The sequence below is a fragment of the Panicum virgatum genome, chromosome 6N (genome assembly GCF_016808335.1).
Source record: "Panicum virgatum strain AP13 chromosome 6N, P.virgatum_v5, whole genome shotgun sequence".
Lineage (NCBI taxonomy): Eukaryota > Viridiplantae > Streptophyta > Magnoliopsida > Poales > Poaceae > Panicum > Panicum virgatum.
In genome coordinates, this window is record NC_053150.1 from 11,263,933 (window position 1) to 11,335,321 (window position 71,389).

The window sequence follows — 71,389 nt, forward strand, 5'->3', positions numbered from 1 at the left end:
GCAATTCGGCAAGTTTGTCGAGGTAATTAAGAAGCTTTATGTCAACATGTTGCTTCTTGATACTATGCAGGATCCCACGTACGCCAAGTATCTCAAGGATATCATTGGCAACAAGAGGGCTTTTGCCAACCACCGAGGTTGTGCAGCTCACTGAAGAGTGTAGCATAGCTATACTCAACCCTCTCCTAGTGAAGAAGAAGGACCCAGGATGCCCAACCATCACATGTTCATTTGAAGCTCAACACTTGCACACTCTTTATGATCTGGGAGCAAGCATCAGCATCATGCCCAAGGTAGTTTATGATAAACTTAACCATCATGCGCTTACTCCTACTGCCATGTGTTTGTAGCTAGCGGACCAATCGGTTCGTTACCCCATGGGGATCGTACAGAATATTCCGGTGAAAATATAGAATTTCTTTGTCCCCGTTGATTTTGTCGTTCTAGATATGGAAGTTTACACCAAGACCCCTCTCATATTGGGAAGGCCATTCTTGAGTACAGCGAATGCAGACATTGATGTGGGGGCTGGAGAAATTCAGCTCAACATCAATGGGCAGAAGGAGAAATTCACCTTTAGACCAAAGTATGGATAATACTCACAGATCAAAACTTTCAACCGGAGGAAGTCTGAGAAAGAGCAGGAGAAGCCATATACCCCATCCATCTATACCCTCATCGAATTCGTGGAGAATCTTCAAATTCGGGAGGAGATCAAAGTGTATAACGAACAGAACACGAAGCAGAACATCCAATGTAAGAAATTTTTGAAATTTGGGAAGAAAGAGATCGAAGTAACTCTGCCTACACAGAAGGTGCGGCAGAAGAAAGTGTCGCCACCAACGTCTCCATCAGGTGACGACGACCGAACCCAAGGTATGGATAGTCTTGCTCAGGACGAAAAATCCGAGCCCTCGCCATAATGTATGTGGTATTTATCCATTCTTGCATTTGCATATAGGATAGTTTATCTTTTTGTATAGTTTTCCCTTCCACATCATGGCATGTTTAAATTCTTGCGAAATGCATTCTTTTGACTTTGCATAAAAAAAATCGGCTGACCCCAACACGTCATCAAGTGACCAAGATGGCTGACCTACTGAGCTTCATTCAAGCTTGGGGGAGGCGCCGATGTATCCAGGTAAGTCATCTGACCCATCCTTTCATCTCGTGTCCTTAAAAAAAATTAGTAAGTTTGAGTTGTTTAAAAATTAAAAAAATAATAAAAACAAAAATAAAATAAATATTTCATATGCTTTGAATAAAACTCCCAACTCATATGTGTGGAAATCTGTGTAAGCTCTTATCATGGAGATGATGAATAGTTGCTCTGCCATGCTTTGCAAATACCTCGTATACAACTTTTTACACTCCTTTAGTACTTGAAATGTTGGCTCATGGAAATATCACTGAAAATCTAGTCTATATGGGAGCATGAACTTGATTTCCATGTCTAAGTTGTTGTGAGATTTGAGATAGCCTGAATCGGAATAAAACTGCATGCTCTAGTAGGGAACCTCTCGTAATTTCTTTAAAATGAAACATGGTAAAGATTTCCCCCTTGGTTTACATATCCTACCCAGAGCCATAATGTTTTATCATATGCACCGATATAAGCTATCATGAGTTATTCTGAGCTTTGCCGATTGGTGAGTCCGTTCGGGGAAGGTACTTGTCATCTACCGATTTTTCTCCTTCGCGTACCCATTGTTTTGCTAGCCTCAAAATCCTTCGCCAGACAATCCCCCCCCCCCCCACAACAAAACCCAAAATCTCTATAGTGAGCCTATCCATCTCAAATGGTCTATCCAAGCAATGCTCAACTCCAAAACTCTATCATTATGGAGTATGGGTCATCTTCCATACCTCCACCCAAGAGAGTTGAAATAAGGAGCTTAAATAAAAAGACCAAAAATTTCCTATGTGTGAGTCCATTTCCTTCCTCTCCCCTGAACATTATACCTTCTATAAGATCGGGATTTGATCGAGTACCAACCTCTTGCGAACCACTCTTCGGCTTGGCAACACAGGTAACCAAGGTATGCCACACTCTTCCTACTCAAAACTCCACATATCAGCCTTAGAGTAGGAAGAAGATGGTCAAAATTGCCGTCCATGATGAGGATCATACACCTTGAGCGATTTGAGACCACCATTGGGGAATCATAAATCATTTTTGAAAACTTACAAAATATTCCGAGATAGGAACCTGAACAAGAAGCAAAAAATATTCCAGTGAAAGTTGTTCAGTCTCTCAACCGCCCAAGACGAGGGATGAAATGCGAATAAGCCCCATCTGCTAGAAACCAAGGTATGAGCCAACTTATTCAAAGTACAGATGGGTTAGAGTAAATCATTGTGCACAAGGTATTTGCAGGGTGTGAACATTGATGCAACTCCTGATCCACCGAGCCTCAGTTTTAGCTTTGCTCAAGGAAGAGCAAAAGTTTAAGCTTGGGAGGTGTTGACGGCCATTATTTCACATTTTGACCATCAACTTCTCAGGAATAAATTGAGTTTTGCACCATGTTCCATACATATTTTACTTATTTCTAACAAGTGCAACAAGTTTTGGATGAGTTGTGGTTGTAGGAACTAATGTACCAAAAATGAGGCAAAACTGGGAAAAACCCAGGACAACCGGCCTCACCTAGGCCGGCTGGCCTGGCACCTAAACTAAGTGTGCCACGTCTTCGATCCAGGAGTGAAGTGACATGCTCACATTACCTCTAAACCATGGGTTGCGAGTCGATTTGATCAAATGGACCGAAAGGCCTAGCACATGGATTGAAGGACCCACTTATAGCACTTACCCTGATCTTTAGGCCCGAAACCACCTCTCTGGACTTCATGCAACCCTTGATCAAGATATCGGCGGAACGGAAGGCCGAGATGTGCCAAATCCAGGCTGGCCAACCTGGGAGAGGCTGGCCGACCTACAAAATGTTAGCTTCAAACCGAAGCAACCATCGACCGCCATCTAGAGAAGATCGGGAGCATCCATGAGAAGGTCGGCGCCAAAGGCAAAAATCCCAGGCTGGCTGGCCTAGGAGAGGCTGGCCGGCCCCACTTTGCAGCGTCTCGAGCTCTACTTCGCGTGGAAGCTACGTCAACCGACCCTTTTGCTTACAAATGACGCCCCGGCCAAATACCGACCTCTAGCATGTATAAATAGGCCTCCATCCCTCACTTGTAAGACACACACCAAGGAGTTCTATTCTCTCACTTTTACTTTCTAGAGTAGGATAGGTAGTCTGGGAGTTAAAGCTCTAGATTCCCGATAACTAGTTAGAAGCAAGGTTTAGTCTAGAGAGGCTAGCTCGATAGTTTAGAAGAGTTTTAGGAGCCTTTCTCGCTCGTTGTCCTCCCAGTTGCTTACCTCTCTAAGGATTAGAGTCTCCTGCATCAGACGGTCATCGCTTGGCCATTATCTTATCTATCTTTTCAAGCTTGCCCCCACTAAGTTAGTCGGTTGATATCTCTAGTAAAGTTTGTCATTCAGTTCTTCGATATTCTTTATCCATAGTGTTTCCCTGAGGAAATTACGATACCCTAGAATACTCCAAGGCGAAGTGCTACAGCGGTGATTCTGTGCGTTTGCGGAATACATATTCTATTGAGCATAAGAAACGCCAATAGCCGCTTCTATGAATCCGTGCACACCATTATTGAACTTCATTAAACGCCGGTCAGCATTGTACATCCATTGCCGATTCATCTGGGTTCATATTTCATTTATACACATCATACAACAACAACAACAACAACAACAACATAGCGTTTGCGGAATACATATTCTATTGAGCATAAGAAACGCCAATAGCCGCTTCTATGAATCCGTGCACACCATTATTGAACTTCATTAAACGCCGGTCAGCATTGTACATCCATTGCCGATTCATCTGGGTTCATATTTCATTTATACACATCATAGAGTGTCAAAATAATTCATTCATACTACAAAATTTAACTAAAATTAAATACGCTATCTCACAATTATTTTTTTCACTCTCTTTAGTTTGTTTACATATTTAAAATTACTCCCGTATCCTTAAACTTTGTTATAAAAAGAAATCGGCGATGTCCATATTATCACTCTCTCTATATGTCTCTCTATATATGTGTCTATGTATTTGTCTCTCACAGATGAGAGAGAGAAAGAATGGAGACATCACCAATTCCTTCTTATAATCAAATCGAGGACACATCATATTTTCACCTTTAATAAATCACTAACTTCTTATAATCATGGATTTAATTATAGTAAAATAATAAATTAAATCTCTTGCTAACTACATCTAAAAAGATAGCACATGTATAAAACAATAGTAAAACTAACCAAAATGCTAACTACATCTAAATAAATAATTATCTTAGGCCTAATAATTTATATAACAATATCAACTAAATTAGGTGCTAACTACATCTAAAAATAATTATCACATATATAACAATTAATATAACAACTATAAACTAAATCAGATGCTAACTACATCTAACAATATTTATTACATGTATAAACTAAATCAAGTGCTAACTACATCTAAAATATTAATTTTCTCAAGCGTGGAGAAAAAATACTAACCTTTTAAACAAAAAATTGAAAAAAATTCCCCTCCCCTCCCCTCACTCGGCTGCCATGAACAGCGAGTTCACGGCAGGCGGCAGCTTGGAGGGGGCAGGGGCTGGGGTATTTATAGGGTCAGGCCAAAGGTACTGGTTGGTGCCATGACCCGATGCCGCCAGGTCATGGCACCAACTGGTGCCTTTGCCATGGGCACCAGCCGGCACCGGGTCGCGGCATGACCGGGTGCCATTGCCTGCAAAATGGGTACCGGTGAATGGCACAAACCGGTGCCTTTATCGCCGTGGCCATTTGGTACCGGTTTGTGGCACGACCCGGTGCCTAAGTTGCAGCATTGGAACCGGGTCCTGCCACGACCCGGTACCCAATGCCGCGAGCAGGGCTCGGCACAGGCCACGAGTACTGGCTGCTGATGCAGCACCGGCTGCAATAGCAATGGTACTTTTGGCTTGGATCTTTGGCCTGTTTTCTAATAGTGAATAATAGAAAAAATATTAAAAAGGATTTGAATGGGCATTATGTTAAAAAGATAAACAAATTAAATAAAAAGGAGAGAAGTAGTAACGATAAACAATTTTAATCACTTCAGCTATTATATAAACACTTTTAGCTCTAATTTGTTTACAGGACACCCATTACCTCCTAGAAGGTAAGATAGATAAAAAAATTGATCCTTTAAATTTCAAGAGAGATAAATTAATTAATTAATTAATGCTGAAAATAGTAGTAATCGGTACCTTCATCGTACTTCTTTTTTGCAATTACACAGTATAATTTAGACACTCACAGCGTAAGTACACTCACCTCTATGACCGCACGTAAGCAAACCCTACCTCTTTGAGCACCTTCGGAGACTATGCCGGCAAATTCTCGAGATTGACAAAGTCACCACAGGTGTCTCACTGTCGACGGAAAAGTCACATACCACTGAAAGTACAATGTTGTTAAATTTTAGAATATTCGGTCCCACGAATAGTCGAATATAGAACCTGAGATACTACTGAAACTCTTATAACCACTAGGCTATATATGCAATTAGAGGTAGGGTTTATATGCAGCTTGTTTACATTGGTTGCAATGGACAATAAGAAATGCACATTTCTCGGAAAGCTACCTCCACATAATTTTTGGATTGGAAAATTAAGTGTGAGATGCATGTTATATTTTTTGAAAGGGCTAGTGCATAGTCGGAATCAGAGGTGAAGTCCAGGTTACCTCAGGGTAGGTAGGGGAAAAAGACGCAAGGCTACCTCATTAGGGACGGAAAATACTCGTTACATCTAATTGGCACATTACCTCATGAAAAATAATAATGTACCTTGGGGAAAACACGTAATATGTGAAGGCCGAAAGACATATATAATTGTTACATTGCATCTAATTATCATAGTTAGATCTAATTGGAAGACATTTTGTCGTTTTCTATTACCAAAATAAAAATATATAAATATATATATTTCTCCTATTACCTTCTAGGTGACATGACCATCTAGATCTAAATAAATGGACGGTTCACAATAATTTTAGAGTATCCTAGCAAAGTCCAAAAAATTGTCTTTTTTCGAAAATGGCGTCTTACATCAGCAAGAGCACCACAACATCGATATGAATAACACATGGCAAAAGGTAACTATATCACGCCAGATAAATACAGTCCTCTCACCTTCGTATGTTAGCTAACATCTACCAAACAACAAATCTAAAATGTGTGAAAGTTGGGCAGCAGCAGACCATCAGCTAGTTAGACTGAGTCTGTTAGGATGATTCAAACGCTGAAACAAAACGGATACGATTTTGACCTATCAAACAGGCAGCCCAGCCTCCCAGGTAGATAAAAGCACATCTCATTCATCTGCCAGCTGCCACTACACAGGGGGAATATCCATTTTTATCCTCCAACTATCAGCCAAGGCTCAGTTTCGTCCCTGAACTATTAAAACAATCGATCTAGTCATTCAACTTTCTCAAACTAGTCAATTTCATTTTTCCGCTGACATGTCTCGCCACGTTGGTGCATTGACGAGGCGCCTAGTCAGCTAGTATTCCTAAAGTTGCTTGAAATAACCCTTTTACCCTCTCTTGTTTTTCACATTAGGCTCAGAATAGCAGTATGTTGTATCTCATTTCTCCCTCGCCATGGTGGTTGAAGACTTATATTAGAGGGTGGATGAGCTAAAGGCTGGAGGTGAATTCAATTTATACTCAATCTAACAAGTTTAATTTTGTTTTCTAATAGAATTTGATTGTATATCGTGGAGGTGCACTGAGAGGCGTACATGCACGGTGATATATATCGTATAGGGAGATAGAAACAATATTTTACAAGACTAGCTGACTAGAAGCTGACACGGCATGACAACGTGACGAGACATATCAGCAAAAGGATATAATAGGCATGTTTGAGAAAGTTCAAGGATTGACCATTTTAATAGTTGAGGGATGAAACTGAGCCTTGGCCAATAGTTTGAGGACGAAAATGGCTATTATGCCCAAATTAAATATGATATTCCTGTACCCAATCGTTGCACCGGCCGTTCAAATCCAAGTTCAACAAGTCAAGAACGTAATAAACAGAGTCTGGAGTTAATTGACAGCCTTCCAATCCTGCACTTGACGTAAATCGCACACGAAACGTGTTGAGTTGGAGACTTGGAGTCCAGGATTGTCCTTCACTTCCCCTTCTCGCATTTTTCTGTTTTGTTGTTGTCACGTCTCATTCATCTGCCAAAGCAAAGGGGCGAGACTGCAAGAGTCCAGGACTTTTTCGCTCCCACATGAACCGATCAAAAAGGAAACCATGCGGTTCATAGAAAAGGAGTGTGACTATTAGATTAGCTACTGGTTGGTTCCAAACTTTGAAATGGAATTTGGAAATTGCCATCACAGAACCAAACGATCAAGACTCCGAGCTACTGAACCGATCCCCGTTCCACCAATTCAGAAAGATGCAACGAGGATTCATTCAAGCAATTAATCACGAACAATGAATCCTACTGAAGAATTTATGCACGATTTCGCGTTCCATCTACAAGCTGATCTTACAAGTAGCACTTGCAGTTGCAGCTGACAAATCCTCTTCATCTGCTCGCTCCACGGTGCTGTCGCCGCCGGCGCCGAGAAGGCGCTCTCAGTGCAGCCGCTGCTCCTCCTCCTCCAGCATGTTGACCTCGGCGTGCGCCACGGCCACGGTCCCGCACTCAGGGCCCTGCACATGTCGACCTCCACGGTGCCGCACCAATGGAGCCGCGCGGCCTTGCACCGCGCCAGGCGCGCCCCGCCGAAGCTCTCAACATCGGCGCGCCGACACCGCGCAGCACGCAGGGCCTTTAAATTGCTGCAAATTTTGGTCGTCAACACACCCTGCCACACCGAGTGAGGGGCGTGTCATGTCGGCATTTCCGTGTCTTCATCGAGGGCTCTTAGTTTAACTTTAACCCCGGTGCTTACCTCAAAACTCAAAAGCCCATAGACGACGGGGAAAGCAATTTCCCCCAACGGCTGCAGCTCATCTGACGTCCGCAAGCGCCCAAGACAAAGATGATTAGGGGCACCTGGACTCGTGTGATGGCTTGTGTATCACCAGACCAGGTGGGAGCCGGATCAACAAGCCATCTGCGGTAAACTCTGTTCACCACGTTGTTTTGATGCGCTTAATTTTGGAATGACTTTTGTCCACATGCCACCGAACGTCGCTCAGCTTCGATCCAGCCAAGTGTGTCCACTTGCTTCTCAGAATTTTGAACAACTGAATTGAGCTGCGCCTCAAACCCAAATCCACGGGAAGATATAATGCGGCATTATTTGCGAAACACAGTGACCCTCATGTACGCGCGCATCCCTATAAGCACATATGAAAGATTGGATTGACATGTCTTGAGATTAATGAAGTTACATACCACGGAGAGAAAAGCTGTAATTTCTAAAATAAATTTAGAAAAATTATATGAGCATCCATGTTGAGTCCTCATGTTAAGTCGAGAACTCAAATCTCGACGGGCCGTAAATAAAAGACCACTGATCAAGTGTGTGAACCACAAAATATAACTTCTACACAAACAATGTTACTCCCACCGTCCTTTAATATATGGTGTTTGTTAGCTCAAGAAGAACTAATCAATGGCATATATTAGTATTATTTTGATTTATTACTGTTGTAATGTACGTACATAGGCAAGATGTTTACATTAAAATGAAAAATACAGTCAAAGCGTTTAGTTCTTCTTATATATCCGGCTCCCCGTTCCCCATCATCCCACAAATATGAAATATCATATCATACTGATACTATCATCATGGGAGCTGGCCGTACGACGGCATCACTCCTGTAGAGCTCCCCCGGTTCACTTGCTCATGATTTCCACCGGTGCTGCCAGGACAGGCTCTGCCTTCTGGTCCACCGGAGGCGACTCGGGCTTCAGCGCCTCGACCACGCTCACCTTGCCGCAGCGCACCGCGACGGCGCCGCACCCGGACACGCTGGCGTCGCGGCAGCGGTCGACGCGCACGGCGCCGCAGCGGCCCAGGGTGAGGGCGCCGCGTGGTGTTGGAACCGTCCATGGATCGATCACTCGCATTCACGAACACAGAATCAGCGAGGGAGACGATCGAGCTTTGCCGGCGACGAACGCCGCGGAGCCGATAGCTCCTGTATCTTGGCCTTTGATTGATAAAACGGATTCGGCCGCTGGTACAGATGGTTTTGGGGCTACAAATAGGCCAGGGCGCAGCCCACGGAGCTCTCCTCCACGCCCGGCTGCCTCGCCACGATCTGGGTGACCCGCACGACGTCGCCAGCGCCACGAACGCGCGGACGACGAGGCCACACACCACCAGACCCGCGATACGCACGCCCCCATCTAACCAACTCAGACCGAGCCCAACGCAGCGATCCTGCGTGCACAAGCTCGATCCAAACCCCTGGAACACTACACGACGCGTCGGGCCGCCATGGCCGCAGCTCACCTGCGGCACATGCCCGAACCGGGCGACACACGCACGCACAGGACGCACACGGCACACGCACAAGCCCATGTCGAGCTTATGGCTAACACGCGGCAGCGCGCCACGGCAGCGTCGGCGCACCCGGCCACGTCGGCCTCCCGGCACCGGCCCACGCGCAGCTCCCCGGCACCGCGGACGCGCGCGGCTCCTGCGCCCTCCACGTCGGCGGACCGGCACCGGTGCACGGCCACGCCGCGGGCGCCGTCCGCGCGCACCACGCCGCAGCGGCGGCGGAACGACACCGCAGCGCAGCCCTCGGCGGCCGCGTACCCGCACCGCGCGAAGCGGACGTCGCCGCCGCCACCGCCGCGCACCACGACGTGCCGGAGGCGGGTGACCTCGAGGACGCCCGGGCCGACCACGGCCACCATGCCGCCGCCGCCGCACCGGAGCGACGGCCGTCTCGACGCCGTCGATGCCGAAGGCGAACTGATGGGCAGAGGGGGCGGCTTTCGGATCGACGGTCGCCATTTTTCACGATGTGAGATGTAAAATCTTCGAAAAACTTACCCTTTTTTTTTCCTGAGGTGTCTGAGAGATTAATCTGTTATCTATGACGAGTAGCTGGAGAAGGAAGGTGTTATAAAGGGTCGTGTTGCTTAGGGGGCGAAGGTAGCAAGAAGCTATGGCAGGACGGTTGATGGGGATGACGCTCCATTGGCATTCATCGCAGGGTTTTGTCAAAACAGCAACGCCTACTGCAGTACTGCCCATGTGCACACATTGATGTCCGATGTGGTCGGGCGCATGCAGTGCTGGAATCATCAGTGCATAGTTGCACACCAGAGCTCGGGAAAAAAAATGGAAAACGAGAAGAAGGCTTTATGGGCTACTATTGGCCCAACTGCTCGTGGGCTACTTTTGGCCTGTCTAGGGAGTGAAGAACTAGCAAGAAGTTGGATCCTCTCAAAAAAAAAAGCAAGAAGTTGGAGGTCCTCTCTCTCAAAAAAAGCAAGAAGTTGGAGGTCCTCTCTCTCAAAAAAAGCAAGAAGTTGGAGGAGCCGAAAAAATTAGCTCCTCCTACTCCGATTGGGCATGTTTGACGCACCCCAGCAATATGCGTGCAGGCGCAGGCGCAGGCGCAGCGGCAGCCATGGCGGACGACGCCAGCAGCAAGGAGGAGCAGGCCCGCAGGGCGCAGGCGCTCGCCGAGAAGTGCTTCCTGGCGGGCAACGTCCACGGCGCCCGGCAGTGGATGCAGTCCGCGGCCAGGCTCGGGCCGGGGCTCCCCGGCGCAGCGCGGGTCGCGGCGGCCTACGACGTGCACGCCGCCGCGGCGCCCCCCCCAGTGCTGGTACGCAGTGCTGGGCCTGCGGCCGCCCGACACCCACGACGACGTCAAGCGGCAGCACCGAAGGCTCTGCCTCCTCGTGCACCCCGACAAGAACCCCTGCGCCGCCGCCGACGGTGCCTTCAAGCTCGTCCAGGCCGCCTGGGAAGCGCTCTCCGCCAGGCACACGCTAGGCGCGGCGGCGGCCAACCAACCCGCACCACCGCCCACACCTCCGCGGCCACCGCCCCACCTTCGTGGCCACCACCGCAGTACCGCCAGCAGGCTTCGCCGCCGAGGCCGGGGCCGCAGGTTGTGAAGAGGCACCAGAGGGCTCCTGCGACGGTGTCGAGGGCTGGGGCGCCGACGATGTCGAGCTACGCCTACGCGCACCAGGCATCGAGGCAGCACAGGCCCCCGGAGAAGGGCTCTCCGCAGCCTCCGACGGGCCGGAGGCCCACTTCGCCGGCCCGGGACAAGTGCCCGGCCTGCGGCGCGTGGACCATCAACGGGAAGATGAGCTTCGGCGCCTTCCGGTGCGGGATCTGCCATTGGAGCCCCATGGACGATCGGCCGCCGGACGACGACGACGACTTTGAAAGAGATCGGGTGCAGTAGCCTAAGAGGGGGAGGGAGTGAATTAAGTACTAATAAAAACTTAGACATATGGCTCCAACTAGTTTGTACAAAACTTAAACTAAAACAAGCTATCTAGATGTGCAACTAGGTTGTTCTAGTGTGAAACCCCTATCCCAAAAGAGTCATGCACTATATAGTCTTTCCTAACAAGAAACTACTCTATGAAAGTAAAGACACAAAGGTTGCAAGTAATAAATGCGAAAGCTTAAAACCCGGGATAGGAGATAGCAAACTCTTGACGCGGGTGTTTATCCCGTGGTTCGGTTAGCCACAAAGGCACACCTACATCCACGTTGTTGTAGCACTCACTAAGAGTATTGCTACTCGGCCACCAAGTCTCTTCCGTGAACACAATCACGGTCACCTTGGCCCCGGGTTCCACTAAGGAGCTTCTCCACAAAGGATGGGGGTCTCCACGTCCCCCACACAAAGATGTCGTCGCCGCTCCACACCAAGTCGGAGGGTCGATGACGTTGCCGGCGAGCTTCACGCTCCAAGGTGCCGGCGCACCAAACTCTTGTTTTGGTTCACTAGAGAACCACAGCACAAAGGCTCAAGGCCTTGCAATCTCACTCACTAAGAGCTAATCATTTACACAACACTCTCAAAGTGTGCTAAGGGCTAAGGATATGATCTTGATGCTTTTGTATGGCTTGGAGATGTTCTTGGGTGTGTGTGGGATGTCCAGCAACTCCAGCAATCTTCAAATGGCTGGGGTGAGGCATATATATAGGCCACCAAGTCTTGTAGCCGTTGCTCCAACGGTCAGCTGAAAATCTGCGTATCACCGGAAGAACCGATGCCTCTGGCTGAGGTAGCGTCGGTTCTTCTGGTCACTCATAACCCGAAGTAGCTGTTGAAGTCCTGACAGCTGACGCAGTGATCACCGGTTGAACCGATGATTTGTACCGATGCATCACCGGTTCATCTGGTGCTTAAGAATCTTCTCCTGGGCTCTTGACATCGTCTCTGGAACATAGGACGCCCAATGCACCGACGCCCCCTTTTTTGCCCCGTCGGTTCTTCCGGTGCCTAGGCTGACTTGGCTTTGATTCCCTTATGCACCAAACTTCATAGCGCCGGTTCTTCCGACAAGCGTCGGATGCACCGATGCTTAGGTATCGGTTCTTCCGGTGCTCCTGATCCGAAGTGTGCTAAGCGGAACCCCCGTAGGGGCGGCCCTTCGGGCCTTGCTACGCCTCTCTTCTCTTTCTTTTTGTCATCACTTGAACCTAAAAACCTGAGAATGATCATCTTAACAATCATATTAGTCCAAGTGTTGTGTTGTCATTCGATCACCAAAATCACTCAAAATGGCATAAATGGTGCCATGTTCGTTACAGACTTCTTCGAGGACGACTACTACTAGGCGTTGCTGCATGCGCTCAAGATCTTGCTAGGTGGAACAAGAATAGGTTCCGATTTGGTGTTGTGAGACGTGCGATTAGGGATTATTTGTGCGCTTGTGGTTTGTTGAATTCTTCTTCCTTGTCTTGGGTACGCTTTGTGACATGGGAGGCGCTACAAAGCAGCTGTGCAAGCTTGGAGCCTCCAAAATCGCAAGATATTAAACGATGTTTTTCACTGCATCGCGTTTCGTTTCGTTTCGTTTCGGAGGCAAAGTGAACTATCCTTTTATCATGGTTTCTTTTATTCGAGCTCTTCCATGCATGATGATAATAGAGTCCATATCTTGAACACGAACGGAGGCGGGCCAATCAAATTGATCGAGCTTTCCACCACACGGGAATAGTGCTAGCTTGACGAGAATTAATGAATCAGTTCACTAGCTACACTTGCATTTGATTGTGTTGGTGCAAGCAAATGTGATTTTACTTTTTTTTTCTGAAACTCTAGGCAGGATTGATGAGCATGCAACAAAATTGTTTATGCACAAGTCAAAATGCTGTTTATAATATATTCAATTGCTTTATCGAGTACATTCTCCGTTTTTATTTACATGTCGTATTAGCTTTATCCTAAGTTAAATTTATCCAATTTTAATCAAATTTATAGAAAAATATAATACCATTTACAATACCAAATTTGTTTCATTGAATCCATCTATCGTGATGTATATTTTGATAATGCATATATCTGATAGTATAGATGTTATTATATTTTTCTATAAATTATTAAATTTGATTAAAGTTGAACAAATCTGACTTAGGACAAACCTAATGTGATACAGGTAAGCTACCATGATAACTCTGCTATCAGGGACAGACACTCGATTCATTTGTGCACCAGAATACCAGATGCATTAACAATTGGCACAAGTTAACATTACTTAAAAAAACCATTACTCGAATGCATAACTCACTACCGGAAACCCTCTATATGCCAAGTGCTAGTGGTTTTGCCGAGTGCAAAATATCGAGCACTCGGCAAAGAGGCCATTTACCGAGTGCGCCATGAAAACCACTCGGCAAAATATATATACTCGGCAAACCTCCACTTTGCCGAGTGCCATACAAACGGCACTCGGCAAACAGTGGCACGTGCCTGCCACATCTCCGCGGCCGTGAGATAGCCATCCCGGTCGTTAGTGTTTGCCGAGTGCCCATTAGTGGCACTCGGCATTCAGGGGCATTTGCCGAGTGCCAAAGTTTCTGCACTCGGCATTCAGGTGCCTTTGCTGAGTGTCTTCTGTGGCTCTCGGCAAAATACACTACTACAGAAACGATTTCCAGGGACGCCTCGTTTTTTTTCCAGGGGCGGGTGCAAATATACCCCGCTCCTACAAAAGGAGCTCGGTACTTTAGCATTTTTCCCGCCCCTGGAAATATATCTTCAGGGGCGGGTGACGGCACCACCCGCCCCTGAAAATAGGGCTCATTTTCAGGGGCGGGTGGTGTCGTCACCCGCCCCTAAAGATCCGATTTCCAGGGACGGCCGGTCCCACCAGCCGCCCCTGGAAATGAGCACTATTTTCAGGGGCGGCTGGTGGCATCAGCCGCCCCTGGAAAACCATTTCTAGGGGCGGTTGGTAATGCCACCCGCCCCTGAAAAGCGCCATAAATATCTGACATGCCCTTTCTTCCTCCTCCCGACAGAATAGTGCTCTCTCGGGGGAGGTGCTGTCCAAAAATTCCATGCATCATAAATAGGGAAGGGAAGGTTTTAAACTCGATTTCCTTGAAGTTGGAAGCTCTAGGAGGTAAGTAGTACCTAATTCTATGTTTTTCCTAAGCTTTTGGATTAATTTTAATGCTCAAATTATGCTCACATTTCTCTAGCCAGATGTAGATCTAAATTAGGTGGATTTAACATTTAAGCCACGAATTGCTTTAATTTTTTGGATAAATCTACGCTATTTTAGTTGGAGCACATGATTAGGTAATTATTTGGGCCCAATCTTCAAGTTTTAGCCTCATTTAGAAGTAAACATATTTTAAAAATATAGAGGAGAGAGAAAATGATATGATTTCCCTCATATATTTATACACATGCATGATATTTTTTTCCATCCTATATTTTCATACGAATTATTATTTTCTTTGTTTTAAATTATGTGAAATCCGAAAGAATAACAAAATACTTTCAGAAAACGCAAGACTTTAACCCTAGGATTAACCCTTGTTCAAAATTGTATTATATCGGATGGCATAGTAAATTGACTTTTTCCAATATTTATGCTTATGTGTAGATTTACTTGGCATATATTTTGCAAATTATTTAAGAGCTTGTTTTATTTCATTTGAATCATGTATTATTTTTCTATTGTTGGTGTTTAGAGATGGATAGAACTTGGATGTACAAAGCACGAAGGACGGATGCATATTTCTGTGGAGAAGTTAATAAAGTCATTCAAGCTGCGGAAAACCATGCAAGAATTGAGAAGACACAGATGATACATTGTCCATGCAGAACTTGCAAAAAATTGAGAGTATTCAGCGACACAACTATAATTAGATCGCATGTGCTGATGAGTGATTTTGTAGACAACTACATAATCTGGAATAAATATGGTGAAGAAGAACACCCTCAGAGAGCGAATTCAATCGATGAAATAATGCAAGAGCCCGAGTTTAATATATTATTTGATGATTTTGATGATGCTGGCTATGAGGATGAATGTGTCGGAGGTGGTTATTTTGATGGTGTCGACAGGAGTCCCATCGATCTTAGTAGTGATAATGATAGCGATGAACTTGATGATGGTGATTTTCTGAGCCAGTTGTTGCGTCACACTAAAGCAGAGCTGTTGGTTGGTCGTGCAAAGGGGTTAGAAAACTTCGAGACGGTGAAGAAATCAGCAGAGAAAAATATATATGAGCGGTCTAAAGGATGTCCGAAATACTGGACCATTTTTCATTTTGTACTTGAACTGTTGACCCTAAAGGTTAAGCACAGCTGATCAGACATTAGTTTCAATGATCTCCTGGGTATGTTGGTCTGGTTGCTTCCGAAGCCAAATAAAGTGCCTGCGAACACATATCGAGCAAAGAAGCTTGTCAGCCCATTCACAATGGGTGTGGAAAGAATTCATGCATGCCGAAGTATTGTATTTTGTATCGTGGGGATGCTTTCAAAGACTTGGACAAATGCCCTATATGTTCTGCAAATAGGTACAAAAGCAATGCTGGTTATTGTGGCGGCGATAATTTAGGTCCAGGAGACAGGAACAAAAGGAAGAGGAAGGGTGCAGCGAATAGTGTTGCAGAGGTACCAGATACTACTTTAGGCATCTCTGAGAAGCAGAGGCGAATTCCGGCGATGGTTATGTGGTACCTCCCGGTTGCCGACCGCCTAAGACGCTTCTTCTCCAACCCAAAGGATGCTGAGCTGATGCGCTGGTGGGATTTAGATAAGCGCAAGAAGGATGATGGAAAGCTTCGACATCCAGCTAATGCTCGGTAGTGGAAGAAATTCGATGAGCAGTATTATCTGGAATTTGGAAAGGACCTAAGGAACGTTAGGTTTGCGTTGAGTACGGACAGAATGAATCCGTTTGGTGACAGGACTAGCACTCACAACACTTGGCCGGTGATCTTGACGATGTACAACCTGCCTACATGGTTGTGCCAGAAGAGGAAATATCTTCTATTGTCCATCCTTACACAAGGACCCAAGCTTCCTGGCATCGATATTGATGTTTTCCTTGAGCCTCTGATGCAAGAGATGGAAATTCTATGGAAGGAGGGTATCGATATATTTGACGGCTTCACACGACAGACCTTTAATCTAAGAGCTATTATCTTCACAACCATCCATGATTACCAGGCTCTATTTGTCCTTTCAAGATAGGTCAAAGGTAGGACGGGATGCACGGTCTGCGTGGATGAGACCATATCATCTTTCCTGAAAGGTTCAAGAAAGTTAGTTTATCTTGGCCACAGACGCTTCTTGGTGGAAGGACATCGATACCGAAGTAAGAAGTTCTACACCTTTTTTGATGGCAAGGCTGAATTACATTATGCTCCAGTAAAAAGAGACGGGCACTATATTTTCAAAATTGTGAGGACCATCCAAGTTAGCTATGGGAAGGTGACAAAAGATGAAAAGAAGAAAAATAGAGATAAGGCACCAATTGAAGGCGTACCATTCAAGAAATAGTCTATCTTCTACAAGTACTTGCCGTATTGGGGTGATCTTGAAGTCCGCCATACAATCGATGGTATGCACCTGAAGACGAATGTGTTTAGTAACACGATTGGGCTCCTTCTGGAGACATTAGCAAAGACAAAGGATACCTTAAAGTCATGTCAAGACCTATTAGCCATGAAGATAAGGGAGGATCTTCACCCTATAGATAAAGGAAATGGAAGATATGAACTTCCCCCGGCTTCCTACAACTTGACACATGATGAGAAGAAGGCAATGTGCAAGAGCTTACAGGGGGTCAGAGTCCCAAGTCGTTTTTCATCCAACATAATGAAACTAGTCTCGATGAAAGATCTATCGCTATGCGGCTATAACTGTCACGATTGTCATGTTTTGCTGACGGTGTTCCTCCCTATTGCAATAAGAGCGATCAAGCCAGTATTTGTGAAGATGGTAATCACTCGGCTGTGTTATTTCTTCAACAAAATTTCTGAAAAGGTGATCAACGAAGATGAATTGAATGATCTACAAGAATTTATTGGAGAGACTATGGCACAACTCGAGATGTGTTTCCCTCCCGTTTTTTGATATAACAGAGCACTTAATGATTCACATGGTCGACCAGATATGTGCACTTGGTCCACTTTACCTTCACAAAATGTGGACGTACGAGCGTTTCATGTCCATTCTAAACCGGTATGTACTAAATCGTGCTTACCCCGAGAGTTCCATGATCGAGGGATACAGTACTGAGGAAGTAATCGAGTGTTGCCTTGGTTACCTAAATGATAAAGTATCCATTGGTTTACCTATTCCACTCTTTTTTGGGAGGTTGGAAGGGTTTGGGAGAGTTGGGAGGAAAATATTTATTGACAAGGATTTTAAAGAAGTGCAACAAGCACATTATAGCATCTTGCAGTATCTCGCGATAATGACACCTTTACTCAATGAACACTTGAGCATAATTCGTGCCGAATCTAATGGCCGCTCGGATGATTGGATTATAAGAGAGCACAAGCGTCGATTGACTGCATGGTTGAAAGATCTGGATCTACTAGATGGGGAGGCCGTGAAAGAACAAACGATTAAAAGATTAGCAGCAGGTCATATCGTGGCAAGGGTACGATATTAATGGATATTTATTTTATACTGCCGCAAAGGACAAGAAGACTGTATCCCAGAACAGTGGTGTCCGTATTGAAGCCTTGGACGAGAGAACAGACCAAAGTATAACTTACTATGGCGTCATAGATGATATATGTGAAGTGCACTATGGTTACAATATACAAATTCCGGTTTTTCGGTGTCGTTGAGTCAAACACCCTAGAGGTGTTGAGGTGGATGGCTATGGCCTCACGATTGTTGACCTCAATAATGTTGGTTACAAAGATGACCCATGGGTACTTGCTTCACAGGTCGCACATGTTCTGTATGTAGATGACCCCGCAAAGAAAGCAAAGCATGTTGTTGTCCCATGAAAACAAGATATCATAAGGGTTGATGGTATCAACGATGTGAAAGATTATAATCAGTACAATGAAATGAACCTCTTCACAGACCTACCACAAAAGATGAAGATTATAGAAGCAAGCTCAAGAAAAGATAACAAGCCATGGGCACGCAACGATGGCGAATCGAGAATTATAACTGGTTAAATCAGTAGTTATTTCAAATCGGATTGCATGTAATCGTATTTTTCTCTTGTATTCTGAATATCAGACCTATTAATGAACTATTTGTTGATGTATTTTTCCCCTATTTTTTGAAAGAGTTTCGTTATTTTTTCAAATTTAATACAACCTAGAATAAAAAAAATATCAATTTGTAAACTTAGGTTCATAGCCACACGTGCAATATATAGTACAATCTCAGGAACTCACACTTAGAGATAGTAGACTTAACAAATTCATAGCCTACATTACCTAGCGACAGAATATATGTACTGAACATAGTTAACATCACCAATCTTGTACCCCAGGGCATCGTCAATAAAAATCAATGCACGGATAAGTGTGCAATCCTTTGCTTCACTTCTACGAGGAAGTGCTTTGCCGTAGACGGTGAACATTGGTTCCACGGTATGATCTGGCGTAGTTCGAAATTTAAAAGAACTCTGATAGAGACCTCCCCTTGTATATACTGGTCCGAGCTCAGTCACATAATAACCCAACTGCTCCACGGCTTGACATAAAATTTCTTCTAAGCTTATTGCCGTAAAGGTGTTACCAAATATATCCTACAATGAAGATGGAATGCAAATATCATTAACTGCTTTGCACAATCGAAGAAACTATCGTAATTCTTGAAAATAACAAAATTCACTTACTATGTCATATAGATTTTCTCGTGAAAGAGTCTCGCAGAGACTAACAATATCATGTTGATTCTGTTGAAGTGCTTTGATTTTGAACCATGACAAATTTGGAATCAGATAACCATAATTCTCAAGTTCCAAAAGGCAGGCTTCTATGGCGCTTCTTTCATAAGTCAACTTAACTGGAGATTCTTTCCCACTAGCCACTATTGGAATCATGGTACCTACATCTTGTCTTGATGGTATCTCAAAAGAGATTGTCATTTTCTTGAATTATTGGCCTTCTGTGGTTACCACCTGAAGAGGTGAACCACCTAGGTGTTGTAGAACCTCAATAAGCCATTTAAACATATCGATACGCTGTATTAGAGGCAATGTAAATAAACATTAATAATTATTTTTATTACAGAGATCAAATATTGTGGATCATAGACAAAAAAAATTATTCTTACTATGCTTGGAGCTGGATTGTTCTGTTGAGAACATCGCCTTGGTCTAGTCCTGTTGACTCTGCTGAAAGTGATGCCAGGATTATGAGCCTGGGACGGGTTGTAATCCTGATGCGGCATACCATGACCAAAGCCACCACTTGCCATATCGATACGCTGCCGAAACATGTGTATTTATTTAAAATGCACCAATATATACATCATTAGAAAATTATATATTTAAAATACAAAAATATATACATGAGTTTATTTATTGAAAATGCAACACACATTCACTTAATTTACTAAATCACTAACTAAATTATATATATGCATCAATATATATACATCAAAATATAAATCACTAACTAAATTATATGCATCAATATAACACGTACCTGGATCAATATATAAATTACTAACTAAATTAATAAATCCCTAACTAAGTGTACTTTGCATTTATAAATTGAAAGAATGAAATAAAAAATAAGATATAACACGTACCTGGTGGCAGTGGCGACGCGCGTGTGGGGAGGTGGCGGCGGCGCGCGCGGGGATGTGGCGCACGGGGAGGTGGCGGCGTCGAGATCTACTCTATCTGTGGCGATGTGTACGGCAGCGGTTTCATAATATATAGGGGGACCATTTATAGGGGCGGGTGGTGGCGTCACTTACTAGGGGCGGGTGATGCCACCACCCGCCCCTATATAGGGGATCGATTTCTAGGGGCGGGTGGCGAAGTAACCCGCCCCTACAAATTCATTTTCAAGGGCGGGTCACATCACCACCCGCCCCTAGAAATGGTTTTCATGGGCGGGTGGTGATGTCACCCGCCCCTAGAAATTGATCCCCTATATAATACAGTGGCCGGCCCAGGACTTAGACACTTTCGCAGACTAAGCACGGAGACACCGCCAGGCTGCCTAATTTCGCCGCCGCCGTCCTCCTCCGCCCGCGCCGCCGCCGTCCTTCTCCGCCCGCGTGCCGCGACACGCGCTGCCACCGGTGCTCCCTGCGCCAGCTCTGCACCTCTGCTCGAGCTCCCTGCGGCCTGAGCAGCCGAGACCTGCGCCGCCGCCAGTGCTCGAGCCGCCAGGACCCGCGCCGCTGCCGCCACCACCTTGTCCTCCAGCCCTCGACGCGGATCTACGGCGCACTCCTCCTCCGGTCCTCCGTGCCGCCGGCCATCTTCGTCGAGACCCGCGCCGCCGCCCATCTCCGCCGGAACCCTAGCCCGCCGCGACGCCGCCCATCTCTGCCGGGACAAGTGCCACCTCACCACGCCAGCCCTCTCTGCCGGGACCCGCACCACCTCCCCATGCCAGTGTCGTCTCCTATCCTGTGTACAGAGGCAAGAGATTCTTCTCCTTGAAGTTGTGTAATGACATAGAGTAATTCCACGACCTTTGGAGCATAATCTTCAGCCGTTCTCGTTCGGAGATGGCGATCCCCAAAAGTTGTTTTACACATGGCACATTTGATCACACCACTATTGCACAATTAAATGCTGCAATCCATCCATGAAACTGTGCCCAGTTACTTTGATTGGAAACTAGGTAATAGTGCCAGATGAGTTTTATGGTGATTACACTCTCCTCACGTCCCATGAAACTCCATCATTCTCTCCTTGCCATGTCAGCAAAATTGATGATATTTAATGCTATGAAACCCTCCATGAAACCCCCATTGAGATTGGTCAGAGAGTGATCAGTTCATTCCAGTGTCAATCTGACATGACAGTCTTAGTATCGTGCAATGACACTTCCCACTAAGACTGATTTGATGATATATCTTTGTTTTTGCATCATTCGGAAAAAAATGCTAGATTCTGGAGATTCGAGGAGTAGATGTAGGGGCGGATAAACACATAGGATAGGAAGATCTACAAGTGCCTAGCATTAACTGTTGAAACATTAGGCAACTGCACGATTAAATTCTGAAATAAATAAATCATGAACGTAACTAGATCTAATATGAACAACTCTATCATACTAGTAGCAAGGCACAATGGGATCATTAACTCTGAGAACATGATTAAGAACTGGATGGAAAAACAGTTTATGTACTGAGCCTTGGCTTTTGGGAAGACGAACGGAGTTGACCAGACGAAGGCAGTCATGTTGACGGAGTGCAACAGCCGATGCCGCAGACGATGTTTCGCCGCAGCGCCTGACTTGGATGAAGGACGAGCCGTGATGAAGATCTTGGAGCAGTCGCGCCGGGCGTTTACCCAAAACCTTATTCGCCCTCTCCCGGTGCAGGATCTCGAGGATGGAGGTTCTAGAGACCTGCTCTCCCGATCGTCCGTGCACGCCGGCGCTCGGGATGGTGCAGATTACAAAGGCGGCGCAACAGCAAGAAGGAGGCAAAACCCTAACTTGAGTTGATCTGTTTCTGGTGAAGGGCAATGGGTCATTTATATAGAGAAGCCAAACCGACCTTTGATTAGGATTTCCAAATCTCGCAGACTTGGAGTTCAAGTCGGTTTAGGTTTCCATATCTCACAGACTTAGAGCGCAAGTCACCAAAAAAACAGCGAGAAGGAGGCAAAACCCTAACTCGAGTTGATCTGTTTCTGGTGAAGGGCAACGGGTCATTTATATAGAGAAGCCAAACCGACCTTTGATTAGGATTTCCAAATCTCGCAGACTTGGCGTTCAAGTCGGTTTAGGTTTTCATATCTCGCAGACTTAGAGCACAAGTCACCAAAAATAAAATAGCAAAAAAAGCCGCGACCCTGCAAGAGCCGGATTTCGACGGACCATTCACGCGGACGTCGTGCGCTCGCGTTTCGCCACGCCCTGCGAGGCAAGCGAGCGCGCACATGTGGAGCTCCCTTTCTCTCCCACACACATAGATTGGAGAGGTGAGTATAGCCTCACTATTTAAGTTAGCTATTCTCATCTTTCACAAGCAAGGTGGAACTATAGGTTGCACCAACCTTCCACATATGGGCCTTTGAGATTTATTAGAAATTTCTAAATTTGTCAAATGGGCCTAGCTCAAAAATTCTAACATTAACTACAGGAAATGCCCCTTTTGAAGAATGGGCCAGAATACGGAGCGACACTATGGGGGTGTTTAGTTGGTGAAGAAGTTTGGATTTTGCTACTGTAGCACATTTCGTTATTATTTGAAAATTAATGTTCAATCATGAATTAATTAACGTCATTAGATTCATCTCGTAGAAATCGGTTAGACTATATAATTAATTATTTTTTAACTGTATTTAATATTTCATGCATGTGTCCGAAAATTCGATGTAACGGTACTGCGCAAACTTTTTTTTTGATCTAAACGCCCCCCTATGACGCATCGTCTTCTGCTCGTCTAGACTCTGGAGATATCAATAAAAACAGCATCTGGCTCTGACCTCTGACTCTTTCACACATATGCTACCGTAAACATTAGAATACTCATCTGAAAATGAACTGTGTGTCTTCTTTTTTTTTGTGTCTAATTATTCTTGTACCAGTATATGAACAGTTATCTTTTATGGATCTTAAAGCGAGATTATAAGCCTTCTATATACTAGTACAAACGTGGTGATGAACTGCTAGAAAATTTACGCGGTTTATCTTTGTTGTGCTTAAGTTTTGTGAACTTCGCTTTCTTAATTATGTAAGCATAATCAATCCAGTTGATTATGTTGATGCATACATGTTATGAAATTGTGTATTCTTATCTACTCCCTCGGATAAAAAATATATATATGTGATAAAAACATTCGCAAATACTCAAAAGTCTATCTAGCATTTTTAGTCTAGGTAATTCCTTAGGAACTCATCATTATTAAAGATAAAAATGACTGACCTGTATAAATCCCTAAGTGACATACATCTGTGATTGGAGGGAGTTGATCCATGGTTTCATGCATGCGCGCCCTGTACACATGTTTTTTTAAGTTGCTCTTTATCTAAAAAATGTTTTTAAGTTGCCACAATCATTACTAGTATATATGTTCTAATTTGAGGGCACTCCTTCATGCAGAGCAACTTTGAAAATCTTACATGTCTCACATGACGATGCATCCAAACGATCATTGGATATTACACTACTCAAAAAGCTTCCTCTTCTTGAAGATGTTGATATTTCACTCTCGTATTTTAGTGATGGAACCTCTCAGTGGTTGTTTGAAGATATATGCGAAGCTTGTCCCCGTCTCAAGAAACTGAGAATGAGCTTGGATGTATGCCTGGACAGCAATGCTTGTCCCGGTCTCAAGAAACTGAGCATGAGCTTGGATGTATGCCTGCTGGACTATGATGACGACATGGACATAGAAGTATATCGTGAAGAAGCGTATGTCATTCCAGTGATGTCTGAGTTACGCTCTTTAGAATTGTTGCACTATAACCTCACTGCTGCAGGACTGACAGCCATCATTGATAGCTGCCCTCTCTTGGAATCTCTCAATGTTACTGGCGGTTCCTTCATTGGCATGATGGTCGCTGTATGTCTCCGTACCTCTTCCTGCTGGTCGCTGATGTCCTGCAAACCTTGATCAAGGCTGATGCTGGTGTCCGGCACCCAATCATTGAAGATGATACATGCGCCGTCTTGCAGTATGCCGATGACACACTGATAGTTTGCAGAGGGGGCGTTGCAGATGTTACTCGCCTCCGGGTGCTCCTCGACCAGTTTGCGGATGCTACTGAGCTGAAGATCAACTACTCCAAAAGCACAGCTGTTCCAATGCATGTCCCAAACACAGTCCTGCCACAGTGCATCGCTGCACTTGGATGCCGGGAAGAGGGCTTCCCACAAACATACCTAGGCCTGCCACTGTCACATAGCAAGCTGAAGCTATCCACCTTCGCTCCCTACATCGCCAAAGCCGATCGATACCTGGCTGGCTGGCAAGCAACACTACTGAACCCCATGGGACGCACGGTGCTGATAAACGCTGTACTGGACTCCCAGTTGGTCTACCTGATGAGCGCACTTCCCATCCCTCTAGGAGTGCTGACGAAGGTTGATCAACGTCGCCGTGCTTTTCTCTGGACCGGAGAGGATGTGGCAAGAGGTGCAAACTGCCTGGTGGCGTGGGCACAAGTCTGTGACAGTCGGGACAACGGCGGACTCGGCATCCGGAACCTGACCTTGCAAAACAGCTGCCTGCTATTGAAGCTGCTGCATCGATTGCACCACGAAGCAGGATCGTCGTGGGCAAGCTGGGTGCGCAAACACTGCTGCATCGCCTCTATGCAGGGAGAGATCACTGGACACCACTGGGCAGCGCTGCGGGAACTACTACCGATCTACAGAGCCATCACCGCAGTGCAGCTTGGGGATGGGGAAACTACCTCCTTCTGGTAAGACGTTTGGAATGGACAAGACACTCTAGCTGACAGGTTCCCGGCTCTGCTAAGCCACTGCACGAAGACTGAGCTAACGGTCTGTGAGCTGAAGCGTGATGGACTGGGTAGCACACTGGTACAAAGGCTGTCCTCTGAAGCACTCGCTGAGCTCACTGAAGTCGATGACATCCTGGCGGCCTGGTTGCCGACGGATCAGCCTGACAAACGGCTCAGCCCCTTCGCCGACGACGACGGGAAGCTACACACCTCCCAGCTCTATAAAATGCTACAATCAGCTCAATGTGTGGCGGACCCGGTGGCAGCGATTGTTTGGCGCAATCGAGCGCCGCCGCGGGTTCAGTTCTTTGCCTGGCTTTTGGTCCGGGAAAGGATTCAAAGCCGGGAAAACTTGAAGCGGCGCAAAGTGCTGGAAGATGCTGCATGCGAGATATGTGCTTCAGCGGATGAAACAGCTGCGCACATCATGTTCGAATGTGAGTTCGCCAAATCTTTTTGGGTAGCCCTGCACCTCGACCTGCCTTCGCTTATGACTACTGCAAAGCTCTCTGAGCTGGTACCACCACAGCACATACCTACAGGCCACTTCGATTCCTTCCTCCTGCTGTGTTGCTGGCAACTATGGAAGCGCCGCAACAACGCCGTGTTCAGACAACAGCTAGATCCTTTGGGTGCTGTCATGCGGGCGGCTCGCGATGATGCACGCTCATGGGGGAGTCGACTCCCGCAAAAAGACCTGCACATTGGTCTGTCCTGGTGCTCTGTCATTGAATCCGCAATGTAAACTCTAGAGGAGCACTACGTGTAAAACTCTTTAAACATTTGATGGGCCATTCAGGGCCACTGAAATGAAATTCAGGTGGGGGCTCCCCCCCCCCCGTTGACCTTCAAAAAAAATCTGAGTCTTCCTTGTGATTCGGATGAAGATTCTTATGCTTATGAAGAATATGGTCCACAAGATGTCTATGAATCGGACTACATATATGACGAATTTTTTTACGAGCACGAAGTATGTTTGGGAGGAAGTTGATGAATTTAAGTACTATGATGTCTTGGATATTACCTATCATTAGTCTATGATGATCAATTCAACTTTATGGTTTCATATGCATCCTATTTTTTTCTGAATCAGTTTTAGTCAGAATTTAGTTGTATTTGATGATGTTTAATTGGGTCCTGTGAGAATGAGATCTTCAGCTATCAGCATTGGATGATCTTGTGCCAACTGCCATATCGAGACCTGTTACACCCAAGGTGAGAACCACCAGTATGGAGACGTCTGGTGGCTGCCATACCTGCCTGTGGTCGTGCAATCCGGCTGCCGCCATGGCATTGCAGAAGAAGCTGATGCATCGAAGACGAAGCTGGTGTAGTTGCAACGTTGCGTTGGCGTACTAGACAGTTGTGGCAAGAGAAAATTGAAGCAGTCTCCAAGGTATGCAGTGTACTAGACACCATGCAGGTGACGGGAACAAGCCACAATACACAAGTTCATATATGTTTTCGACATTTAAGCTAGAAACTACTGGTACTTATTTCACACCATGCAGGTGACGGGATCGGAACAAGCCACAATACACAAGTTCATATATGTTTACATGAGAATTATCCATCACCTCATTCTGAGCTAAATTTCGGATCACAAGACAAATCACCTGACGAACAAAGCAGAGACTAAATCTGAAACAGATTTCCACCATACCTGCACACACAAAAAAAAAGTCTCATGGATGTGCTAGCGGCCAGGATGTACCCGTATGTACCAGCATCGGAGCGCTCCCATGGAATTCAGGCTGCAGATGGTCTTCATCTCAGGAATGTGCGCATGCTCAACGGAAGCATCTTTTCATACTTATTGAGGTCACTCTCGTAGCAAGAGGGCTCACCATAGAAATCCGAGTCATCCTCGGAGTCGTCAGAGTCCTCATAGCGGTTATAACCGTAACTGCAATCAGAATAACACATGTATCCTAATGGTTCTGGACGAACATATGTCCTGACAGGGGTTTGAACCTCGAGGTCATAGTCATCAATGGGGTCATCCGGAAGCCTCATCGTCTTGATCCTGGCACACTTTAGAATCAGATTCTCGTCCATGTCGATGTTGAAGCAGTGGCGCATGTCAAGGGACTCCAGATGGGGACAGTTGTCCAAGATGGTTTCTAGATCCATGTTTGTGAGAAGATTGCTGAAAAGCTGCAAGGATCGTAGCCCATGCATAGTTGCAATCCCTTGGACATCGTTTCCTGTTCCCCACACTGTAATATCAAACCTTTTTTATTCAGTCTGAAGTGCTTCAGCTGTGGGCATACTTGGCCAACCACCTCAAACACTTCAGAACCGCCTACATTGTCACATAGAGAAAGCTCAAGCTCCTCAACCAGAGGGAGCTCCTTCACGGCCTCAGCAACCCCTTCGTTTGTGACATCATTGCAAGAAATGAGGCGAAGGCTCTTTAAACAAGGGGCCCTGCAAAATCAGCACAATCTCAACCATCGTTGATTGAGTACCATCTGCTAAAATTCAGTCTAATAAAACTGGTCGGCACTACTAAAATTCTGAAATCAATCCATTAAGATAGATTGGCATTCAGTACTAAAAAATATTTTTAAATATATTTTTATATCAGCAAAGAGAAACATCAAGTTGAGCACACCAGTTAACCGTAGTGTTCACTACTACAAAAACGATTTGTAGGAACGCCTCGATTTTTTTTGAGGGGCGGATCAAAATTTCACCCGTTGCTACAAATAGAGCAGGGTTACTATAGCATCCGACCCGCCCTTAGAAAAGCATTTTTAGGGGCGGGTGATAGCATGGCCCGCCCCTAAAAACAGTTCCACACAAAAAAAATCATAATTTTTTCATATAATCTCGGATGAAGTCAAATTTTATATCAAAATTATAGAGAATGATGAGATCTAAAACTTTGTAGTTGATAACTTTTTCATTTAAGGTCATTCAATGGTCCAAATAATTATTATAAGTTCTCAAATAGCAATTTGTAAAACAGTTGCATCAATCAAGTAATTTGTCATATATATTCGATTGTGTCTGGTCCACTTCAAAAATTAATTTTTGCAAAACACGACCTGACAAACAAATCGCCAGCCAGCTTCAGTCTCTAAAGTCCAAGCACAAACAAGAACTTGAATTTTGAAGTATGGTTATAGTTCAATCTATATTCCGCACCACAATTTGAAGCTATATATTTTGCGATCCAAATGTTTCAAATAAAGTTATAGCACAACAATTCCAAAGCTGATGTTTGTGTTTGGACTTTTGAGTTTGAAGCTATGGTTTGTTCTGAGATCAAGTTTAGTTACATCATTAAAACTGCAACGTAATTACATTGGAAGACAAGTAGCTAGTATACTTCAAGAGTGTCGTAAGAATATGGCCCCATTAGGCCATAGTTTGTGATTTTAGTGATTGTGCGATAATATAATTAATGAGACTAACAAGATTGTGAGCTCAAGTTTGTAGAATTTCTAGGTCCCTTAGATGTAGTGCAATCCATAGTCAAAGTGTCCAATTCGTTGTTAAGATGTGGAACCACAGTGAAAATCCAAATGACAGCCGAGACGAGTTGGACAAGATGTAGTAGAAAAGAGGGGACTAGTTAAACCGAAACTAAGATTATAAAACGGGTTGGTGCATTGGACAGTGCAAGTAAAGACCAAGTGAAGAAGACCTAGTAGGACTGGTTGAACCAGCGCTACCATAAGACAGGTGTTGATGCATTGCTGAGCTGACTACCCAATCAAGTGCAAAATTGATAGAGGCACCGGTTGAACTGACAGTGCAATCAGGAGCGTCGGTGCATTAGAGTTGCCGTTGTCCAGAGAGTATGTCAGTTCAAGACCGATTGAACCGACGCGTTGGTGCAACGACATCAGCAAATAATGATAGTTGGAGTTCAATGGATAGCTCAATGCCTAGTAGAAAGTGAAGTGTGACTGGTTAAATCAACACCATGATAGGTTTAACCGACAGTCGTGCAGTTTTGGCACAACGGCTAGTAACGGCTATGTGGTATCCTCTAGCCTATATATACACCTCACCCTGATCATTTGAAGTTGCTGAAGCTGTGAGAGGTGAAGAGTGCAAATTTATCACATCCATAGTCCTTAGCACATCCTTAAGAGTGTCAGTGCTAGGTTAGCTCTATAGAGAGTGAGAGAGAGTAAGGTGCTGAGCCTTGTGTTGGTTCTTGAGTGAACCTCAAGATTGTATCTTGGTGTGCTGGTAGCCCCGGGCATTGGGTTAGTGCCGAACCGATCGGTTCGGTTCCTCGGTACCCATAGAAGTTTGGTTCCTAAGAAATAGGAACCGATTGATCAGTTCCTTTTATAGTCAAGAACCGAGCAAAATCAGTTTCGGTTGGATCGGTTTGGTTCTGATTCTAACTGAGGGAATCAAAATGAAGTCGTTGTGCAAGCCACGTAGCTATCCCTCCGCGCCGACCACGCCATCGTCGCTCCCGCGAAGGCCCCCACTGCTCCAACGAAGCCATGCTGCAGCTCCCCCACTTGCCACTGCAGCCTCTGCAAAACCTAGCAAGCGACTGTGCCGTCCTCGCGCGCACTCGATGCAGGCTGTGCCGCCACCACCGCTACTCCCCGTGTGGCCGCGTCACCACCCGCTCCCTCATGCTGCACCTGCTCGCTCTCCACGCGGTCGGGGTAGGGGTGGCCTAACACGGGCGGGATGCTGGGACCGGCGGCCGGGCAGCGACAAGGATCATACGGGGGTTGGGGGTTGGGTGCTAGTTTAGTGTAGCATGCCGGCGTGCGCCTCCGTCAACCCGAGGTGGGGGCGCTCTGGGGGTGGGGGGGTTGCGGCTAGGGTGATAGGTGGGAATCGGGATGGGGCACTCAGGCTGGCTCAATAGGGTTAGGCTTACAAGGATCTCTATTTGGGCCGGTTGGGTTGGGCCTAACTGGGCTAAATTTTGTATGATCTTGGTTCTCTGGTTAACCATGCCCAAGAATGAAATAACCGAGAAATTTCGGTTCCTTAGAACATGGAACTAAAGCAGAACCGAATTTTCTCGGTTCCGATCTCGATTACTTCGGTTCAGTACTCGATTCTCGGTTAAATTTGCCAGCCCAATGTGCCGACCTCTTGGAGTTGACTCAACAGCACGTCTTTGACCCTCCGGCTTGGTGTAGAGCGGTGTCAACGATCGTGCACAGGAGACGTGGAGGGCTCCATCTTTCATGGAGAACCTCCTTAGGGGAAAGGGGGATTGAGGTGACGGGAACTTTGTGTAAGCTTTGGTGGCCTAGCCTTTATGGCAAGTCAAGGGGTCCCCGAAAGAGAATTGGTGGCCGAGAAGCAAACTCTTGATTGAGTGCTTCAACAACATGAACTTATGGTGGCTTTATGCCTACCGATGCCACATGATAAATCTTTGCATCAAGAGTTTGCTTCCCTCATCCCCCTCTTTATGTTTCTGCATTTTGTACTTGCAACTTGTGTGTCTTTACTTTCTTAGTATAGTATCTTTCTAGGATTAGATATAGATTGCAAAACTTATTTTGGGATGATGGTTTTACACTAGTTGAACTATAGTTGCACATCTAGATAGCATGTTAGAGTTTATGTTTTGTGCAATTCTAGTTGGAGCCATAGATTAAGGTTTAAGTTTGCCAAATTCACTCCCTCTCCCTCTTAGCCTACAAGCACCGATTCCTTTCATGTATCCCCAACATCTGCCAAGTGTAAAGTGGATATATGTACCCACCATCTCCAGCTATTGTCCTTATATATTGCAAATAAATTAAAGCTGCATATTGATGTACCTTTGCGCTGTCATGAGCAATCGTTTTAATTTCTTAACAATTGAAGGTGCATATGCTTGGATAGATAACACCCTTTGAAAGCAAGTTGACATCTTGATGAAAATTAACAAAAAAGACTGTAACAGGCTGAACAAATAGCACTTAATAAATTACATGCCTTTTCCAATTCTGCACAATGACATGAATTGCAAATACATTGCTAGCTGGTACTCGAACTATATGAACCAGTGCTGAAAATTTGTGTAACCTAGCAGCACATAATCTGAAAACCACATTCATATTTCTCTTTTGCATGCGGAGCCCTTCCCGAGCCACCTAAACTATTATAGGCAAGCTATTGAGGCCTTGAGGGTGCAAAGTAATTAAACCACAGTTATATTGGCTAGATCAATTAAATTCCATCACCAACATCAAAAGATGGGAAGAAAGCATCTCATTAATTTTGGACAATCAAATCAGAGAATGGCATGAAAAATAAGCTTAGCACCGGATGAACATTTAGACATCGAATCAAACATCTAGATAAAGTAAAATACAATTCTCAAGAGTGTTCTAACGAACTGGAATTCTTACTGCTCGCTGAGGTAGACGAGGAAGCCGTCGTCGCCGGCGTACTCCCCGCGGAAGGCCTCGCACCGCCCCGCGCTGCGCCGGACGGCCTCGAAGGCCAGGCCGCCGCGGTTGAGCCTGCGCGCGATCCCCTCGTGCCCGCGCATGGCGATCCGGCGCCACAGCGCGGGCTCCTCCCGTGCGGCGCGGCGCCACGAGCGGCACACCTGGTCGGCCCCCATCGGGACGTCGACGTGGTCCAGCCGGTGGAGGATCGCCAGGAGCGCGTCCGTGCCAAGGCCGTCGGCCCAGTCCCTCGCCGGCGCGGCCTCCATGAGCCCGCCCAGGTCGCCGGAGGCCATGTGTAACGAACATGGCACCATTTATGCCATTTCGAATGATTTTGGTGATCGAATGACAACACAATAATTGGACTAACATGATTGTTAAGATGATCATTCTCAGGTTTTTAGGTTCAAGTGATGACAAAGAGAAAGAAAATATAGGCGTAGCAAGAACCGATGCCTAAGCATCGGTGCATCCGACGCTTGTCGGAAGAACCGACGCCTTGATGTTTGGTGTAGGAGGAAATCAAAGCCAAGTCAGCCTATAGGCACCGGTTGAACCGACGGTCCAAGAAAGGGCATCGGTGCATTGGGCGTCCTATGTTCCAGAGACGATGTCAAGTGCCCAGGAGAAGTTTCTTCAGCACCGGTTTAACCGACGGTGCATCGGAGTATGGCATCGGTGCAATGACGTCAGTGCCCAGGAGAAGATTCTTAAGCACCGGATGAACCGGTGATGCATCGGTACAAAGTATCGGTTCAACCGGTGATCACTACGTCAGCTGTCAGAAGCTCAACGGCTACTTTGGGTTATGAGTGACCGGATGAACCGACGCTACCCCTGCCAGAGGCATCGGTTCAACCGGTGATACGCAGAATTCTGCAGACCGTTGGAGCAACGGCTAGAAGACTTGGTGGCCTATATATACGCCTCACCCCGGCCATTTGAAGATTGCTGGAGTCCCAAGACACCTCATACACATCCAAGAACATCTCCAAGCCATACAAGAGCTCATAGATCATATCCTTACCTTATAGCACTAGCTTTGTAAAGTGTGAGTGCTAGATTAGCTCTTAGTGAGTGTGATTGCAAGGCCTTGAGCCTTTGTGCTGTGGTTCTCTAGTGAACCAAAACAAGAGCTTGGTGCGCCGGCACCTTGGAGCGTGAAGCTCGCCGGCAACGTCATCGACCCTCCGACTTGGTGTGGAGCGGCGACGACACTTTGTGCGGGGGACGTGGAGACCCCCATCCTTTGTGGAGAAGCTCCTTAATGGAACCCGGGGTCAAGGTGACTGTGATTGTGTTCACGGAAGATACTTGGTGGCCGAGTAGCAATACTCTTAGTGAGTGCTACAACAACGTGGATGTATGTGTGCCTTTGTGGCTAACCGAACCACGGGATAAACACCCGCGTCAAGAGTTTGCTATCTCCTATCCCGCTCTTTAAGGTTCCGCATTTCATACTAGCAATTTGTATGCCTTTACTTTCATAGAGTAGTTTCTTGATAGAAAAGGCTATAGGTTGCTAAACTCTTTTGGGATAGGGGTTTTACACTAGAACAACCTAGTTGCACATCTAGATAGCTTGTTTTAAGTTTAAGTTTTGTGCAAACTAGTTGGAGCCATAGGTCAAAGTTTTTATTAGTGCCTAATTCACCCCCTCCCCCTCTTAGGCTAGAGCACCCGATCACTTTCAACTACTTATACAAAAGCTGTCCATATGATCTACTTGGTCCATATACATTATGCTTGCTCTAATGGTGACAACGGATTGGATTCGTCTATTGCTCATCAAATTGTATTCCATCCTATATTTTCTCCATCTAAAATTATTGGTGGAGATCGCATACCATGCGACCAAATTAGTTCTATGGCACATTGTCGTTTACCACTCGTTGATCCCTGGACTCTGGGTCAACATTCCACGTGGAGTACATGTGTATTTTCTTATATCAATATACTTTGGATCAAAGTTAGCCTTAACGTTTACGGTGAACGGTCGGTGACCTATCGTTTAGCAAAAATTCGGTATACACAACTGTTTAAACGGTCTTTTAAATGATCAAAATGGTTTTAGTTTTCATAGTTTTACACAGCTAATCGGCCTACACGCCTACCATCGAGTAGCATTTACACGTCGTATAAACAGTGTAGATGAACAGTGCTTTGGCTAAGTTGTTATATCACATATGCTAGCCTATGATTCATGATAAGCAAAAGATTGGCGAAGTGAGAGGGTGAGCAGATCCAAAAAAAAAACATGTAAATAACACTAATACAAAATACGCCTCCCGGTAATAAGTAAGAGGAGTTGTGGGCTTAAAGTGTAGGAGTAAACTAGACAAGTTGGGCCTGAAAGCTGTGCATCAACCCAGTGGAGAAGCTGAATCTTGAATTTTTTTTATTTTTATTTTTATTTTTTTTCGATTTATCAAAAATATATGTCTTGTTTTTTTTTTCAAAAATGTCACCCAGCCGCCGGTTCATCCGACGGAAGGTTGTTACCGCCGGATGAACCGGCGGTAGGATGGGTCCGCGCTGGGCCGTGGTGGGCCGAGCCTTACCGCCGGTTCAACCGGCGGTAGGTGGAACCTACCGCCAGATCATCCGGCGGTAAGCACCTACCGCCGGTTGAACCGGCGGCAAGGTCCGTCCCTTAAAACCACGCGCGCCCCGCTCCCCCAGCGCCGCCGCCCGCGCCCTCCGCCCGCCCGCTCCGCCCGCCACGCCGCCCGCCCGCGCTGCCGCAGCGCTCCGCCCGCGATGCCGCCGCCCGCTCCAGCCGCGCCGCCGCCCGCCCGCCCCCCGCGCGGCTCCCGCACGCGCGCCGGCGCTCGCAGCGCTCCGCCCGCGACGCCGCCGCCCGCTCCAGGTACAATTTTAATTTTATTAATAATAGTTTTTAGATTAGAATTAGTAATATTAGTGTTTTTGAATATAGTTTTATGTGTAGAAATAGTTTTTAGCGTGTAATTATTTGAGTATAGTTTGATGTGTAGAAATTATTTTTTTATATGTAGAAATATTAGTTTATATGTAGGAATTATTACGATATAAAATCGTAGAACATGTAATTAAAAATATTAGTTTACAGACATATTTGTCGCATAAAAAATAATATTAATTAATATTATATTACAGAAAAATAGGAATTGTTGTCAGTACTAAAAATTGTAAAGAAATAATTAAGATATATGCAAGAATAGCAGAATTATTTTTTAGCGTTGATTAAATTCTAAGGATGAGTAATTATTGTCGTAAATATTGACAGTCATGTCAGATGATTTGTATTTTCAAGTGTTCTATGGGTCTGGAGAAGTTAGATATGGTCCTGAAGGGGTAGATTTGTCAGAGTTTAGCTCGATCACAAAAAAAATACCCCGAGCTAGAGTTTAGTTCTTCTTGTATCGCACTTGCGAGTACTTCAGGGACCGTTTGTTCTAACTTGATTTTCATTTTCGCGATGCAGGTTACGCGCTTCAGGTCTTCTCCCAATTGCGCGACTTGTGGAGGGAGATAGGGACAGGGCTCCACGGTTCCAGTTCGACATGTCCCTCCTCGCGGCACTTCTCGACCGTTGGCGTCCGGAGACGCACACGTTTCACCTCCCGGTTGGTGAGATGACCCCTACTCTTCAGGACGTGGCGATGCTTCTAGGCTTGCCGTGTGCTGGACGAGCTGTGGGTGCAGAGGACGTGGGACTCTCGTGGCGCGACGACCTTTTGGCTCGGTTCGCCGGGGTTCAGCGCAACGAGCTAGCGTTGCCGTATCGGCCCTTGCCTGCGAACCACGCACACGGACCGACAAAGAGGTGGCTTCTACAGTTCAGTGTGAGTACATAAATATTGATTCTTTCCGTACTTATATTGATACGTATGTGCATTGACGACTCGTACCATTTTGAAGGCGGACTACATGAGGGCAGACGCAGACGACTTTACGGTTGCCAGGCACTTCGAGGCGTACTTACTGTGGCTGTTCGGTTGGGTCATGTTCTGCAGCTCGCAGGGTGACTCGTGCCCCAAACAGCTCATTCCTTTGGCGAGGTCGATAGCTGACGCTCCACTTCACGAGATTCCACAGTTCAGCTGGGGTTCTGCTGTTTTGGCTGCGAGTTACAGGGGTCTTTGCACGGGCGTGACGAAGGTCTCAGCAGAGGAGCCCATTTTTGTTGGGTGTCCTCTACTGTTACAGCTCTGGTCTTACGAGCGCTTTCCCGTCGGTAGGCCAGAGATGAACTTCGAGCCGTACGTCCAGCTGTCCGCAGACCACGACGACGTCGACAGACCTACGATGGGTTCGTTGTGGTGCCTCAGGAGGGTACGTAACATCGTTTGTTTTACTTATTGTTACATGCTTGCACAAATGTACGATTTATTGGTTAACTTTTTTTTCATTGTGCAGCCTTCTTGGGTCGGCGTGCAGACGAGGAAGTCGTACCACGACTTCGTTGGTCAGTTTGACGCTCTTGTGGACACGGACGTGAGATGGACTCCGTACACTGCAGCCGACATTTACGCCCGGGCACCGAGCGGTCTTTCGTCCTTATGCTTGCGAGATCACGAGTACTGGATGACGAGGAAGCCGATCCTTTACGACATCCATATCGAGGAGTACCACGTTGACCGGGTTATGAGGCAGTTCGGTCTCTACCAGCAGACCCCGGTCCCGATTGTGCACTCAGTGGAGGCTCATGTCCACAGGTGCCGAATAAATAGTTTTGTTAATAATTATTCATTTTTTAACCTACCATTTAGCATTGAATCGCTCAAACTTTCTATTATAGGTGGACACGGCAGGGTCAGCCACCAGGCTCGCGGTGGGCCGACAAGGTCCGTCCTTACGTCGACTCTTGGGCCGCGGCCCTCGACGACGTCGTTTTCGAGGATCGGCCGCACAGCGACGAGGCGTTCGCGGACTACCTACGGTGGTACCTGCCGAGGACGCACACACGTGTCGTGCACGTTCCACCAGAGGCTCCGATCGAGGCCGCAAGGGTGTCAGAGACGTACCCCGTAATTCGAGATCAGAACTTCGCCATAGCGGTACGTTTCTCTGATTGAATTTGCAGTAAAAAAACTAGTTGCATATGATGTTACTACTTTCTTGGTACAGTACGATGTCATACGAGCGATTGAGTCCGAGGCTTCGTCGAGTATGGGCCAGTACCATGACATGACGCCCGCCCAGCACCAGAGCACACTGCAGAAGATCGTCGATATGTGCAAGCGATTCCGACGAGCCGTGACCTGTCGTGACGACGACACCTTCCTCCCACCTCGTAGTTCGGGGCCGGTTCCTGTGACCGGTCCATCGTCACGACGGTCTGCACCCGCGGCACAGTCAGGTCCACCGCCACCGCCACCGCCACGTGAAACGATGACGACACCTTCGGGTTCTGCAGTTCGGCCCACGTACGTGCCGCGACCGGCACATTTGTACTCGGCAGGTAAATCGTACTCCAACCTCGTGTCACTTACAATACCGTATCATGTAAAACTTTATTTATTAATTTGTACTTCTTATTCGTGTAGCGCCCGTATCGTCGCTGTTTCCGTCGATGGATCCCTACGGCGCTGGATCTTCGTCTCTTCATCGTCCAATACACGATTTAGGTACGTCTAAGACCAGTTGTTAATAGGCGGTAACAAGTGCATTTTTAATTGAATATTGATGATTGAAGTTTGTGAATCAGAGTACCGGCAGGTGGGAGGGACAGACGACGATGAGGAGATTCAGGAGGTAGACGACCTCTCGCAGATGGAGTGGGTGAACACGTTCTTCTCTTCTGCACCGACGCAGGAGGTCGTCGGCACTTCACAGCTGGGGGGTGCCCCACTCGCGATGCAGGACTACAGTCAGGTGGAACAGACGCCTGTTCCTGAGCAGGGTCGTCGGTCCACTCGCCAGACCATCCCGCCGGAGCCACTGACGTACTCACAGCACCACACTAGGGCAGGCCAGACTGCAGAGCGACGTGGCAGGAGGATAGGGGGCAAGCGCGGACGCATCTAGTTTACAGGTTGTAGCTTGTTAATTAATTTGTTCCGACATACTATCTTATGTATGCATGTGCAGACTATGATTCGATGTGTCCATTGCGTACCATTATGATGAGTAGGCCGGTGCAATGATTCGGGCGATGGTATATGTCCGTGGAGTGAAATTATAACGATTAGGCCGGTGCCGTGCAGTGTTTCGGGCGATTGGAAATGTCGGGGCAGTGCAATAATCACGAGTGAGCGCTGTGGAACGTGAAAGTGCTCAAGTCATGAGCAGTGAGCCGTCGTGTCGTTGTTTAAAGTGGGAGCAGTGAGCGGTGTTGAGCGTGCGAGGGTACAAATCAAGAGCAACGAGAGGTTGTGTCCGTGTTTAAAGTGGTACGAGTGAGCGCTGTGGAGCGTGCGAATACAGTAGGCTTTTCATGTGCATTTACACTCCACACTCCGGGTATCAGACCTTTTTGCGCCTATAAATACTCACAAGGTTGTGAGCTCCCAGCAGCACTCAAACACCAAAGCTCATTGTATACCCGATGTCTGGAGGTGGGTCTAGCGGGAAGAATTACTACGGTTTTGGCAAAGGAAAAGGGGGAAGAAAGGGAGACCCCATAATATGGGAGGGGCCTCTTGGACCCGATTTCTTTCCAGAACTAGTGTTTGAGTTTCCGCCACAACAGAAGAGTGAATTTACCAATGAAACTCCTCTTCGACAATACGATAACCGTAGAGAAACGTGGCCAAAATGCAGACATGGTGAGGACTGCTTAGTGCAGATGTGCACCGACGGGATGGATGGCGGTCGGCATTTCTTCAAATGCCCTCACGCATGGGTAATGCTCGGTTGTTTTATTTCTTTATTCATTGAGACATCTTACATGAAATTTGTTTTGCAGTCTTCAGATGCTCCAGAAAACTGTGGGTTTACCAGGTGGGTCGATCCTGCACCAATTGATTCTGTTCAGGAGTTCATCGAGTACCTCCAGATTAAGATATTTGATCTGGAGTGCAAGGTGAACCATTACGAGGAAGTAAGCGAGGGTAACAAAGACGGCGAAGATGATGATAACAGTAATGCTGCCGCTTCACAAGATGAACCATGCACTAATCCTTACTGCATGGTTCACGCATGTCTATCGCCGTTTGAAACGGCGGTAAGTACTCCCATATTTTTAATTATAGTGGGGGTGCAGAAGAATCTGATGCAAGGTGACAAGACATCGAAATAGTAATTGAAACTCATGAATATCTCATGAAAATATATTTTCACAGATTATTAGAGTTAAATCTAATTTGTATAAATTTTTAAAAAATATTTCCCTAACCTCCGCTATCTCTATTATTTTCTGAAATATCTATAAATATAAAAATAATAATTACAGTTCAGATAGTCTTCTAAATAATTATACAAATATTTATATCAGTGAAAGCTTATAAAACAATTAAAAAAAATATGGGACACCTACCGCCGTTTCAAACGGCGGTAGGGCGCTGCCAGCTACAGCCGGCTGTAGCAGCCGGCTATAGCCGGGCTACAGCGCGGCGGTAGTACTTACCGCCGGATCAATTGGCGGTAAGGAGCTACCGCCGTTTGATCCGGCGGTATCTTCCCTGGGCCCACGGCCCATGGAAGATACCGCCGGATCAAACGGCGGTAGCTCCTTACCGCCAATTGATCCGGCGGCAGGGTGACATTTTTGAAAAAAAATTATACCCACATATATTTTTGATAAATCGACGAAAAAAAATATAAAAATAAAAAAAACTCCTGAATCTTTGTCCATCTAGTTTGGGGACTGGGCTGTCTCAACGGCTCTGAGCTGAATCTTTATCCACTAGACTCTGAGCTACTGAATCTTTGCCCATCTTCTTCCTAATGGCTCCTCTTGTTCCCAATTTCTTTTATATCATCTTATCTTACTATTACTAATTGGAGTTTTTTGGAGCCTCCACATGAAGCCACCTAGGATCCTAGGTGGACACTCTAAAAAAATAGAGAAATTCTATAAATTCTCACAAAAATCAGAAACATCTAGCCATCAATTCAACAACTCTAATTATAATAACCATCGGATCTGTTATCTTTCCTAACAAATTACCCACCTCTGCCATTATGAAAATATATTAAAGTAACCCCCTAAATATTATCTAAATTACCCACCTGTGCCATTATAAATAAAATCTAAAGTAACCCCCTAATCTTTGTGTAAATTACCTACCTATGTCATTATAAAATAATACAAATACCCACCCCCAAAAAAAATTTGCATATAAATTATCCAATTGTATCATTATTATTACACGTTAAATTGCTCCTAAATCTGAATCTAAATTATATAATTATAATAAAATATTAGAGTGCACCAATACAAAATTCTAAATTACTATTTCTATCATCATTAATCTTACTATTACTAATTGGTGGCTCTTTTGGAGCCTCCACATGAAGCCACCTAGGATCTTGAGTGGACACTCTAAAAAAATAGAGAAATTCTATAAATTCTCACAAAAATCAGAAATATCTAGCCATCAATTCAACAACTCTAATTATAATAACCATCGGATCTGTTATCTTTCCTAACAAATTACCCACCTCTACTATTATGAAAAATATATTAAAGTAACCCCCTAAACATGTATCTAAATTACCCACATCTGCCATTATAAATAAAATCTAAAGTAACCCCCTAATCTTTGTGTAAATTACCTACCTACGTCATTATAAAATAATACAAATCCCCCCAAAATGCATATAAATTATCCAACTGTATCATTATTATTACACATTAAATTACTCCTAAATCTGAATCTAAATTATATAATTATAATAAAATATTAGAGTGCACCAATACAAAATTCTAAATTACTATTTCTATCATCATTAATATATTATTTTTATATAAAATACTATTCACAATATATGTCATCATGTATTCATATATGATGGAAGAGATATGAATACCAATTCGCAAACAAATAGTTCAACTATATATAATATCGAATACATGTGGAGGTGTGATGCAAAATGAAAGCTATTGTAACTAGATAATGATAAATATATATTTTGAAGTATGTGTTAGAATATTTAATAGATGAAAAAGAGCGTGGGGTAGATAATTATAATTATTGACATCATTCTTATATTAATTCTAATTAGCCCGTGCGTGAGCACGGGTTGATAGACTAGTATTCCAAATTACTAAGATGGAAAGTATCATCTGCATTGATGTCAACATTGTCTTTTACTGTTTTGAATTAGTATTATTTTGTTCAGCCTGGCGCCTCACAATACTATTTCCTATCTTTTAAACAACAAACAGAAGACCCACTCTCCCATTCTTTAAATGACTATCTCAATATGAAACATGATATTGTTATGTCACGATGTACCTTTGTACACCAAATCTCTATCATTCTTAAAGTAAAGATACGAAATAAAAGTGATAATAAGATGATTAAATTTTCAATTCTCCCTTCTCTACTACTAGTGGAATAATGCCATTGTCACTCTAGTCCTCCTGATGTTGACAGATCAGGACATATATATCTCATTTCTTGTCTCCTCTCATATTTGAGAATCATGCACAGTAGAGTACAAATAAGGCGTGCAAAGCAACTGTTTTGCAGAATTGTTCTGAAAGTGACACTTGCAGCAAAGGGACCAGCAGGTGCATACACCTGATACCAAAACCAACTAATTCAACACAATGTTGAAGTTAAATACGAATAGGTGATAAAGAATACTGGATGCCATAACATTTTATACAATATATGAAATATAGCATTATGTCAATTACAATAGTTGGATAAGTTCCTCCCCCCCCCCCCCCCCCGCGCTCCCATCGCCCTGCGCGGCAACTCAAGTGACTGCTCGACCCCAGCTGTCGCCGCCCCGCACAGACGCCACCGCCAGCCACGCCGCCGCTCGAGCGGGCTGTCAGAAGCCCGTGCAGCCTGAAAGGAGGGTGGCGGCGGGCCCCTTCCCTTCCTCCAGTGGTTCGGGCGGGCGCAGCCATCCTAACTGCTTATGGCGGCTTGCCAGTGCAGGTGGCATTCCACGGTGGGGGAGCTCGTGGCGCCACGGATTCAACACGACATCCACCGGATCCGGTGATCGGGCTTCCTGTGTGCGTGTGGTGGTGGCCTGGCAACTGGCGGCTCGCGGTGCGATCGGTATTCCACGGCGGCGGAGCCCGTGGAGCCATGGATCCGGTATAGCACCGGCCAGATCCGGTGGTCGGGCTGCCGTCTGCGCGCGTGCTGGGTGTGAGGCGCGACGACACCTTGGGGGCGGTGTCCTGCTGGTGTACTGCAGGTCATGCAGTGTGGGCGTGCATTGGGCTACTAGCAACAAGGTTGCAGCGCGGGGAGGTTGTGCATGCTGCCGCAGCGAGGTGGAAGCCACGCTTCGCGGCTACTGGTGTGCGGCGGGATGGCGGTCTACGCGAGGTGCAGGGAGGCATGGCCACCGGCACCGTCCTGGATGCCCTTCCACGGTCATGGTCCTGAGATTACCAGGCTGGGTACATGCTGCGAGCGCATGGGATGCTCTGGGTGAAAGCCATTGCCTGCACTCTTGCTGGAGGCGATGGCGTCAGCACCCTTGGGCGTCATTCTCCCCCTTAGGGCCGTCATCTTGGAGCTCCATCTCTGCGGCATGGGGTTCTCTGGGTAAAAACCATGTCCAGTTCCCTGGACGAGCTATGGCATCACCACCGGCGTTGTCCCTTCCTTAAGAAGCATTGTTTCTTGAGAACCAAGTTGGCTTTGGTATTGCTGGTGGTGACAGTTCTGGGGAGGCCTACTTCGGTGGTGGTACATGGTGGCATGGTGCAGGTTGGCAAGCTACATGGGGGTTGCTAAGCTCGTGTGGTGGTGGTTGTCGCACTGTGTTGGTGTGGTCGCTGGCAGCGGACAGCGGGGGCTAGCGTTTGCTTGGAAATTGTCAGTGCGGTGTGGGACAGCGTTGGGAGACGGTGCTTGTGGCATTGGCATCGTGGAACGACTTGGCTTGAAGCGGACTATGGCGAGTGGCTCAGCTCCGCTGGGCTACTTCAGTGTGGTGCATCGCCGAAAGATGGCGCAAGCGACTACCTTGGCTTCTGGGATAGTGGCGGTAGCCTTTGAATAGGTGGAGCAATGAGGCGATGTCGACCTTCGGCGGTGGCTTGGCTATTCATTGAGGCTCTAGGATGCAAGGCATCACTGCCCTCCATCCTAATGGCGTCTTAAATAGATCCGTGATGTGGACTGATGTGGCAGACGTGGTGAGGCCCCTGCGTGTGTTGTTTCTTCGAGGTGACGAGAGGATGGAGTCCAACAGCAGGTGTGGCAAGGCCCCTGTGTGTTTGTGCTTTCGCAGTGGCGACTACGAGAGGTCTGGATCTATTTTTCATCCTGTCAGGTGGAGTGTGGTGTTGCAGCGGCAATTGGGCGATGGGTCTCGCATGGCGGTGGCCTTCTTGGTGTAGTGCGGTCTGCTCTTAGCTAGGTCCCTGTTGACGTGGGGTCACGACGGGAGGTTTGACGATGATTTTATGAAAGTGTGTCTGCTGGCGGGTGCCGCGTTTTAGGCTTCAATCTTGCTGCCGTTGTTGAGTCAAGTTGAGTGGTGCAGCCGAGTTGATGTCCCAATCCAACCGGTTGGCAATTTTTCGTGTTGAGTGCGGCCAGTGTTGTGGTTTTGAGTTTAGTTAACGTGGTGCGGCGCGGGTTGATGTCCCAATCCAACTGACCATTATTTTTTCTTTGTTGTTTGCCCACTCTGGGGTTATTCTTCTTTTAATATAATTGGCAGCTCTCCTGCCTGGTTCGTTTCAAAAAAAATTACGCTAGTTGGATAATACACCAACAATTTGTACCAGGTTTACACCCCTATAGGGCAAGCCCAAAAGGTTTCATATTCTCTATTCAGATCTGGAGCATGAGTCATCCTAAGTTGCCCGAAAAATTAATGTTTGCAAAGTTTTTAGCTGTAATATAATGTCTCCAAGGGCAACTTAAGTCCGGTGACTGTCTACCATATGAACCATCCAGACAAATCTACAGAAGGTAAGTCACATTTTCTTTTACTGATAAAAGTGTAGGATTAAAACATGACCTAGTTTTTAACTTATACAAGATCTAGCACCTAAGAACGATCTAGCACCTAAGAACATAAGCACAATCCAAAAGAAACAAGAACAATGTTTAGATCTAAATTGGGAGTCATCGCCGATGAAGGTCCAGCCATCTTGGTTGGAGATAAGGTTGGTGCAGAGGTGCCCGTAGTCGTTTTGTTTTGTTCTCGGAGTCAGTGAAGGTCGCGGGTAACGCCGGCCGTCGAGTCTCCACCGGCACTGCCCAGGGACGGCGATGGCGAGTAGGCAGGGCCTTCACACTACTACAATAATATTTACTGAGGCGAGCAAATTTGATTTTCTGAGGCGGGCAAAAGAAATGCCTCAGAACAAAGGTCATAAAAAATGAAGTATTTTCTGAGGCGGATTTGTACCAGCCTCAATTAATCAAATAAAAAATAAAAACAAAAGAAAACCCGTGGATGAGCCCGCCAAACCCATCTAGGCCCGCCAAGCCCATCCATGGTGGAGCTCCCACGCCGGCCGCCGGCCGCCACTGTGCTGGCTGCCCTCGCCCGCGGCCGCACCGACCGCGCACGCCGCTCGCTTGCCGCCCACCCGCCGCTCCGCGGCCACCCCATCGACCGCACGCTCCGGCCGCGCCACGCCGCGCCGCTCAGGCCGCCTGGGGCGGTCGCCGCCTCTGCTCTGCGGGGAAGGAGCTAGAGTGAGGGAGCTGGAGAACATCTGCATGTGAGATCTAGATCCACCGCATGTGAGAGGAGGGAGGGAGAGAGAGAGAGAGTGAAGTGGGTTAGGGTTTAATTTGTTTATATACTTTTATGGGCAACTAGGCTCTTATGGCCTTTAACTAGACATAGTCTATTAACTGAGGCGGGTCATTGTAAGTTGTCCGCCTCTGAAAATAGGGGTATTAACAGAGGCGGTCACGTTAAAGGTGTCTACCTCTGTTAATCGATTTTGCGAGGCGGTTTCATAAACCGCCTCTGTTAATAAGAAATGGCCGCATCTGTTAAGGATGGGCATTAACAAAGGTGGTTATTTTTTGTGCCCGCCTCAGAGCTCCAAAAAAATGTCGTTGTTAATCAGTTTTTGTAGTAGTGTCAAGTCGTTCCAGCGCAACCAGAGATCGGGCGGCTATAGTGGGGCGGCTAGGGTTTTGGCTAGGTTAGACTAAATCCCAAAAACGTCGGGCCCCACTGTTTAATATGGTGCTAGGCGACCTCGGGTTGCAACCACGTGTCAGTTGCGCCTCCGATCAAGGCGCGGATTGGGTCTTATCGCTTCTTATCATTCTCCCATTTTTCCCTTCTTTTTCTCGATGTTTTGACCACCAAAAAATCCTATAAAAAAGTCCTAACAATGATTACTATGACCAAACATTTCCACTTGTAGGTGAATATGAGCCCCACAAGATCACTGTAACATCCATCGTCCATCGATTTCTCGATCTGTCATACACCATCTCATGTGTAAGTGCAGCCAATAATAGGCGTGCCAATAGGAGGTGGAAGAAGCTTCAAATAAAAGTTGGGAACTTATCTGTCCATATGCATGCAGCATTCAGTGTCCCCTGGACAGTGACTCTCTTGCGATATCCAGACCGTTGATTTCCGATCGGACAGACACACGTGGGGCAGAGGCACGTGAGAGGCCATGTGACGCTGCTCCCCAAGGGTTCAACGTCGTCATTCATGCAACTATGCTGGCGATCAGTTTCGGTTTGGTCGTCATCGTCGAGCTTGTGCAGATAAGATTTTACAGCACTCACTGTCTTGTTGAAAGCTGGGGAAATACATGTGTGTGATTGAAAATGGGAAAGCTTGTACATTCTGAGTTAGTGGTGTTTCCCTTTCAAGTGACATATTGGCACATATATATATATATATATATATATATATATATATATATATATATATATGGCATATTGGGAGCTTGTTTGTTTTTCCTTTGAGGAAATAGTGGGTGCTTGTTTAGTTATGTTGTCTTTTCCACTGCCAAGTGCCAATACAATCCATTTATGATTTATGTGTTATGTGTGGCATGACCAACGGATAAATCCGTTTTCGCTAGCTATATATAGCTATATTATATCTAAACCAATTGAGACATCTTATCGCAAAAGAAGCTTCGCTCTAATAAGTACTTTAAATTCAGCATTTGTACCGTTTTCACCAATAAAGAAAAGAAAAGGAAAGCCTGGCAGTGCTCTACCGTTCATTAAAGCAGAAGAGTCACTTTCACTATCTTTTGTGCAACTGTGACGTCCAATGCCACTTGTTACCACTGGTTCACCATATCCTTCTGGCTAGTCCGCGAAGATCTGAATTCTCGAGAGGCCTCAAGTGAACTAAACTGACCCGACAGAGAATGACTCGAGAGAATGGTTACATATCCACCTAATTATAGCCGTTTGTCCAAATTATAGAAGAATGGATATTAGTGTGCTGCAGTTGAAAAACTTCCACCTGTATCAAGAAATATGATAAAGATTGGGCATCTTCACTTTGGGTATAACTCTCCAACATGTTGCTTGTTGTCGGCTAAAAGACCACCAAACAGTTTTGTTCATTTTTTTATGTTTTGATTTCCACTACAAGAAAAGATTGGCATCTCTGCTTTGGGCGCAAGGTCTGTTGGCAGTCTTATTCACGTGTCTTTGGATGATGTTTTACATACATCATTCGATGGTTACAAAGATTCTTATGCAACTTTATCGATATCGTTTATGACTTTGTGTGAGCATAGGCAGGCCACCTGCCTTTCCGACACATGGGCTTCAAAACAATCCGGGATAGAAGAGCATATATATATTAGATATACGACCAATACATAAAAATTGTCGAGAATTTAATTCCTTTATTTGAAAGTGTAAGTCATTATTCAAACTTTCTTGGAGAGTCAAACTATTTTTATGTTTGACCAAAATTGTAGAAAAGATTACAAATATTTATATCACTAAATAGATATACTATGAAAGTATATTTAATAACGAATCTAATGATACTTATTTGGTATCATAAATGTTAGTATTTTATTGTATAAATTTAAGGTCAAACCTAAAATATTTTGACTCTCTAAAAAATTGGAATGACTTAAAATTTGGAACAGAAGGAGTAGAATGGAAAGTAGTATACATTTAACAATTTTATGCAGGTACACATTCATTTATATATACTCGGAGATGAGTTGATGACAGTTAGGATTTAACAATTTAATTTGCAAAATAGATGCAATAAAAGAAATCAAAATGGAAGGAGTAGATGAGGATTGAGGACTAGTGTTCCCTTTCACTCAACTTACTCTCTGGTTAGCGCCATTTTGAAACCACTAGCTTAGCTAGCCTCTCCCACTCTATAGGACTATGGAGATGATCGTTTTTTTTTAATTCAAACATAAGCATGTATTGTACTATCAAATTGCATGGTTGACTTGTGCACACCCTATTTATACGCTCTACCGGTTCATGAGGTGATCCATTTCCCAGTGCCCTGCTCGCCTTCAAACCTCTCTCTCTCTCTCTCTCAAGCTGACAGCAGATAGTAGGTAGGTAGAAGATGAGCTCGATCAGCATGATGGAGGCCAGAATGCCTCCGGGGTTCAGGTTCCACCCGAGGGACGACGAGCTCGTGCTCGACTACCTCCTCAACAAGCTCTCCGGCCGTGCCCACGGCGGCGCTGCCATCGTCGATGTTGACCTCAACAAGTGCGAGCCATGGGATCTTCCAGGTCTGTACATATTCAGGAGCACTAGCTACTAAGTACTCGCCATCACCAATTCAGTAATTTGAAGTCCTCTTTTCATTCACCAATCTGCAGTTTCCTTTGGTAATGTTTTGGTTCGTATTCCCAATTTCTTCTCGCCAAAAAAAAAGGATAGAGATTGAGAGGGAAAAAAACAGAGCAAGAATATATGAAGTCTAGTTCTTGAGCAGGGGAAGCTTATAGAAATATAAAAACATAGCAAAACAAATTGGCTTCGCCCGGACTCGAACCGGAGACCTTCAGTGTGTTAGACTGACGTGATAACCAACCACACCACGAAACCATAGGCGCCAGGAGAAGCAATTAGTTTATTAATCATTCTTTATCTCCTTGATCAGAAGCCGCGTGCGTAGGCGGGAAGGAGTGGTACTTCTTCAACCTGCGCGACCGCAAGTACGCGACGGGGCAGCGCACCAACCGCGCCACCGTGTCGGGCTACTGGAAGGCCACCGGCAAGGACCGCGCCGTCGTCGCCGGCGGGGAGGACGCCGCGGTGGTGGGGATGCGCAAGACGCTGGTGTTCTACCGCGGGCGAGCCCCCAAGGGGAGCAAGACGGAGTGGGTCATGCACGAGTTCCGCCTCGAGCCACCGCCGCCGCCGCAGCCGCCGTCGCAAGAACGCCAGCTCCCAGCTGCGGCGAAGCACCAGCGTCTCAAGGTAACTTCAGCTCCTAGCTCAGGTTGTTGTTACTCCTGTACTTTGTTTTCACCTGAAAAAGCTCCGGCACAAATCTTTGAATTCAAGTCGATTGATGCCATGGTATGGTATGACTAGTAGTACGATTTTTACTGTTTGAGGATTTTTACAGTCCTTTGAAGGTATGGAAAATTCGTCTCCCGAATTGTGATTGGTAAGCTCTTCTCTTTGTTTCCAACCAAGAAGGTCTCTTTCATGCTGAAGACTGAACATTCTCGCAAGACAGACTAGATGAAAGTTGCCCCAATCATCCTTACATGGGGCCCACACATGCATGCCCTACTCTCCCTATCCATTTAGTATTTTTAGTCAATCCATGTCAGCGTCACTCACTAAAATGATCCAATTGATGCAAAGTTGTTCAACTGGTGCCATCAGATAAGCCATATAGTAAAGTAAAATAATGCACTGAACATTCCCTAGAAAAGGATTGACTATCTCTACGAGACTAATTCTTGCCTCAAGTTGCCAATTAGGAACTACTAGGGTTTGCAATTCCTAATTCCTCAAGTAACAAGCTTCCAAAAGTCAAGTTCTTAAAGTAACTTGATGCAAATAATGTAGTTATGTCAGATCCATCAACATCACATAAGCCATAGTGAAGTAAATAAATGTACTGAACATTCCCTTGAGAAGGATTTGGCTCTCCAGACACATATTCTTTACTCCAAATTGCCAATTGAACACTGAAGTTTCTTTGATTGCACTTCCTCAAGTAATTAACTTCCGAAAAATAAGTTTTTCGATGCAACTTGTTACAAAGAGTTGACATGTTGTATCCACAACATTATGTAACAGGCTACTGATAACCATTGAGAATTCAGAATGAAATATTGTAGCCCTCATCTTCAACCTACTACAAGGATTCTACTTTATCCAATGAAATTATGATCAACTGCAATTGGTACAATTTATCCAATCCATATATCCCTTACACTTGCTATATGAACTGTAACATGCATATGCAAAATACAGGAGGACTGGGTGCTATGCAGGGTGTTCTACAAGAGCAGAACAACCAACCCAAAGCTACCATCTGAAGATGCCCAGGACGGCACTGCATCAACTGAGCCGGACCTGCCGGCTGCCCTGCCGCTTGCACCCCTCACAGACACCAACACTGCCTTCGGCACTGTGCCGACGGTAACCGAGCAGGTGTCCTGCTTCTCCGGCCTGCCGGCACTACCGCTCAAGAGACGCCTTGGTGACCTGCTGGCCTTTGATACCTCTGAGAAGGTATCCATCGGGACAGTGATGCTGAGCAGCATGCCAAGCAACAGCAGTTCAGAACTGGAGCTGCCTCCAAATTGCAACTGGAACCACGAAAATGTCCTGTCACAGCTTTGGAACCCCCTTGGAATATGACATCTGTGTTGGTGGTGGATGGGTTATGAAGTGTTAGTGATGATTAGTATTGAGTGGTTGGTAGAGTTTCTGCTGCTTAAAGTTGATTAGTATAGTGTGATGTTAGATTTATGTGCTTGCCCCATATAAATAATCCTAATAAATCTCAAAGGTCCATTAGCGCTAAGAGGAGGTACACCATCTATTAGTCCCGTATTGCTAATGGACGAGGGTGTAGGGGGTTTTTCCCCTTTAAATACGGACCACCTCCCTCATGGAAAAAGTAAACCATAGATCACTATATGTGGAGTCCCCAAGGTTTGGGAATTCATAAGATCTAATCCGAGTTAGGGTTTTGCCTCCTCTTGTTGCTGCGCCGTCACCGTAGTCTTCTCCATCCCGAGCGCCGGCGTGCACCGGCGAACGGGAGAGCAGGTCTCCGGAACCGCTCGCTCTTGTGATCCTGCACCGGGAGAGGGCGAATAAGGTTTTTGGGAAGCGCTAAGCGCGACTGCTCATCTTCTTCGCCACGGCTCGTCTTCCGTCCAAGTCAGGAGCTGCGGCATACCGTCGTCTGCAACGCCGGTTGCTGCGCTCCGTTCGAAGGACCGTCTTCGTCTCGTCTGCGCCTTTCGTCTTCCCGGCAGCTCCCGCACAGTACGTATTTTGTGATCAGATCTGTTTCATAATCATGTTTTCTGAGATCATGTTTATGATATACGTACTGTCTAGTATGTTAGAGTCATGCATACTAGGTTTAATTCTCGTCATGATAAATCTAGTTCAGAATTTAAACTTACAGTTGTCTATTTTTCCAACAATCCAAAAACCTTATTATAGGCAATCTATTGATTTAACAATGGCTAATTTTGCTGAGTCACTGAGGCCAGAAAAGTTTACTGGCGTGAACTTTAAGATCTGGAAGTCCAAGGTTCGCCTCTGGTTTACTGCTATGCACATCTGGGACATGAGACTTGGCAAGCCTGAGAGCGTACTTACTGCTGAAGAGCAGAAGAAGTACGATGAGGCCAATAATCTCTTTGTCGGATGTATCATTAGCAATCTGTCAGATGGATTAGTCCGTGTGTACATTGATGAGACAGAGGCGAAGACGCTGTGGGATGCTCTGGTTGCAAAGTATGATGCAACAGATGCGGGCAATGAACTGTACCTCATGGAGAGTTTCCATGACTACAGGATGGTGAATAACTGTTCTGTGGTGGAACAGGCGCATGAGGTGCAGTGCATTGTCAAGGATCTTGATCTCCTTAAGTGTCCTATTCCCGACAAGTTTGTGGCTGGATGCATTATTGCAAAGTTGCCTTCCCAGTGGAGGAACTTCGCCACAACTCTGGAACACAAGAGACAGGAGATATCAGTTGAAAATCTGATAGCGACTCTTGATGTTGAGGAGAAGGCTCGGAAGAAGGACGTGCCTGAGAAAGGAGATCAAGGCCAGTCCAGTGCCAACCTGGTCCAAAAGTTCTCACATGGCAAGAACAAAGGGAACAACAAGCCTAATAAGACCACTACCTTCAAGAAGAAGAAGAACAAGACTTTGGAAAAGTGCTATGCATGTGGTAAGCTTGGACACTTCTCCAAGGAGTGCCCAGATCGGGCAGACCACAGGGCCAAGAAAGCAAATGAGTCCAAGGATGTCAACATGGTGACCATAAGCAACACTGGAGATGGGTACGGTAATTTACCTACAGTTCTTTCAGTTTTTCAATCCACGAGTTGGTGGCTTGATACGGGTGCTAATGTTCATGTGTGTGTGCTTACATCTCCGTGCTGATGGGGAACGGTTCACATGCTTCTGTTCATGGTATTGGCACGGTAGATCTGAAGTTTACTTCGGAGAAGATCGTGCAGCTGAGGAACGTGCAGCATGTGACCACTATCAACAAGAATCTGGTCAGCGGGTCAGTCCTATGCAAGGACGGGTTTAAGGTAGTGTTAGAGTCCAATAAATTTGTCGTGTCGAAACATGGACAATTCATTGGTAAAGGCTATGATTGCGGAGGCTTGTTCCGCTTTTCTCTTGCTGAATTTTGTAATAAGTCGGTGAACCATATTTGTGGCAACGTTAGCGATGATGCGAGTGTTTGGCATTCACGTTTATGTCATGCTAATTTTGGTTTGATGTCTCGGCTTTCCAGCATGTGTTTAATTCCGAAATTCACCATTGCTAAAGGTTCTAAGTGCCATAGTTATGTGCAATCAAAGCAACCTCGGAAGCCTCACAAGGCTGCTGAGGAGAGACACTTGGCACCTCTAGAACTCATACATTCTGATCTATGTGAGATGAATGGTGTGTTGACAAAAGGTAGGAAAAGATACTTCATGAAGTTAATTGACGATGCGACTAGATTTTGTTATGTTTATTTGTTGCGAACTAAGGACGAAGCGTTAGACTACTTTAAAATCTATAAAGCTGAAGTTGAGAATCAACTAGAGAGAAAGATCAAGCGTCTAAGGTCAGATCGTGGTGGTGAGTATTTTCCCAAAATATTTGATGAATTCTACGAGGAGCATGGAATTATTCATGAGAGGATGCCTCCCTATTCTCCCGAATCAAACGGGATTGCCGAGAGGGAAAACCGCACGGTGACTGACTTGGTTAACTCCATATTAGACACAACTGGTCTTTCTAAGGCATGGTGGGGGAGGCTGTATTGACTTCGTGTCATGTCTTGAATAAAGTTCCAAATAAGAATCAAGATCAAACTCCATATGAGATGTGGAATGGGAGAAAACCATCACTTTCTTATCTGCGCATGTGGGGGTGCTTAGCGAAAGTTAATGTGCCTATTCCAAAGAAGCGCAAGTTGGGACCTAAGACAGTGGATTGTGTCTTTCTAGGATATGCTCAGAGGAGCATTGCTTATAGATTCTTAGTGGTTAAATCTGAGATACCAGATGTGCATGTTGATACTATTATGGAATCTCATGATGCAACATTTTTTGAGAATATTTTTTCTATGAAAGATATGCATAGCAATTCTAGATTTTCGACAGAGATAACTCCTCAACCTGCAGTACCTATCGAGTCTTCTGAACAATCCGATGAACATGAGCATGTCCTAGAGAAGGATGACAGTGAAGCTCCTAGAAGGAGTAAGAGACAAAGGATTGTAAAATCCTTTGGTGACGATTTCACTATGTACCTTGTGGATAATACTCCCACGTCCATTGCAGAGGCATATGCATCTTCAGATGCAGATGATTGGAAAGAAGCAGTCCAAAGTGAGATGGACTCAATTCTTTCTAATGGAACATGGGAGCTCACTGAACGACCCTATGGTTGCAAGCCAGTAGGATGTAAGTGGATATTCAAGAAGAAGCTTAAGCCTGACGGTACTATTGACAAGTACAAGGCTCGGCTTGTTGATAAAGAGTGCACACAAAAGGAAGGCGAAGACTTCTTTGATACTTATTCACCTGTCGCTAGATTGACCACTATTCGAGCATTAATTTCCTTGGCTGCCTCATATGGTCTTATCATTCATCAGATGGATGTTAAGACAGCTTTCCTAAATGGAGAGTTGGATGAGGAGATCTACATGGATCAGCCTGATGGATTTGTAATGAAAGGTCAAGAAAACAAGGTGTGTAAGCTTTTGAAGTCTTTGTATGGGTTGAAACAAGCACCTAAGCAATGGCATGAGAAGTTCGACAAAACTTTAACTTCTGCGGGCTTTGTCATTAATGAGGCTGATAGATGTATGTACTATCGCTATGGTGGGGGTGGAGGAGTGATATTATGCTTGTATGTGGACGACATACTGATCTTTGGCACAAACATTGATGTGATCAATGAGGTCAAGTCCTTTCTTTCAAAGAGCTTTGATATGAAGGATCTAGGAGAAGCTGATGTTATCCTTAACATCAAGCTTATTAAGGTTGAGAATGGGATTACTCTTTCACAATCCCATTATGTGGAAAAGGTCTTGAGCCATTTTGACTATATCGACAGCAAGCCTTCTCCAACACCTTATGACCCTAGTGTGATGTTGAGAAAGAACAGGAAAATTGCCAAAGATTAACTAAGATATTCGCGGATTATTGGTTCACTCATGTACTTAGCTAGCGCAACGAGACCCGACATATCTTTTGTTGTGAGCAAATTGAGCAGGTTCATGTCAAACCCGGGTACTGATCATTGGCATGCACTTGAAAGGGTTATGCGCTATCTAGCAGGTACTATGAGTTATGGGATTCACTATTCTGGACACCCTGCTGTGCTTGAGGGATATAGTGATTCAAACTGAATATCTGACGCTGATGAGCTATATGCCATGAGTGGGTATGTGTTTACCCTTGGAGGTGGTGCGATATCATGGAGGTCTTGCAAACAGACTATTTTGACGCGGTCAACCATGGAAGCAGAACTTACTGCTTTGGACACTGCCACTGTTGAGGCAGAGTGGCTGCGTGAGCTCTTGATGGACTTGCCTGTGGTTGAAAAACCAGTGCCGGCCATCCTTATGAACTGTGACAATCAAACGGTGATAGTCAAAGTGAACAGTGCTAAGGATAATGCAAAGTCATCAAAACATGTTAAAAGACGATTGAAGTCTGTCAGGAAGTTGAGAAACTCCGGAGTGATAAGTGTGACTTATATTCAAACAGACAAAAACCTAGCAGATCCCTTTACAAAAGGATTATCACGGAATGTGATAGATAGTGCATCAAGGGAGATGGGTATGAGACCCGTATAAGTTGCCACAGTGGTAACCCAACCTATGTGATCGGAGATCCCGTGAATTAGGACTTGGAGAGAACAAGCTGATGGTGAACTGAGGAGAGTAATGGTTAAACCCTCTCTAAGAAAAGATGCAATACTCTCAGTTGCTGTAAGGCAGGTTGGCTATTTGCCTTAATGTGTTTCTGTTGGCTCTAATGAGCAAAGGTGATGTCCTACAGAGCATTCTTGAAAGAACACACCTATATGAGTCTGACTGTCTAACGTCGCAGTCTGTGAGATTTGGGTGATCTCTAGTAAACTCATGAAGAGACCAGGGAGTACGACATATATGCTCCACTGGCGGAGAAGGATACTGGAAGCCATGTACTGGTTATGACTTTGAGTGAAACTTGTTCGCACCAAACTTGCAATTCAAGGCGTAGTCTATTGTTCAAGTTGTGGATAAGTGTAGCTTGGAGCTCTAGGTGAGAGTTCAACTTAACAGTCCTCACTAAAACACTGGTATATCAAACAGTAGTGAGAAAGAGGCAAAATCTATAAATGGGTATTTGCGATCTGGTGGGGGATTGTTAGATTTATGGGCTTGGCCCATATAAATAATCCTAATAAATCTCAAAGGCCCATTAGCGCTAAGAGGAGGTACACCATCTATTAGTCCCGTATTGCTAATGGACGAGGGTGTAGAGGGTTTTTCCCCTTTAAATACGGACCACCTCCCTCGTGGAAAAAGTGAACCATAGATCACTATACGTGGAGTCCCCAAGGTTTGGGAATTCATAAGATCTAATCTGAGTTAGGGTTTTGCCTCCTCTTGTTGCTGCGCCGTCACCGTAGTCTTCTCCATCCCGAGCGCCGGCGTGCACCGGTGAACGGGAGAGCAGGTCTCCGGAACCGCTCGCTCTTGTGATCCTGCACCGGGAGAGGGCGAATAAGGTAGTTATGTCAGATCCATCAACATCACATAAGCCATAGTGAAGTAAATAAATGTACTGAACATTCCCTTGAGAAGGATTTGGCTCTCCAGACACATATTCTTTACTCCAAATTGCCAATTGAACACTGAAGTTTCTTTGATTGCACTTCCTCAAGTAATTAACTTCCGAAAAATAAGTTTTTCGATGCAACTTGTTACAAAGAGTTGACATGTTGTATCCACAACATTATGTAACAGGCTACTGATAACCATTGAGAATTCAGAATGAAATATTGTAGCCCTCATCTTCAACCTACTACAAGGATTCTACTTTATCCAATGAAATTATGATCAACTGCAATTGGTACAATTTATCCATTCCATATATCCCTTACACTTGCTATATGAACTGTAACATGCATATGCAAAATACAGGAGGACTGGGTGCTATGCAGGGTGTTCTACAAGAGCAGAACAACCAACCCAAAGCTACCATCTGAAGATGCCCAGGACGGCACTGCATCAACTGAGCCAGACCTGCCGGCTGCCCTGCCGCTTGCACCCCTCACAGACACCAACACTGCCTTCGGCACTGTGCCGACCGTAACCGAGCAGGTGTCCTGCTTCTCCGGCCTGCCGGCGCTACCGCTCAAGAGACCAGTGAGCCTTGGTGACCTGCTGACCTTTGATACCTCTGAGAAGGTATCCATCGGGACAGTGATGCTGAGCAGCATGCCAAGCAACAGCAGTTCAGAACTGGAGCTGCCTCCAAATTGCAACTGGAACCACGAAAATGTCCTGTCACAGCTTTGGAACCCCCTTGGAATATGACATCTGTGTTGGTGGTGGATGGGTTATGAAGTGTTAGTGATTATTAGTATTGAGTGGTTGGTAGAGTTTCTGCTGCTTAAAGTTGATTAGTATAGTGTGACATACTCACATACAGCAGAGTAGATTGTTCATTATTGGACTAATGGCTTGGTGTAGTATTTGTACATTGGATTGTTGCTAATGAAGGGAGCTTGTCTTTTATCTCCTCATGTTTCTCTACTTTTCAAATATATGTTTCTAACTACAGATGAACACAAATCTATTTGTGCTGTGAATTCACCACAAGGTATTGATTTTCCGAGTACAAACACGTATTAGACCCCCTTTCCCCCAAAGAACTATGGAGCATATAATCAGTCTACTCCATAGTCCATATTGTATTCTACAATGAGATTATTTTTAAATGGCCAGTTATAAAAGTACGATGTAAATTTAATCAGCGCAAAGTAAAGTTGGTCAAGCTAATTTCCATTGACTGGCCAGCAAAACACTTCACAAGTTCAAAAGTAACATTGATCCACGGTGATTAACTAGGTAAGTAGATCTCATCTATAGTGTTCTCTAGTTTTCCGTAAGTTTTTACACTTTGTTTTCCTATCTGTGATTGCAGGAAGGCACTATATGTAGCTTAAGAGCACTCTATAACCCATTCGGCTGTTCCAATCTGAGGTTATCTGATAAACCTCAGATAACCAGTAAAGACAAATATGTCATATTATCGTCTGAGATAACTCTGGCAGTTGCTCGATTTTCGGGCAGCAAGTTTGTCATGTGGGGCAAGCAGTACACACGCCGGGGCCGCCGCACAGAAGCAGTTCAGGAGGGTGCCGCAGCTCCTTAGTCGGTTGGTTAGTTGCCCGTCAGGGCCTAGATTTCGGGATCTCCTTCCAGGTTGTTGGAGGGAAGACATTTATTTAGCAGATGTAATCTAGATTGATCATTAAGCAAGTTATCAACCTCCAAACCTATCTCTCTCTCTCTCTCAATCTCATCCCCTTCACCATTGGTTCGTCGGCAAACAACTCCGGCGACCCCTACCGCCCAGGCTACGAACTCCGCAGCAGGGGTCCAGCCGTCTTGGGCACGAACGCCCTTGACAACTTGGTATCACGATCCAGGCGTTCCTCCACCTCCAATTCGCAGCCCAACCCATCCACCAGTTCCCCGCCGTCACCATCGCCATCTGTAACCTCACCCATGGCCGAACCAACGCCCACTGAATTGGCGGCGCTCATCACCAAGCTCACGGCGACCGTCGAGACCCTGCAGTCCAAGGTCGACGCCCTCCAGCAGGACCGCCGCACCGACTCCTCATCGTCGGGTGCGCACGGACCGCACGACGGCGAACACCACAACGACCGGCCTCCGCGATTCCAGAAGCTTGACTTCCTGCGGTTTGATGGCAAGTCGGATCCGCTCATCTTCATCAATCGTTGCGAGTCCTACTTCCACCAATAGCGCATCGCCGAGGAGGACAAGGTCTGGATGGCCTCGTACAATTTGGAGGAAGGCGCCCAATTGTGGTATATCCAGGTTCAGCGCGACGAGGGCACGCCGCCATGGCGGCGCTTTACTGAGCTGCTCCATACACGCTTCGGTCCTCCCTTGCGCTCCAATCCTCTCGGCGAGCTTATGGCTTGCAAGCGCACGGGCCAAGTCGTGGAATACCAGAATCGCTTCGAGGCCCTATTGCCGCGCGCCGGGGCCCTCACCGAGCAGCAGAAGATCCAGATCTTCACGGCGGGCCTCCAGCCGCCGCTCAGCCTCGACGTCGAGATCCTCAACCCTCGGTCGCTGGCCACGGCGATGAGTCTTGCGCGCAAGCTGGAACTCCGGAACCAGTGCGCCGTGCCGCCAGCGGCCTCCTCGACTCCATAGCGCACCTCCAACCGCGGTCTCCTGCCTACGCCGACCTGGCCGGTGCTACCTACACCTCCGGCCACAGCACCGCAGGCAACGTCCCCGGTCATCGTGGAGGGTCGTCCTGTCAAACGGCTCTCCCAGGCGGAGATGGAGGAGCGGCGTCGCCAGGGTCTATGTTTCAATTGTAACAAGAAATTTGGGTGCGGCCACAACAAGGTCTGCCAGCGTCTCTTCCTTCTTGACCTCGACTCGGAAGATGACGCGACCCTGGATCAGGAGGAGTCCGTGACTAATGAGCCCCAGATCTCGCTGCACGCCATCGCCGGGATCCGCACAAGCGAGACCATGAAGGTGCACCTGCAACTGGGCGATGCCCGTCTCCTCGCCCTCCTCGACTCGGGATCGTCACACAATTTCATCGCCGAGGACGCCGCCCGCGCCAGCAGCATCACGCTCGAACGCCGGGGCTCCATGAAGGTGATGGTCGCCAATGGAGAACGCGTCCCTTGCCTGGGCGTGTTGTGCGACACGACGTTCTGCATCGACGGGGAAGCATTCCAAGGGGACCTCTTCACGCTACCCTTGGCCGGCTATGACATCGTGCTGGGGATGCAATGGCTCGCGTCATTAGGGCCCATTCTCTGGGACTTTGGCGCCCTTACGATGTCGTTCTGGCGCTGCTATCACCACGTGCGATGGCGTGGCGTGGCCGGACCATCTGCACCAGCCCTGCGCGTCTGCTCCAACGACAACCTCCTCGACGTCCTCCTCGCCGAGTTCGCCACATTGTTCACCGAGCCGCAGGGGCTTCCTCCAGCACGGGCCTGCAACCACCGCATTAACCTGAGGCCAGGCGCGCAACCGGTGGCCGTCCGGCCATACCGGTACCCGGCGTCCCATAAAGACGAACTGGAGCGCCAGTGTGAGACCATGCTCCGCCAGGGGCTCATCAGGCGCAGCTCATCGGCCTTCTCTTCGCCGGTGCTCCTCGTCCGCAAGCCCGACGGCACATGGCAGTTCTGCGACGACTACAGGGCCCTGAACGCGCTCACGATCAAGTATGCCTTCCCCATCCCGGTGGTCGACGAGCTGATCGATGAACTTCGCGGCGCTATATTCTTCGCGAAACTCGACCACCGTTCGGGTTACCACCAGGTATGGATGCATCCTACAGATGTGGCCAAGACGGCATTCCGCGCCCATGAAGGCCTATACTAGTTCCTCGTCATGCTGTTCGGCCTCTGCAACGCCCCGGCCATGTTCCAAGCACTCATGAACGAGGTGCTGCGTCCGTTCCTCCGCCGCTTCGTCCTCGTCTTCTTCGATGACATCCTCATCTACAGCAGCTCTTGGGTGGACCATCTGTGTCACCTGCGCCTCGTCTTCACCACGCTCATGCAGCACAACCTCTACATCAAGCGCTCCAAGTGTGCCTTCGGCGTCGACTCGATCCACTACCTCGGGCACATCATCTCGGCCGACGGCGTGGCAATGGACCCGGCCAAGGTGCAGGCTGTCCGCGACTGGCCCCAGCCCTACTCGGCGCACGCTGTCCGCGGCTTTCTCGGCTTGGCAGGCTACTACCGCAAGTTTGTCCGCGACTACGGCTCCATTGCGGCGCCACTCACCGCTCTCCTGCGCAAGGAGGGGTTCTGCTAGTCGGATGAGGCTGCCAAGGCCTTCGTGGCGCTCAAGCTCGCCATCACCTCGGTGCCGGTTCTCCATCTTCCTGACTTCACACAGGAGTTCACCGTCGAGTGCGACGCTTCGACGTACGGGTTCGGCGTGGTGCTGTTGCAAGCCAAGCATCTGGTGGCCTTCTTCAGCCGGCCAGTAGCGCCACGCCACCGGGCCCTCACCACGTATGAGCGGGAGCTCATCGGACTCGTTCAGGCGATCCGCCATTGGAGGCCATATCTCTGGGTCACCGTTTCCTGGTGCGTACTGACCATTATAGCTTGAAATTCCTTTTGGATCAGCGCCTTGCAACAATTCCGCAGCACCACTGGGTCGGAAAACTTCTGGGCTTTGACTTCGCGATGGAGTACAAGCCGGGCTCCACGAACGTCGTCGCCGACGCCTTGTTGCGCCGCGACACGGACTCCGGCGTTCTGCTCGCTGTCTCGGGCCCGCGTTTCGACTTCATCGACAGGCTCCGACAGGTGCAGGCCTCGGACCTGGCTCTGGTCGCCATCCACGACGAGATCACCGCAGGGGACTGCACCGCGCCCTTGTCCATCGTCGACGGCATGATCGCCTACAACTCCCGCCTCTACATCACGCCATCATCACCACTGTTGGGCGAGATCGTGGCCGCCGTCCATGAGGACGGTCATGAGGGAGTTCAGCGCACTCTACATCGACTACGCCGCGACTTCCATGCGCCAAATCTGTGCCGCATCGTCCAGGACTACATCCAGGCTTGCTCCACGTGCCAGCGGTACAAGTCCGAGCATCTTCATTCGGTGGGGCTCCTACTACCACTGCCGGTGCCGTCGGCGGTTTGGACTGACCTCGGCCTTGATTTCGTCGAGGCTCTGCTGCGCGTCGGGGGAAAATCAGTGATACTGACGGTCGTCGACCGCTTCAGTAAGTATTGTCACTTTATCCCTATGGCTCACCCATACTCGCGCGGAGTCCGTGGCGCAGACGTTCTTCACAGACATCGTCCGTCTGCATGGCGTGCCACAATCCCTGGTCTCGGACCCGGATCCGGTCTTCACATCAGCATTCTGGCGTGAGCTGATGCAGCTCATGGGCACCAAGCTTCATATGACCACGGCGTTCCACCCGCAATCCGATGGCCAATCTGAGGCGGCCAATCGGGTCATTGTGATGTACCTGCGCTGCTTCACGGGGGATCGTCCTCGCCACTGGCTCCGATGGCTTCCATGGGCGGAGTACGTCTACAACACCGCCTACCAGTCTTCGCTCAGGGACACGCCGTTCCGGGTTGTTTACGGACGAGACCCACCGTCCATCCGATCCTATGAGCCGGGCGACACCAGGGTGGCCGCCGTCGCTCAGAACATGGCGGACAGGGATGCGTTCCTGCCGGACGTCCATTACCGCTTGGAGCAGGCGCAGGCAATCCAGAAGCGTCATTACGACAAGAACCATCAGGCGGTCTCCTTCGACGTCGACGACTGGGTGTGGCTTTGCCTCCGCCACCGTGCGCCGTCGTCCCTGCCCACAGTCACGAAGGGGAAGCTGAAACCGCGCTTCTACGGGCCCTACCGCGTCGTCGAAGTCATCAACGAGGTCGCGATCCGCCTGGCGCTACCTCCGCGCGCACGCCTGCATGACGTATTCCACGTTGGCCTCCTCAAGAAATACGGGGGTACCCCTCCTAAAGCTCCGCTGCCTCTGCCGCCAATTCACCATGGGGCGGCTGTGCCAGAGCCAGAACACGTCGTGCGCGCGCGTTTAGCCCGTGGCGTTCGTCAGGTTCTCGTCCAGTGGAAAGGAGAGCCCGCTTCTGCCGCCACCTGGGAGGATGTCCACAGCTTCACCGACCGCTATCCGTCCTTTCAGCTCGAGGACGAGCTGCTCGTCGAGGGGGCGAGAGATGTCATGTGGGGCAAGCAGTACACACGCCAGGGCTGCCGCACAGAAGCAGTTCAGGAGGGTGCCGCAGCTCCTTAGTTGGTTGGTTAGTTGCCCGTCAGGGCCTAGATTTCGGGATCTCCTTCCCGGTTGTTGGAGGGAAGACATTTATTTAGAAGATGTAATTTGGATTGATCATTAAGCAAGTTATCAACCTCCAAACCTATCTCTCTCTCTCTCTCTCAATCTCATCCCCTTCACCATTGGTTCGTCGGCAAACAACTCCGGCGACCCCTACCGCCCAGGCTACGAACTCCGCAGCAGGGGTCCAGCCGTCTTGGGCACGAACGCCCTTGACAAAGTTCTGATGTACTCCCACATTCCTGTCGCCTTTTCGATTCAGAAGTTCTCATATGCAGCCAAACCTTTATATGGAGCTTCTGACGAAGGTTTGGCTGAAATGACATATTTCTTGGGTACATATCCCTTCGATCTGAAATGTCAGAAATGCAGAAAATATGCCACTTCAGGCCCAAAGTCCTTCAGAATCTCTGTATACCTTGATTCAGAGGGTTAGTCTAGATCACTTCGATGAATTGGGAGTTTGGGACTAACATTTTCAAATGATTCAAGATTATCAGGCTGAACAACAAGGCAACAAACAGATGACAAAAAAAAGTTTGTTTATTCCTTTTTACCAGCCCAATGACCTTGTTTCAATGTATATACAAAAAAAAACTGAAACAAGAAATGAACACGACTGACAAAACTGATGCATCATGTTTAGCATCACGGCATCTACTAAAATAATTCCCCATCTCTCTTCCCCCCTATAATTTACAAGAACATTTTTAATACCAGTATTTCACAGAGATGTCTCCGTGTTCACTTCTGACGAAGCTAATGGTTCGGTCGTGGCAAAGGATCTCATTGTGGTAGAATCTGGATCAGTTGATCTCTGCTCATTGTCGCCGTTGAGGTCTGAGTCTCCGATCACAGATGGTTTTGTGACCCTGTCCATGGAGACACTCTTTTCTCCAGTCAGCATATGGATGATGCTGGTCATGTTGGGACGTACTTTCATTGCGTCTTGCGTGCACAGTAGACCAATTTTCAAGAACCGGCACGCCTCCTCCACATCAAGGTCATCCCCTAGATCTATGTCTATGATCTCCTCTAGTTTTCCTTGCTCATAGTGTGTCCATGTCTGCAAGAATACCAACAGAAAATTTAATCAGCCAGCTAAATGAGAACCACAAACAGAAAAATCATCTTGAGTTTTTGTAATTGAAAGTAAGATGCATTAATTTTATTGGATACTCCCTCCGTCCCCAAACAAAAAGGCCATTCTAGGATTCAAAATTTGTCCAAAAAACAAGTCATCTTACTCTATTTAGAAACTGCATGTGCATGCAAGAATCAATTAGTGCCAAATATGGGTAACAAATAGGGGCAAATATGGTCATTTTACCTTCTTGTTAATTTGTCCTAGAATTCCTAGGATAACTTTTTCTTGGGATGGAGGAGTATGTAACAAGGCACACTACAACATATTCCTGAACTTGTTTTAGTCTTTTAGATACAAAGATGTTTGCTTGCTTACCAGGATGCATACAATGGTAGAAATGACAAAAATTAAATAAATAGTCACAGTTAATTCATCGATACCTAATACTAATCAACATTAGGCCTGGTTTCGAATGCATAAATTCTTCCCTATTCCTGGAATAGTTAATCTGTATCCTGTGGAAGAAGTAAAATCCCTGTGTATGCAGGTGAGCAGGTCCCAAATGACAATTTCAGTATTGAAAAGGTAATTAAACTGAGAAAATCTCAAATTGATGTGTAGGTCTACTAAGTATGATAGAGCTTACCCTCTCAAGCAGAAATTGGTCTCCCTGCGGCAATCTAGCATTGTGGTTACATCTGCCACTAACAATTTCCAACAGCAAAACACCAAAACTATAAATATCTGACTTCTTTGTCACTTGTCCCCTGACTGCATATTCAGGAGCCAAGTATCCTCTGGTAAGGGGGATAAAAGACACAGGTAAGACCAAAATATACTCTACACAGTAATTCCCTAAAACATTCAGAACAAGTTCACACTTACATTGTTCCTGCAACTCTAGTGCTCACATGAGTTGCATTTGGAGGCAGGAGCCTTGCCAACCCGAAATCAGAGATTTTTGGGGTGAGATCCTTGTCAAGAAGAATATTGCTTGCCTTTATATCTCGGTGAATTATAGGGGGGCGGATTTCTTCATGAAGATAAGCAAGCCCACGGGCAACACCTACCGCAATTTTAACACGAGCTTTCCAATTGAATCGGATGTTGCTACGGCCTGATCCTGCAATACCATGTGAGCAGTGAGTGCAAAAGTCACATAGCTATTGAAAGGGTGAATTGGTAAACGGAAGACATTTAAGTAGAAAATCATACCTAGCAATGTACATGCAAGGCTGTTGTTCTCAAGATAATTGTATACAAGGATTCTATGTGACCCTTCAGCACAGCAACCAACCAGGGTAATTAGGTTTTCATGCACGATATCGGAAATTGCTGCGAGTTCGTTTATGAACTCTCGGAAACCCTGCCTTGAATCAGCAGATAGAACTTTTATTGCAACTATTGTTCCATCTTTAAGCCTTCCCTGATCAGATAGAATGAATTTTAAGCAAGAGAGTTCAATTTTTATGCGGCAATAGACAATAGAACTTTTTGAAGTGGTCAACACTGCAAATTACCCTGAATACGGAACTGAAACCACCTTCACCAATTTTATTAGCACCACTAAAACCATGTGTAGCTTTCCTCATCTCACTGTAGGAAAAAACCTTCACCTTGTTTCCTCCTGGCACAGGCACAAAACATCCAAATGTATCAGGAGGAGCTCTTTTATACAGAGGAAAAGGTTATACCATGGAGCTAAGATATAAATTGCTCACCTTCACCTTCAACCTTTTGTTTCATGTCAGTCCCACACATAAAACAGCAATCCATTTTCGAAAATTGAATATAATTTAAACTAAGCTCCTGAGAAATAAACAGAAGGACATCAGAAAGGTGTTTCTTTCTAATAGGTGGTAAGAGGTATAGTACAACTAGTCAGTCTCAATGTAACAGCCTCCACTATGCAGATTTATAGGCATGTTAATTGTACAAATTGGCCGTGAAAAATTCTTAATTAGGTATATATCAAGATACTGGATGCACCCATGTGCAAATTTGACTCTCCATCACTCATTCTCTCATTATCAGCACTGTTAGATAAAATAATGTTTGAATTTGGAGTTGAATACTAAATGGTCAACTTGTCAAGCTAGTTTAAAATGTGTCTAGTGGAGTACAAGAAACACTAAATTCTGAGGAGAACAGAACCAGTTCAATGTAACCAATCAGTGTACCCCACCAACACCGCCAAGTCAAGTCGCACAGTTTCCACCCACCAACCAAAAAATGAATAGAGAGAAACCTTTACTTAGTAGTTTGAGCAACGAAAGCAAGCAGTGGCACAGCTGCCAACCTCTTGTGGGTGCACCACCAATTTTACACTGAAGAAACTACAAAATCTTTTTATTTCAAACAAGTAAAGAAGAAAGCAGTGCACCCTTATCTTTACCAAGTGCTGACATTTCTTGAACTCTGTGTTTTTCTCACCATTGTACGAAAATATTTCCATTTTCTCATGCTACTATGGTATTACTTGATTGTAAAAAGAAACTCAGATGGTGCCTACTGTCTACGACTCAAGAGTAGCTTATTTAACAATTAGCAGTCAAAAGTAAGAAATTAACAACATTCCTATCCTCCTATTGTGTATCAACCATTCACAAGCAGGGCATTACCCTTTCTTGAGGGGAAGAGCATTTTGGTGCATTTCCCCCATCCAGTACACTTAAACTGCCTTCGCAGAACTCGTTGTGATCGGGATTGAGCAATTGCTGCAGCCGCAACACACACTACGGGACTCCACCAATTGAATAATTCCAGAGAAGATCAGATCAACAAACAAGCCATACAAACCAGAGAATCAACCGAGATCACCTAGAAATCGCTACCAAGAGGCAAAAGTGGGGAAATGCAGACACACATCGCTACCATCTCGCCGAAAAGGACTAGCAAGAAAGGGGCACCTTCAACCCAAAAGGGGGAAAAGAACCCACCTTGATCCTGGAAGCCCAAGAACCAGGCAACCCAAGAACAGGAGCTTAGATCCCGAGCACCCGACGCCAAGAACGCGGAAATCACCTGACGCTGACGCGCCGCTGGGCTCAATGCTGGCGCCCAAGAACCCGCGGCGGGCTCCCTCGCTGGTGAAGACCGAGGAGAAGAAGGTGGTATGGGAGAGACACCGCCAGCAGGCCAGCAGAGCCAAGACAGAAGCGCTCAGCAATGGTGGAACTTCCCCTCCTATCTAATCATAATTAATCCCTCTCTTTCCTCTCTCTCTCTCTCTAGACTGAACTCTGAAGTCACAACAAGGAACAAGTTGGGTTAGAAATGGCTAAACCTGAGCTGTAGGCAGCACGTGGCCCTAGGCCAGATCGTAGCTGCTCCTAGTTGCTTGCTGCAATTCCATGCCATCCACCAAAAAGAAATGATAGAACGGATATTGTAATTGGACTACGAGGTCACCTGACTCGACTGTAGTTTGTTTCACATGACAAGGATTGTGTTTGTCATTTATATGATGCCCCATAGCATCCATGTGGATCTGGAGAATGGAGATGGCATGCTAGTATAGTATAAAACATTTACAGCTTATATATCCTTTTTGTTTAATAGATGATGGTTGCTCCAAAGATTGATTTAAACTAAATTCTTCTTCAAGTAGCTCTTCATTTATATTTAATCTTGCTAAAAAAGGCTACGCTAATTTATCGGACGCTCAAAAGATACGCAGCACAATAATGAACAATAATGATTAGAGGGGAGCTCAATTTAATTGGTATAACATGTTTTATCTCACTAGATAGAGCATAGTTAAAAAATGATCAACTGACTTTATTATTTTATCTATTATATTAAAAAACATAGAAAAAAGAAGAAAGAAAGAAATTACATCACGGCTAGCTGATTTATACCCGCTGAGCGCTGATGCGCAGAGCATTCACGGTTCGCTGAAAACTCAATTGAAACTAGGCTACACTACACTAGGAATCAAGCTGAGCTGGGTTCTACCCTCGGCTCGGGATGGTCCAGCTTGAGCTGGCAGGCTCGCGCAAGCTCGGCTCTGATTGACCTCGGCTCGAGCCCTCCCCCGCTCAGGGCTCAGTCTTAGGCTGTTTGCAGCCGTAGACTCCAAAATTCACCCCCTAAAACAATATTTAGAGACTCCTTTAAAACATTTCACCCTCCAAATAACATTCTACTAATGGCCTCTAAATTTCCACCCAAAAAAATATTACAACTCCTCCCACCCCATCCCCGCGGCCGCACCCTGAAATTTTCCATCCCGTCGCCGCGCCGCCGCCGCCGCCCGGGCCCTCGCCCTGCTCCTGCGCTCGCCCACGTCCTTGGCTCGTCGCCGTGCACCTCCGCTCCCCCTGCACTGCAGCACGCGCCGGCTATCCCGTCGAGCCGCCTCCGTCATCGACGCGCCGGGCCGCCGCCGCCGCCTTGCCGAGCGCCGGAAGCCGGTCGGGCCCTCCTCCCCCACGCCGGCGCGCGCGGTGGAAGACGAAGCAGCTGGAGAAGGACTACGACGCGCTCCGCCGCCAGCTCGACGCCGCCCGCGCCGAGAACGACGCCCTCCTCGCCCACAACAAGAAGCTCCACGCCGAGGTAAGAAGAGACGCCTGCCGCCGCCAGGCGCCATTGCCAATTTGCCATGCCCATGCGGCGGCACAAGATCTAGTAAATCATCTGACACACACAATTAAGCACCGGGGTCTACATCTACTACTAGTAGCCATTATTGTTGATATAGTTCTGAATCATATATCTTCTTCTTGCTAGCTCATCTTGGATCTTGATCAGCAGCTAGCAGTCATGATTCATTAAGTTTAAGCTTGGCCTACTGATTGTTTAAACTAATCAGTTGGCTACAATTTTCATCTTGCTCTTTCTATATGGAGACAATCAGTAGCATAAATCAATTTCTGTACCACTAATTTAAGCTTGGTTTTAGCTGAAGGTTACATGTGCTGGAGCAGATTAATTGAGAAGTATTGTGCCTGGTCAAAATTTTAGTCTGTGACAATGTTGTTTCACCAATCAATTGATTTGCTGGGGTTTCACCAATCTATTGATCAAGGTTTCATCATATATGCTTGTGAATCTCAGCACTATAGAACCTAGTTTGATCCCCACCCCTGTTGGCATGCAAAGGCAAAGCAGAGCTTTGTACCTCTGAATTCCTTGAAAAAAACATTATCCAGCTGCTGCTTTGTTCTGAACATGCACAATGAATCTTTTTATAGTCTGTCAGTATTCCAAGGAACGACCTGAAGTGAATGTGTAATATATAATATCATTCTATCTACCTCAAGTATTTTTTTGCCTTTACCTTTCATTTTAAACTATTCTTTGCTTCTAGCCAATATAGTCTCCATATATTTATTGCAGATTTATTTTAAATTGCAGAAGCTGAACTGAGCATGATGAATCTATATAGCCAAACAATGGAGGACGAAGATTGTACCCTTGTTCGTTACTTGATTGCTGAGGATAACCCAAATTATGAGTTTCTCGATGATGACGACGACATACACACTCTGGTATCAGCCATCGATGCAGAGAGCTCCTACCACGGCTCAATACATGTGAGACGACTTGTCCCCAGAGAACGTGTTGATGGAAAGGCAAGGATCATATGCCAATACTTTGCTGTCAATCCTATTTACACCCCTGAAAAGTTTCGTGAAAGGTATAGAAATAGAACATGGCATGTCAAATTATTGTCTTTTCTCTCAATATGTGCATGTTGCTTGCATTTTCTTTCTTGCAGGTTCCGTATGAAGCGTCACGTGTTCATCTGCATTCTTAATGCAGTTCAGTCTGTGGACAACTACTTCCAACAACGCGAGGATTGTACTGGGCTTTTAGGATTGAGTGCTTTGCAGAAGGTGGTAGCCGCAATGCGCATACTGGCGTATGGTTTGCCGTTAGACGCCGTTGATGAGTATGTGCAAATTGGCACGTCAACCGCTCGTGAGGCTCTTAACCATTTCTGCAGTGCTGTTATAGCTGCCTTTGGGGAGGAATACCTGCGTTCTCCAACACCTGTCGATGTGGCTCGTCTACTGCAAGAGGGTGAGAGACGAGGTTTCCCAGGTATGCTTGGTAGCATAGATTGTATGCACTGGGAATGGCGGAACTGCCATACTGCTTGGAAGGGCATGTTCACTGGACGCGGGAAGCACCCATCCATGATCTTGGAGGCTGTAGCATCTCATGACCTTTGGATATGGCATGCCTACTTTGGCCTTCCAGGCAGCTGCAACGATATCAATGTACTGCAGAGGTCGCCTATTTTCTCAGCATATATTCGAGGAGAGTCACCTCCTGTTCACTTCACTGTCAACGGACGGACATATGACATGGGGTATTACCTTGCAGATGGTATATACCCTGATTGGCCAGCATTTGTCAAGAGTGTTCGCCATCCTATGGAGAGGAAGACACAACGTTTTGCTGCTGTGCAAGAGGGTGCGCGCAAGGATATTGAGAGAGCTTTTGGAGTTCTTCAAGCTAGGTGGGCAGTAATCCGTGGGCCGGCTTATGGATGGGACAGGGAGCAGCTTTTTGATATTATGACCGCTTGTATTATCATGCATAACATGATTGTCGAGGATGAGAAGTCTGAGGCCATCAATACCAACTTCGACAACATTGGCAGACAAGTCAATCCTTCAGGTGGAAATGTAGTGGAACGGAAAGCATTTGTAGCAGCACATCACAAGTTGTGTGACCAAGCTCGCCATATCCAACTTCAGAAGGATCTCATCAAGCACAACTGGATGCGATATGGTTCAACCTAGTTTTTTCTTTTTCTTTTGCTTTAGTTGTAATTTTCAGTTCATGTGAACATGACAAATCTATATCTGATGCCACCCTGTTAGTTTATTTGTACTCTGTTAATCCAGTTGCAAATAATCCAGTTGTGTTCACATGCCACCCTGGTAATCTCTGGGAGCTTTTGTACGAGCATTGATGCCACCCTGTTATCTATTTGTATAACCTTTACAACCTTCCTGGCGTATGTATAAAATTGCCAGTATGCTGGTTGCATTGTGGACACTTTTTGCCACATCCTATCCTCGAGTTCTTTTTTCTACCTGCAAATCGCAGTTGTTGGATCGGTTCTGAATGCCAGAAAGTGAAGTCTGAATCTCATGCAGGTAAGGCCAGATCGCCAGTTTAGTTTGCACCTATCACTGGTCAGGTGGGAGAACAAGTCATTTGCAGGCCTGGCTCTGGCCTAGGTGGGAGGGGCGACCGCCTAGGGTCCCAGCTGGAAAGGGGCCCAATCTCATGTACATGCAGAGCAGCACCGAGGCCTAGCAGCGTAAGGGCAAAATAGCGAAACGTCAACTGCGCGACCTAGCAAGTGTGAACAGACGCTGAAATTGAAATAATGTTTAGTGGCGTCTTGGCGATTGTTGCCTGCTGCATGTTGGCGTTCTTCACAAGATCAAATCGGATCAGAGAAACAATTAGTCTTGACGATTGCCGCTTGCTGCACTTGTTGTGGTCGTTGGTGCTCCGATTCACCAGCAAGGTGATCGTGTGCTGCTGTTCCGTTCCTCATGAACGCCCTAGTCCTGGATCAGGTCATCAGGTGGCTCACACAGTCAGCAATCTTCTCACTTCTTCCCTTTGTTTTTCAATCAGTCCATAAGTGATAGTGATAATTAATTTCATTCCCATCCCCCATAGAGACCTAAAAATTAGTTTTGACTTTTCTATATCTATAACTTTTACTACACATCTAGATATAACTTTGTATAAATTAAATGCATAGCAAAGACTATGTATCTAAAAATGCAAAAAAGTAATAATTTAGAATAGAGGGAATATAACATTAGTGAATATTTAGAGCTCTCACCTCAATATTATCCTTAATGACTTTGCACTGATAATTTCCAAAGGAGTTTTTTTGAACCACAGAAACATTATTTTTGATGGAATTGTTACAATTTATTCTTGTTTGAGGTAATCACACTAGTCACATTTTGTGCTCCTTTAGTTTCTAATATGGACACTGTTTTTCAAGAATTGAGTATATGTTACTAGTATTATATGCTTTATGATTTTGCAAATGTAAACAACTTTTTAGTCTAATAAAGGGCCCATAGTATCCTTTTGGCCTAGGGCCCTAAAATATGTTGAGCCGGCCCTGGTCATTTGTAGATAAGTTTGAAAGTCTAAACGATTGGGGATTCAGGATTCTTTTAGCTTAATTGCAACATGGAGGTCTGCGCACATTCTGGAGCTGAACTTGAAACATTCTCATTCAAAAATCTGCAGCAATATTTAACAGTTAGTTTTTGTTTGTGTATCTTGTTCCCATTTACTGCAGAGCATTATTTAAATTACAATTTCACCTCCAGAATGGTAGACAACTAATCAGGCTACACCTACTAGACAATTACCATTTACCAGGACATCATTCTGTTGCTGAACAAACCAGTGACACCAGCACACTTCCATGACAGAAAGATTACACCATTACAGTCAATCGATTGTACCAAAATTATATAAAAACTAAAGAAGCTTTCAGTTCAGTTCAGACTGAAACTCTGAACTACACAAATCCATTTCTTTAAATAATGAAAGCTCCTGTAAAGCTCAGTTCAGACTAACATAATGCATAAATAATTCAGATTTCACAGAGGAACAAAAAGCTTCATTCACTGAAAAGTCTCCAACATGATTCAGCATGTCTCCAGACATGATTCAGAAATGCATTCTCACATAGCAGATTACATAGACCTCACTGACTATTATTCAATTGTATTTAGAAGATCCCATATTACATAGCACAAGATCCCATATTACAAAGCACACCAACATGATTTGCCACCAACTTCCTCACTGAGTTGGTCCACGACGTTGAGACATCAACTTTTGAATGATATCTTCTTGTAGCGCTTGATAGTACACGCATTGCA

The 71,389-nt window shown here is 46.1% G+C and overlaps 4 protein-coding genes, 1 non-coding gene and 2 pseudogenes across 13 annotated transcripts in view; 2 read left to right on the plus strand and 5 right to left on the minus strand.

Moving 5' to 3' along the window:
• Positions 1-7,555: 7,555 nt before the first annotated feature.
• On the minus strand, positions 7,556-10,057 carry LOC120677907 (annotated as a pseudogene).
• A 16,661-nt stretch (positions 10,058-26,718) lies between these two features.
• LOC120677436 lies at positions 26,719-31,815 on the minus strand (annotated as a pseudogene).
• Positions 31,816-46,979: 15,164 nt separating this feature from the next.
• Positions 46,980-49,596, plus strand: LOC120679673 (NAC domain-containing protein 21/22-like). Its single transcript, XM_039961326.1, has 3 exons — positions 46,980-47,332; positions 47,707-48,026; positions 49,041-49,596. The coding sequence occupies exons 1-3, from the start codon at positions 47,161-47,163 to the stop codon at positions 49,428-49,430; spliced, it is 882 nt and encodes a 293-aa protein (XP_039817260.1). The 5' UTR covers positions 46,980-47,160; the 3' UTR covers positions 49,431-49,596.
• Positions 47,578-47,651, minus strand: TRNAV-AAC. The gene has a single exon. It is a non-coding gene; the product is annotated as a tRNA-Val (tRNA).
• A 12,340-nt stretch (positions 49,597-61,936) lies between the features above and the next one.
• LOC120679663 (cold-responsive protein kinase 1-like) lies at positions 61,937-65,887 on the minus strand. Of its 6 annotated transcripts, XM_039961310.1 has the most exons (8): positions 65,438-65,743; positions 65,120-65,318; positions 64,220-64,307; positions 64,019-64,125; positions 63,714-63,924; positions 63,384-63,621; positions 63,145-63,295; positions 61,937-62,477 (listed from the first exon to the last, which is right to left on the minus strand). In XM_039961310.1, exons 3-8 carry the CDS (start codon positions 64,272-64,274, stop codon positions 62,136-62,138), a joined length of 1,104 nt encoding a protein of 367 aa, XP_039817244.1. In that variant the 5' UTR covers positions 64,275-64,307; positions 65,120-65,318; positions 65,438-65,743; the 3' UTR covers positions 61,937-62,135. The 6 variants fall into 6 exon arrangements, with proteins under 6 accessions (XP_039817244.1, XP_039817247.1, XP_039817246.1 ...); XM_039961313.1 differs by lacking the exons at positions 65,120-65,318; positions 65,438-65,743 and adding an exon at positions 65,785-65,887; XM_039961312.1 differs by lacking the exon at positions 65,120-65,318 and having other exon boundaries at positions 65,523-65,743.
• A 787-nt stretch (positions 65,888-66,674) lies between these two features.
• Positions 66,675-69,515, plus strand: LOC120679645 (protein ALP1-like). 4 transcript variants are annotated; one of them, XM_039961285.1, is made up of 3 exons: positions 66,675-67,058; positions 67,842-68,142; positions 68,224-69,515. In XM_039961285.1, the coding sequence occupies exons 2-3, from the start codon at positions 67,874-67,876 to the stop codon at positions 69,254-69,256; spliced, it is 1,302 nt and encodes a 433-aa protein (XP_039817219.1). In that variant the 5' UTR covers positions 66,675-67,058; positions 67,842-67,873; the 3' UTR covers positions 69,257-69,515. The 4 variants fall into 4 exon arrangements, with proteins under 4 accessions (XP_039817219.1, XP_039817218.1, XP_039817220.1 ...); XM_039961284.1 differs by having other exon boundaries at positions 67,860-68,142; XM_039961286.1 differs by having other exon boundaries at positions 67,860-68,142; positions 68,268-69,515.
• Positions 69,516-71,148: 1,633 nt separating this feature from the next.
• The window catches only part of LOC120680143, a 4,453-nt gene continuing 4,212 nt past the window's right edge, over positions 71,149-71,389 (minus strand). Inside the window, exon 4 of the mRNA XM_039961762.1 lies at positions 71,149-71,389. This exon is cut by the window's right edge and continues 193 nt beyond it. The gene's annotated coding sequence lies outside the window, so the exon portion shown is untranslated.

Bases quoted from the DNA above. Each gene is read 5' to 3' on its own strand.
- LOC120679663 (XM_039961313.1), bottom strand. From the start codon at position 64,274: ATGGATTGCTGTTTTATGTGTGGGACTGACATGAAACAAAAGGTTGAA. The intron at 63,925-64,018 runs GTAATTTGCAGT...CTATCTGATCAG, and splicing joins GTTTCAGTTCCGTATTCAGG to GGAAGGCTTAAAGATGGAAC. The intron at 62,478-63,144 runs GTAAGCTCTATC...GTATTCTTGCAG, and splicing joins ACCAATTTCTGCTTGAGAGG to ACATGGACACACTATGAGCA.
- LOC120679673 (XM_039961326.1), top strand. From the start codon at position 47,161: ATGAGCTCGATCAGCATGATGGAGGCCAGAATGCCTCCGGGGTTCAGG. The intron at 47,333-47,706 runs GTCTGTACATAT...CTCCTTGATCAG, and splicing joins CGAGCCATGGGATCTTCCAG to AAGCCGCGTGCGTAGGCGGG. The intron at 48,027-49,040 runs GTAACTTCAGCT...TGCAAAATACAG, and splicing joins CGAAGCACCAGCGTCTCAAG to GAGGACTGGGTGCTATGCAG.
- LOC120679645 (XM_039961285.1), top strand. From the start codon at position 67,874: ATGATGAATCTATATAGCCAAACAATGGAGGACGAAGATTGTACCCTT. The intron at 68,143-68,223 runs GTATAGAAATAG...TCTTTCTTGCAG, and splicing joins CCTGAAAAGTTTCGTGAAAG to GTTCCGTATGAAGCGTCACG.